Raw genomic sequence first — 72089 nt, forward strand, 5'->3', positions numbered from 1 at the left:
TGCTTCTAGCATTACATTACCACATTTTTTGTCATAAAATTTTCCATCACAACTGTATTTATGGTGGGTTTACTATGGTAATCTATATAAACTGGGTTTTACCTCTCAACTCATTAATTTACGGCAAAGGCTCAAATGGAGCCATTTGACTAATGTATTACATCTTTCGACCTCTATACTTGTCCTAAGTATTTATCTAATCATAAAACTCGTTTCCAAACAACCTTTAAGGGTTGTTTGCTCAGTTTAACTACCGTTATTCATATAACAAGTACCATTTAAATTAAATCAACATCATGATTAGAATTCATATTACCCCATATCATACGGGATAAATCGAGTTTGGCAATCACGCATTTCATTTACAATTTCAGCACTTTAGTTTTCATTTAGGCATTTTAACAAACACCTAGTGTGCATAATTTTACATATTTACTAACTAGTTCATAACTAGTTATTTTTACCAAGGTTAGCATCAATTTGGCAATTTCACATCAATTTTAACATCAACAACCTGAAATTGCTTTATAGAATTCAAATTACACTAGTACAACTATCTTAATCCTAGTGTCTCCATACTTCTACATCACCCACTTAACACCTTCAATGGTGATTATGGAATTCTCAAGTATTGAACATAATTTCAACAATCAAATGGCTAGGGTTTATTCCTAGACACTATTTTATTCTAATTTCATCCAAATAACACTCATGCAAGCCAAATTTTCGATTTCATGTGTGCATCAAAATTTCAAGATGTAACTAGAAGATGAAATTTGACATACCTTGTGATCCCTTCACTGAGGTGATCACTAATCTAAACTTAGATTTCGATCTGGAGTCGATTTGGCTTCTCAATTTGTTGAATTTAGGGTTTGAGCTCCCATGGAGCTTTCTCCTGGTCGAACTCCACGCACGCACACACCTTTCATGTGTGTGTTTTGTGTTAAGTTTTATTTTTATAAAACCATTTTCAAGTTATCCAACTTTGGCCCCTCATGTTAGGTTAGTTATTAAGTAGGCCACAACCTACTTATTTTAAATTCACATTCCCCTTTATTAACTAGGCTAAACATTTCTAGTTAACTTAGCGGGTTCGGGGATATTTACGACTAAGTTTATTTTAGGTCTCGTTAACTCGGGCCTTTTATAAACTTTATTTATCAATAGGCCTTTATTTAGCTTTTTATTAAATATCAGGTTTATTTATTTAAAAATCCTAATTACTCACCGGGTAAATTTTACCACTAACGGTACTTTACCCGTCTTTTAGTATTAACGGGGTTTGATTACCAAACCCGTTTTCGGGGTGTTACAATATTATACTTGATTTAATGAAATTATCTTTAATCTTAATCAAATCTCTCCATTTATTAGTTTCAATTATATACATTTGGAGTATTTGATAGAAAACTTACGAAATAGCAAATGACAAAGTTCAAATATAAAACTACCAAAAAAATATATGTACGAAACTACCAAAGTACCAATCAAAAGTCAAAACTGATAACAAGAACCGTCCAATTAAAGTAAATTTGGCAGATCGAGAAATAAAAATAATTAAGTTCCAATTAAAGAAATTGTGATCACATTTATAATGCCTTGTTGTATTTAATAAACCAAGTATGTCACTTCACTAATAACCCAAGGGCAAGGGCATAGTTTGTTACATATATAATATAAACCACTTGGAAATTGGAATATAACTTAAGAAGCCAACCATTTCAAGACAGCTAACAAAATAATATATTTTTTTAAATAATACAATAAAAAAACTAGACATTGAATTTTAGGCTTGATAGACATTCTAACTAGACATTGAAGTTAAGGGTTGATAAACATTCTAACGGGTTCACGTCTAAATTCCCTTGTCGAGTCGTGGCGTGATCCATGTGAGGCTTGGTAGACTCCTTTATGGTCTGGCTTGGTAGACTCCATGCACCCCTTTACGGTCTGGCTTGGTAGACTCCGAAAGAAGGGGATTCCGATCATAGGCTTTAGGCTTTGCACTTTGGAAGTACGTAATTTATTCATATAACAATGCTAACTGATATATCATATGATAAAATAGATTCTTGCCCAAGTTAGTGTATGTATACGTCGTCTTACCATAGTCGTATGTTCCATCTTCGTAGCGAGGAATGTGTTCATCATGAATGGCTTTCTCTGCATATTATGGACCACATCTGATATTTAATTTATAGTTTCAAGATACGTGGTAAAATCTATTCCTTGACTCATATGGTTTTATTAAAACATAAGTTTTACAAAATTTGAAGATGTTCGTATTTGAATCAAAAGTTCAAATAAAAACGTGAAATAAAAGTTATGGAATTTGGAAACCAACTTTACTTCGAAATTCGAGTACAAATAATTAACTTCTTGTTCCCTAAGGCTATGTGTTATGGTTTTACTAGTTTTTATTATCAAGTCAAAAAAGGACTCTCACATCTCTACCATGTAGTCATGAGCTCTCACTCGCTTATTTAGTTATTTTCACATTCACGTGTGATGGTTTCACTATTTGTCATCCATTAAAATAATATTTATATTAGTTAAAAAGACAAGAAAAATGTGTTTTTTTGTCATTGGATAACACAATTACTTACCACATCATCAGATTTTTCACATTTGGTTTGTAGTGTGAAGGGAATCACGCCTCTTAGAGTTAGGTTGCAACGGTGTTAAAAGAGGGGGGGGGGGGGTGGAGGGTGTTAAAAGTCCTACATGTCCTCGGACGTTTGAAACCATAACACATGGTCTGAAATCTGAATGCAAAGTTGATAATGATAACCGATAAGTGTAATGATACCAAGGTTAGTAACATCTTAATTTTTTGTTACTCCAAAGTCCAAACTGAATGTAGGGATTAAGTGGAAGCCCAATATCTGTTATGGATTCATGGGTCAAAAATATAGCATCTTTCAACACAGCAAACTAAAGAGTAAAGAGGAGTATTGTTAATCCGGGCCTTAAGTAACCCAATATAGTTGTTGTGGACAAAATGACATGCAACAAATTTGTAAATCTTTTAAATATGAAAATCATTATTTTTTTTTATTTTTTTTTTAATTTTTTTTTTTTTTACAAAGCAATGGCAGGTAGTCGGGCAACAAATTGCGCCGCCACCCCCTTTTGAATAGAAAAACCAATTCTACTAAATACAAAGTTTGAAACCTTTAGCGACGAAGAATTACTATTAACGACTTTTTATTTGTGGTTTTCCAATTGATCGACTAGTGTTAGACATGATACTTAGAACTCGCAATCTTAATGAAAGTTGTGAGAAAAAAGTAACCACTATTTTAACCAAACAATGTTAATAAACTTTAGATAGGATTTAGTTTTTATATGAAATCACACAAGTTGTATAGTAAGCACCAGATAGTTTTCAAGATTTGTGTCGTTAAAAGTCAATAATTCAAAAATACAAGCCTCCCATATGTCGTTTTGTATTGATGCAAGAAAAATATATTTATACAATCTATATATCTACCGAGATGACACATGCAAGAGAAAATAACTCTTATCAGATAAAGTTGCCTATATAAAGTATAAATAAAAGAGACTTAGTGATATTTTATATATAAATAGAAGTCATTAAGAAATCTCTAGTGCTCAGTTCCGGAAGCTTATGTCACATCTTCAAACGCCTAGGTGGATGGACGGTTCAGAGCTAGTGGTCTAGAATTCCAAATGCAACCGATGAAATGGTGGTGGTCCCCTCTCACACATTATTATATATAACATTTGAAAGTATGTCTTAGGAATAGTTCCTAAGACACAACCTCTAATTTTTAGTGTCTTTCTTAATTAAATTACAAATGTCATTCAACTTATGTGAATTTTTGTGTATTCAACCCTTCAACTTTTAAGATTGCCACTTACACCATCTAGCTTTATAAAAGTTTTGTAAAATGTCATTCTGTCCTCCTTGAGTTGTTCGTGCTTATTTTTATGTACGCGGGTCGGATATAATACGTTTTCGTGCTTATCTTTATGCACGTGGGTCAAATATAATACGTTTCCATGATTATTTTTATGTACATTTTTTTGTTGTTCTACGTTTTGTTCGGAAACGAGTTGGGTCAAATAAAATATGTTTTCACTAAGCGTAATAAATTCAAGTTACTTTACGTTTCGACTCCGTCGCAACGCATGCTACCATTCTTCAACGTAAAAAACACTATTTCTTACGCAGTGGCGAAGCTTGAGATTTCCGACTGGAGGTGTGTAAGTCACCGGACCTAAAAATTTCTATAAAACTGGGGGATCGAAAACGTATATACCCAAAAAAATTTATACGAAAACTACATACTCTCTACTAGTAAGCGAAAAGTTCGGGGGGTCGGCCGCCCCCTCCCGCCCCTTAAAAGCTTCGCCCATGTTCTTACGTGCGTATTTTTAAGTTTTGTGTTAAAAATCCAAGTTGGTTTACGTTTTGACGTAAATTTTCTCGATTATGAGTCAGGTAAAATATAATACGTTTTCGTGCATATATCCATGTGTGTTTTCAATCGTTCTACGTTTTAATGTAAATTTGTTAGAAAACGAGTAGGGGCAAATATTTGATACTATAAGTTCAACTTACTTTATATTTTGCCGCCATCGCACCGGTGCGACGAGTCAAAATTCTAGTTCAAATTTATATGTGCATCATATTGAACCTTTTTAAAAGAACATATATTTAAATTGTACGTAGCATTTGAGATGTTACAAGAAGATTGATTAAGATATATAAAAAATATTACCACTCAATTTTCGAACGATTTTGTTTCTAAGCGTTTCTAAAAGAAGCTAGTCCGCTTCCGCTCTATTCACTCAATCTCACACTCCACGTGTCATTCCATCCAACGGCTGCACATCCACCGTTGATTTAGTTATATAACATCACCACTTCTCTTCTTCCTTATCACTTATCAGTCAAAACTGTTATCCGTTTCCGTTGTTTCCCCCTTTTCCACTCTCTCTCTCTCTCTCTCTCTTACTTTCTCTCTCTAAAAACCATGCTTCTCAGAGCTCCACCGACTATCTTCTTGCGGACCGGCTCCGGCGAGAACTTCAGTGGAACTCTGATCTCATCGGCTCCCTCGACCATCGTTTGCGCAGCGGCCAAAGGCGGTTCTTCCAACAGTAAGCCGATCACAGGCGTTGTGTTTGAACCGTTTGAAGAAGTCAAAAAGGAGCTCAATCTTGTCCCTACGGTTCCTCAACAGTCTCTTGCTCGTCAAAAGTACGCTGATGAATCCGAAGCCGCCATCAATGAACAGATCAAGTAGTTTTTCTTACTCTCAATTTCTCATTTTTGTTCCTTCTGTTTATTAATTTTGTTATTAGGTTAAGTCATAAGTGACTGTTTATTGACTTTGTGTTTATATGTTATAATTGAAACCTTATTAGTTTGGTATTGGAATTTTAACGTGAGTTTAGAATGCACAGTAGGTGTTTGATGAAATGATTAGGAGAACATAAGGTCTAGTTATATGTGTATATGATTAGGGCTTGCTGTACATGATGTTTGATACATTTTTCTGTATTTAATTGTCTTATGTTTATCAGTTTGATTGGGACTGAACTTTTTTTTAATTCATTTTTAAGTTTTGTATACATTTGTTAAAGGATTGATGGTGACTTTGTTCTTATTTTTATGATATATTTCTGTTTTCTGTTTGTTTTCAGTGTTGAGTACAATGTTTCATACGTGTACCATGCTATGTATGCCTACTTTGATAGGGACAATGTTGCTCTCAAGGGGTTAGCCAAGTAAGTTACTAAAATCGTTGTCATTTTTATAAATAAACTTGTACTAACAATCGGTGGGACGGTGTTTGATCCGGCTATGCTACATGAATACGTGTAGATTCTTTAAGGAGTCCAGTGAAGAAGAAAGGGAACATGCGGAGAAGCTTATGGAATACCAGGTGTTTGATAATTTCCCTATAAATAGCAGTCTTTGTGCTTTGTGTTTCGTTATATGCTTGAGAACTTGATGCGTAGACTATTTGATCGTCACTGATTAAAATCGTCGAAATTTCTGTAAAACTTTCTGTTTTCAGAACAAACGTGGTGGGAAGGTGAAGCTGCAATCTATTTTAATGCCCTTGTCAGAGTTTGATCATGCTGAGAAAGGAGACGCACTATATGGTAAGTTCTTTGTTAATTGCTTGGTTCGGTAAATTTTTTCAACTATTTTGGATTGAATGATTATGGTTTTACTTCTTTGTTCTTGTAGCAATGGAGCTTGCATTGTCATTGGAGAAACTAACAAATGAGAAACTTCTACACTTGCACGCGGTATGACAATACTTTTTTTGCATTTTTTTGTATGCCCGCCAGTAAACCTGTTAATGGCTACTAATTAGGTGAAGATAAGGTTGGATTTGTGTTTCTGAATTGTGACATTTGATGAGAACAGGTGGCCAACAAGAAGAATGATGTGCAATTAGCTGATTTTGTTGAAAGCGAATTCTTGGGTGAACAGGTAGAATTATTGATTTCACTTTATATATTCTGATTCGATAAAGTGGTTATCTTTTCTCCTTTTTAAAAGGGGAGATTGATAGTATTTTCACTTTGTTAAAGGTTGAGGCGATTAAAAAGATATCTGAATATGTTGCTCAACTGAGAAGAGTCGGCAAAGGACATGGTATATTTAGTGCTTAACATTTTTTATTTAAAGTTTGAGGCATCATCGATATACCATATGATCGCTAAAGGTAGTAATTTTCTTGAAATATCAGGAGTTTGGCATTTTGATCAAGCGCTTCTTAACGATGGTGCTGCTGTTTGAACAATTATGAAGGTTTTTTGGGGTTGTTTCGGATGAGGGATTAGTTGCTATTAACATTTTGGTTTGTTCTACACCAGAATTGCAATATGGAGACTGTATAGTTCTTTATTTCCCTAAATGCTTTGATAATCTTGACGCTATTTTGGTTCAATTGTAAGAACGCCAGATTTGGGTTCGTAATCTGTGGTTATATATTGGAATTTGAATAATATGAACCATGAAAATTGAGGCTTATGTATCATGGTCAGGCTTATGTAACATTATTGGTTTGTTCTACACCAGAATTTCAATAAAGAATAGGTATTAAAACAGGTTCACCCGTTATATTCACATTTATTGTGGTAGTGGGATGGATGGCAACAGTGTTGGCGGTGATAGCGACGGTGGTGATGTGACAACGTTTGTAATGGTGGTAACGCCATTGTGATGGCTACACTGGTGGATGAATACCGGCCATTTGTGGTGGTGGTAATGTGGCGATAGTTAGAATTACAAAAAAAATTGTCTTTCAAAAGTTGTTTTTATAATTTTTTTTGAACGGTGAGAATCTTTAATTTGTGAGATATATCTCACACCCTCCTAAACAGAGGGTTCTAACCCCACTCTGGCAAGACTATGTTGTCTTAACTGGGTTCACGCTGACGTCAGAGTTTGGCTAATAGCGTTCCCCGGGAAACCATGGATCATGATTGATGACTAGTAGTATTAATTGGTTTTGAAAGATGAATTAATTAAACTAAAGTAGAGTTGGTTTTATATGCAAGTGGTTTAGTTTTTTTCTTTAATAATCATACAATATTACAAAGTGGTTTAGTTTTTTCTCTAGTAATCATACAATATTATAAAGTGGTTCGATGGGGGATAAAAAGCTGGAAAGCGAATGACAACTAAATTTGATATCACACCGTGTCCTTCCGATAATGATGACACGTGGAGGAAAAATTATTCGATTTAATCACTAGAAAGTCACACCAAATATTCGAACCTACCACATGGCAAGACGAATATGGTTTTATCAAGAGTTACTATCATTGGTTTAATATTTTAAGAAAGGTATATTTGGTATGATAATGGGTACAAACACAAGAAATTAATCGGCCACAACATATGCATGTCCCACTTCTAAATGAATATAATCAAAGGTGCATTAATACATATCATGTCAAAGGCCACTCCATACATGGTTAAGCTATGAATCAAATTCAACCAAAAACAAAAGTATTTTTATGTGATTAACTTTTCTTCACAATCATGCTAAACTTTTTTTTCACAAGAGAAAAATGCCCGGATAGTCCCTGTGGTTTCGCATTTTTTCACCTATAGTCCCCAACTTTCTAAAATTACCTGAATAGTCCCCAACTTTTCATTTTTTGTTCCCGGATAGTCCCTGGGTCTAACTTCAGTTTGTTTTCTCTGTTAAGTGGGTGTGAAATGACCAATTTACCCTTTCCTTTAAAAGGCCAAACCACAGGGACTATCCGGGCATTTTCTTCATTTTTAAAGAAAAACCCCACCACCACACTTCATCTTCAACCGCTCGCCATTCATTGAGAGCATCCACTATAGATACCGGGAATGCGGGGACTCCGTCCACCCACCATCACCCTCCTCCACCCTCCACCATCACCACCACAGTCACCTGAACTGCCAGTGACAGATAATGAGCAAATACACAAATCTTCATATGAAAACTTTTAAAAAATGAAACTTTTGCAATGTCAATAGAACATCTTAAAAAGGAAATTGTTGGAAAATGAGTGCATTTTCTCATAATTGTCTAGAAAATAACGCTTGTGTATTTATGTTAGGTGTAATCATTAGTTTTATAAAAATCTTCCATCTTTCTATCAAACAATTTTTATATGATCTCAATCAACACCCACATTTGGCGAGAAAAGTAATTTCTTTTCAAGTTATTTTAATTTTCATCCTGTTAATGATATTCCATAATTGTGCTGCAGGCTTTTATAATTGCATCAACTGCTGCAACAGAGGAGGAGATGCTAAGCTGGTAAGAATGTTTGTTCTTTTTCATGTATGTGAAAGAGATTTGTTGTTTGTTCACATGTTCTTGACATGATTGCTGATGTGCAGGTATCGTGAACATGTTGTATGGACTGATAAAGCTTTAAACATGAAACTCATGAGGAAGGGAATTTTGACCCGCATTCATGCTCCAATGGTGAGTTCAAGTTCAGGTGAGGATTATGGCAGTTCAGGTGACTGTGAGGGTGATGGTGATGGTGGAGAGTGGAGGAGGGTGATGGTGGGTGGAGGTTGAAGATGAAGTGTGGTGGTGGGGTTTTTCTCTAAAAATGTAGAAGATGCCCGGATAGTCCCTGTGGTTTGGCCTTTTAAAGGAAAGGGTAAATTGGTCATTTCACACCCATTTAACAGAGAAAATAAACTGAAGTTAGACCCAGGGACTATCCGGGAACAAAAAATGAAAAGTTGAGGACTATTCAGGTAATTTTAGAAAGTTGGGGACTATAGGTGAAAAAATGCGAAACCACAGGGACTATCCGGGCATTTTTCTCTTTTCACAATCATGCTCACCTTTTTGTTCCAACCGTAGCATTCTTCTTTTAGTAAAAGAATAAAAAACAAAAGAAACAAAGAAAGCTTTACACTTTGTAATATATGATTTTTAACATCTTGAATAAAACATGCTCATCTTTTCTACCATTTCTAACATTTGACTCTTCATACTAGCCACCGTTGTCATGTATGTCTACAAGAAATTTACTGAATTATTTTTTGTTGTCTTAGTGAAAAATTCGTTGAAGTTCACGATTTTGGTATTGCTCCTACTCAAGAAGACTTACAGTCGAGTTCTTCTCTCATCCACAATCAATACGTCCAAAACATGTGATGATATTAGTGTGAACATTTTTTGTGGGTCCAACATCTCTCCTATCAATAGACAACGTAAAAAATTTCTACGTGTTGCGAAAAAAACTTGCCACGAATTCATAATTATGAGTCTTGTTTGATTAGCTACTTTGAACCAATGAATTGATGTTTGCATGATTGCATCCTTTGAAACATTAACTTATTGACGAGCACACATATCACACCTATAGGACTGCTTTATATATATATATATATATGTCAATGTAGGGCTAGCTCACTTTGTAGAGATTTTTGTCTTTTAATGGAAGGTCTTGGATTCAATACCAAACAAAGAGTAGATTATGATTCATTAAACGTAAATTAGGTTTGAGTAACCTTTGCCATTAAAAAAATCAATCTATCACATTACATCAACATTTGAATAAGATAATTTAACAACAGACAATATTTTTTTGAACAATGAATTCATACTCCTTGTGAGACTTGATTACCATATTAAAACAAAAGTGAGTACATATGTATCATGCCAGTTGTAAACGAAATAAATAGTTAATCTTATCACATTCCTTTAAAAAATTTGCAATCATGTATACAATGGACTAGCTATTAAGATATCATGTAATTTACTCAACAACAGCCCGTCTAGCTCAGTTGGTAGAGCGCAAGGCTCTTAACCTTGTGGTCGTGGGTTCGAGCCCCACGGTGGGCGCATACTTTTTTTGACTTTTTTCTTAAACATTTTTCTTACAATTCAACCCATAATCTAGACCGTTCAAAATTCCAACCCGACAGGTGTCACAATCTGAGACGTGATCCTCACCTCGAGGCCCTAATTTCATCAATCATCCTTCAACAACTGTATTTTAAACCCATCACCACCCTTTACCGCACTCTCACTTTACAAACCCCCAAAATTTCAACTTTCCATCTCTGTCCCTCCGATCACCCTATTCCACCCTCCGTACGATGGCACTTTCCGTTAATAATCTCGTAAAATTACGCAAATACCCTTTCATTGCATTCCTCTTCTTCATAATCCTCTTCGTCACATTCTTCATCTTAACCACCAACACCTCTCAACCACCACTCCGTCAACCTTCCGTCACAAAAACAATCCCTACAACACCATCACCGTTACCATTACCGTTACCGTTGCCGTTACAGGAAACAGTGAGTAATGATAGTACGGAAACTGTGATTAATAGTGAATTGGATGATAGTGATAGTGGTGAGGGTTTAGGGTATGAATGGAAGGTGTGTACAGGTTCTCTGGCTGTGGATTACATACCGTGTTTGGATAACCGGAAGGCGATAAAGGCGCTGCGATCGAGACGGCATATGGAGCATCGAGAGCGGTATTGTCCGAAACCGAATCCGAAATGTTTGGTTCCGTTGCCTGATGGATACAAAGTGCCGGTTCATTGGCCTAAAAGTAGGGATATGGTGAGATTGCTGCTTTGGTAAGGTTTATTTCTATATTATTATTATGCTTAAAAGTTAAAAGGTTATGTCCTGAAACGTTTACTGAACGGTTCGTGAACCGTTTGGCGGGAAGTTCGTTTATCTTCGTTCATTTGTTAAATGAATGGACACTAACAGGAAATTCCGTTCGTTAAGGTTAATGAATGAACATGAACAAAGGATGCGTTCGTTCGTGAACGTTTGGTAATGTGTTCATTTATGTTGGCTTGTTTATGTTCACTTAAAAGTTTTTATTATGTCGTGAAACGTTTAGCGAACAGTTCGTGAACTGTTCGGCGGGAAGTTCATTTAGGTTCGTTCATTTGTTAAATGAATGGACACGAACAAGAAATTCCGTTCGTTAAGGTTAATGAATGAACATGAACAACGGATGCATTCGTTCGTGAACGTTTGGTAATGTGTTCATTTATGTTGGCTTGTTTATGTTCACTTAAAAGTTTTTATATGTTATATTTTTATTTTATTGGTTTTAGTTTTTTTTTTTTAAATTTTGAAACCCTGATTATACTATACGCTCCGCCAACGTCCCTCGTTTGACTATTTCAGTTTCAATTTGTGTTAAAGGTTGAGAAACTTCTTTATTTTTGTATTATTAAAGCTTATGACAGTTGTGTCAACTATGTTCGGATAATTATTTTAAGTACGTAGTTATTTATTTTTGGTGGATTTTTCGTAATCTTTATGAAGAGAAATTCAAATTTTATTCTAAAATGAATATGTGTTTGTATTTGTTTGGGTTCATGTATGTTCATGAACATTTGTTTGTGTTCTTGCGTTCGTAAATGTTCGTGAACAGTTCATGAACACGTTCATTTTCTTAATAAAAAATACGAACAAAAAATCTCGTTCAGTAAGCGTTCGTGAACAGTTCATGAACAAGTTCATTTCTTAACGAACGACCACGAACAATGCCTCTTCCGTGTTCGTTCGGTTCGTTTACAGCCTACCTGAAATAGTGCCTAATGAAGTTAGTTAATAGTTATCCAGTTTGTGTTAATTACTTAGGGTTATTTGTGACTGGAATATGGTGTGACCCTGTGAATTATCTGTTAAGGTTGTTTATGTATTAAATAAATAAATGGACTTGCAGGCACTCAATTTAATGCAGATGTGACTGTGGTTTGTGGGCTTGATTTATTATTTTGTTACAGAAACAAGAATCTTGTGCACCTGTGCATTTGTTGTTTTATTACTACAGAAACAAGAGTCCTGCATGGGCAGATTATAATATTGTAAGCCATGAAAGTTGCTACTGAGGGAGGTAGATTCATGAATTATTAGTTTATATTGGAAGAAGCAATCTAGGATTTTTTAATCATACAATACATTGGAAGACTACTTATATAGTTATATTAACTAGTTAACTAACTTAATTAAGAGTTATGGTCTACTTTTTGTTTGCGTAGAGTAAAATTTGGCCTGCTATTTGCACATTAATCGAAATGAATATGTTAAGCTTGGCAAAACGGGCGGGTAGGGTCAGGACTCAGGTTCAAGTCAAAACGGGTTTTGGGCAAAATGAGTTTGGGTCATGATCATCATCATCATACTCAGTAAATCCCACCAATAGCAAAGCTCAGGTAGGGTCTGAGGAGGGTAAGATGTAGACAGCCTTACCTCTACCCCGTAGGAATAGAGAGGCTGCTTCCAGTGAGACCCCCGGCTCGATTGTAGTTTTGCATCAAGCTTTAGACATAAGGCACATAACACTCAGCAATTGAGACAAATGCCGATTAGTGCATGTACCCCCTTGTCTTTCGGCTATCAACGCCGCCACATGATGCATGATTAACCATCCGCCTCTTTTAACGTTATTTTCACGAAATTAGTAAAATAACGTTAGAATTAGTGCACTTTCACTTTTGCCCCCCGAGCGCCCACACATATATACATTATATGAGCATAACGCAAGCGGGGCCGAGTTTGGGTCATGATGTGTCACTTTAAAAAAAAAGTCGCAGTTTCTAATATGGGTCGGTGGAGGTGGTGGAAACAAACAATGCTCGTGGGCGGTGTGACCCATTTGGACCTGTTTTAAGTTGACAAGTTTTATAAGAGTGACCAGTTTTAACTTGTTCTATAATTTGTGTAATGAAAATGGATCCGTTGGATAGTTTTAGTTGACCCAAATGAACCCATATGCTAATCTTTTCACCTTGATCAACCCATTGTTTGGGTCATGATTGCCACCCCTGTAATTTGCTCATTTTGCACTGACATTCTTAGATTAAAAAAGCGCGCTTTAAGCTCGCTTAAAGCGCTGAAGCGTTTGGCAAAACGCTTTATTTGGTCTGAAGCGTCAAAACACGTGAAGCGTTTTGAGGCGAGCTTTAAGCCCGAATAGGTCATATTGATGTGTATAATATATTTTTTTTTTATTTTGAGCGCTTCGAATACGTGAAGCTCTCGCTTCGCTTAAAGCTTTTGGAACCAAAACGCTTCGGAGCGCCTCGCGCTTTTTTAAACCAAAGTGACATTCAATCTACATGCTCCTTGATTTTTGGGTGCGAGTCATATACAAAATTTTCTTAATTGAATTTTAATTTACAGATATGGTTTGACAACGTCCCACACCTTAAGCTTGTCGAATACAAAAAGGAACAAAACTGGGTTAAAAGATCTGGTAATTATCTTCTTTTTCCTGGAGGAGGTACTCAATTTAAAGAGGGAGTTAATCATTACATCCAATACATTGAAAAGGTAATGTTCTCATCAATGATGTAGTATTGTTACTATCAGTGGCGAAGCTTGAGATTTTCGACCGGGGTGGGGGGGGGGTCGAAAACGTATATACCCAAAAATTTCTATAGAACCAAGGGGTCAAAAACGTATATACCCAAAAAATTCTATACGAAAACTACATACTCTTCACTACTGAGCGAAAAGTTCGGGGGGTCGGCTGCCCCCTCCCGTCCTACTTAACCTGCGCCACTGGTTACTATTTTACCACTCGCTTGTGTTTATATTTCTTGTATGTTTCTAGAATCTACCAAAAATCGGTTGGGGGAAGCGCACAAGGGTGATTCTCGATGTCGGTTGTGGTGTTGCTAGCTTCGGTGGATATTTGCTGGACAAAAATGTTATAACAATGTCATTCGCTCCGAAAGATGAACATGAAGCTCAAATACAGTTTGCTCTAGAAAGAGGAATTCCCGCCACGCTCTCGGTAATTGGAACACAAAGACTGACTTTTCCAGATAACGCATTTGATTTGATTCACTGTGCACGATGCAGGGTGCACTGGGATGGATACGGTACTGGTGTTAATGTTTTGTTATAATTTATACATCTCTATTTATGTTATAAATTCTAGACTGTTGTTGCGTTTACGAATGAATTTTCAGGTGGAAAGCCGTTGTTGGAGTTAAACAGAGTTTTACGGCCCGGGGGCGTTTTTATCTGGTCCGCTACACCCGTTTACCGTGACGACGAAAGAGATAAAAAAGTCTGGAAAGCCATGGTAGCTCTCACAGAATCTATTTGCTGGAAGGTAGTGGCTAAAAGTTTCGATTCATCCGGAATCGGGCTGGTTATATATGAAAAGCCTGTTTCATCTTCCTGTTACAAATCGCGTAAAGAAAACAATCCACCGCTATGCGATGAAAATACCCGGCCCAAAACTTCATGGTAGATGAAAATTTGTTTGTACTATTTTAGTAAAACTATCATAATCATATAACTAATCGTATTCATTTTTGTTTAGGTATACACCTCTTGACGGCTGTATTTCCGCAATTCCAATAACAAATACATGGCCTACACCTTGGCCTCAAAGGCTCAATAGTAAACCGTTAAGTCTTTCAACCGATCCAGAAGCTGAACGGGTCTTTCACGAGGATACCAAACACTGGTCTGAACTTGTAACAAATGTTTACATAGGAAGCCTTGGTGTGAACTGGTCAAATGTGCGGAATGTAATGGATATGAACGTCGGTTATGGCGGGTTAGTTACTTTTAACAAAAAAAAAAAAAAAAAAAAAAAAAATTATTTACTGTGTTCATAGTTAACGGGTTCATGTAAAATGGTTAAATTTCTTATCAGGTTTGCTGCTGCTTTGAGTGATCTACCTCTATGGGTGATGAATATTGTTTCTGTTAACGGGCCCGACACTTTGCCGGTAATATTTGACAGAGGGCTGATTGGTATTTACCATGACTGGTGCGAATCGCTTAATACCTACCCTAGAACTTATGATCTTCTGCATTCCAGCTTCCTTTTCGGCAACGTAACCCACAGGTATAGCATAATCACTACCATTTAAAAACTTTAGATTTCTTTTTCTTTCAACAAAATATATAACTTCTGAACTTGCATTATATGAGTTTTGCAGGTGTGACGTGTTGGACGTTGTAGTTGAAATGGACCGCATATTAAGACCAGGCGGGGTTGTGATAGTGGAAGATAACATACAAATGTTAAACAAGTTGAAACATATTTTTCGGTCACTTCACTGGTCAACTAGCTTACATCAGCAGCGATTCCTAGTTGGTCGGAAAGGTTTTTGGCGTCCGGAAACCAAAAGATAAACAAAAGTTTCTCACTAAGTATTATGTATCATCTACCTTTAAGTTATTAAACCATGATGCTCAAAAAAAAAAAAAAAAAAAAAAAAAAAAAAAAAAAAAAAAAACCAGAAATGGAATAACTTTTTTTTATTTATTTTTATATGAAATGTCAGTCAAATTATATCATCAATAACTAAACATGATATGGGTATCAACTATCAAGTAGATATTGTGTTATACTGTCATACCCCATTTTGTGAGCAACTTGTAAAGGTGTTGCTCCTCTATTACACTTGGCATTCAAATTTGCTCCTCTGTTAATCAGCACTTCCACCGTATCCTTGCAACCGCCAACCACCGCCATATGTAGCGGCGTGCGGCCCTCAGCATCCGTGCATTCCAGATCAGAACCAAACTCAACCAACAACATAACCACATCTTTGTAGCCTTTTATTGCTGCCATATGAATAGCGGTCAAACCATATTGATCTCGAAAATCCACGCTTGCATCTCTCTCTAGCAAAGATTCAAGACGAACGATATCTCCACGTCGTGCAGCATTCAACACATCTTCCCCTCGTTCTAGAGTTTCAACAATTTCGTTCTGCATTGTTACAATAATTTTGTTAAACATCCGTTGTAATTTCGTTAGTTAAAGGATAACGCCTGAAATTTTGTTGAAACCTAAAGGACATAAAATACAATTTAGTATTTACCCTTTATTTTATCTACTTACATATCCTTCATCGCGGGCGACATCTATGGCCGAGCGGTGCCTATCATCGGCTACAATCGAAGGATCCGCTCCCAAGTCAATCAGCACTTTGACCATCCGACGGTTCCCCTTCATGGCCGCCCTATACAAAGCCGTACAACCATCATTACGCCTAGCGTCCACATTAGCACCAGCACCCGCCAACACTTTAACACACCTCTCATACCCTTTACTCGCCGCCAAATACAACGGCGTCCGTCCATCTCGATCTTTACACTCCAACGTCCAATGCTCCCCCATCTTTATCAATCTCGAAACCTCATCCGTCCGATCAAACGCCACTGCCACGTGTAACTCCGACCACCCTTTCTCCGCCCATCTACATTCCTCCACCTCTTCTAAACTAGTTCCCTCCACTTTCAAACCGGCCCCGAGTAGTAAACTCACCATGTCAACCGAGTTATCCAACCTGTTCGCCACTCGGTAGAGCAACTCAGCCTCACGAACCGACAATTCGCTTAACACCGTCCTCTGAAGCTTAACCATACTCCTAACAGCCTCACAGTCGCCGTTACTCACCGCGTGTTTTAGCAAAAACTGGCCAACAAATGCTACTTTCAGCTTAACATCATGTGTCCAGGAAGTGATGGTATCCGGGTTAACCGAGTCAGATGATCCAACCCGAATGGTTCGGATTAAAAAGCGGTCAGTGGCAGAACGCGGGTAAGAAGATGGGATTTGAGGTTGTGGTTTGAGGATGATTTGGAAGGTGGTTTGAGACAAAGGGGGGATGAGTCCACTGGGTGGGTTGACCAGGAAGTTGTGAGGGGATGATGTTTGGACTTTGAAGGCGATTGTGGTGGTGGAGATGAGTGATCTTAATCGGACGGTGGCTCTGCACTTTGTACCGAGAATGAAATCTAGGCGTACTAGGTGATCGGATACTTGTACTAGCTTTTGATCCATTGTTGTGTTGAGAACTAGAAGGAAGGTGTGAAGAAGATAGATAATGTGTGTGGATATAGGAATCTGGATTCATGTAATGTTTGGGACCATTGTTGAATGTTGATCTCTTTACTTGTTTCTGGGCCCATGATAGTAATGAGCACAAGGTTTTTGGATCTTTCGAACAAAGTTGATGCAATAGTATGAATTAATTCAACTGATTTATTGCTAACTTGTTTGTAAGAGATCATAATTCATAGTTTGATACCCTCCTCATATTACATTATGGCCCATCTCATGAAACCCACCAAGCATAAATTACTTTATGGCCCAATATCATTCCAACTTGACCTTTCAAGGCTAGACTCTAATTCTCTATTCCCGAGACTCATTTAACAGGGGGAGATGAGGGAAAAGAGATGAAAATATGAAAAACTATGTTCCTGAGTTTCATTTAACAGGGAGAGAGGAGAGAAATGGAAGAAAATATGATCAAATATGACCATATATTCATCCTCCCAAATTGGAGAGATTAGGAGAGAAAATTTTCCTTCCCCTCCCCTCCCCTCACCTCCCCCCTGTTAATTAAGGTGCACAAAACTGTTTTTTCCTTAAACCGAACCACCCTCTTTTTTTCATTTTTTTCTTTAACCAGATTTTACTTTAACCGTTTTGGTTAATAACCAGGCTTTTTCTGGTTAATTAACCGTTTTTTCTTAGTTTTTCCCCTGTTCTTTTATGTTAACTGATTTTTTTCTAAAAAAAAATTATAACTGGTTACGAACCTATGGGTAAAAAAAGCTACTAATTGGTTACTGTTGGAAATCAGGCCCTTGAATGAATACGTAAAAACACGATTTGAACGAACTGTTACTCTTTTTATTATTTATCAGTGTGAGCATACCAATAAAATAACCCTAACTATCTATTTATACTAAATTGTTCTAGTCCTAACCCGACTACTACTCTATTTAATTAAATAAACTAACCAACTAAATAACCTATCTAATTTAAACTCACAATAATTCACTATCTAATTTAAACTAACAATAATTCACCAAGAATTATCTATAACCCCCTTTTATCTTTATCTTCTAATTCAAAATTAACTATTTCAGTTACGGTTTTGGTTATTTTGTGCACCTCTACTCAGGGTTCAATCCTTTATGTTAAAATAAAAGATTTCATTAAAAAGAAGAAGTACTAAGAAACTAGCAAAGTTAAACTATGATATATAACTTTTTCAATACGCTTGTGAGAATGTACAATTTATATAAAAAAATATCTCATAAAATCTCAAAACAATATACAGGGCAATACATGGAATTTTAAGTAGATTAAACAAAACAAAAACACAAGCAATGGCCTTCACGTAGTCTTGATTCTTATGGAACAACATTATAATATAATTTTTCTAGATTTAGTTCACAATTTAACATAGTTGCCACCACGTTTATATTAAGTTCATATCAAGCTTTTCTTATTATTCCTCTCTTTTCATCATCTTAGGAAACTATATATAATGTAGCATTCCTCAAAACAATTTTCATCTCAAAAAACAGCTTCCCTTTTTATTGCCTTCAAGTTAAAATCACTCCTCAAAAATGGCAAACAAGCAATTCATCCTCATCATCTCCATCCTCCTCCCACTAGCCTTCCTAGCGGCAACCGCCACCGCCCATGAGGCACCCGCCAAACAAGACAAGACCGCCACCGTTGTAGTGGAAGGAAAAGTCTATTGCCAGAGTTGTAAATACTTTGGATCATGGTCTCTCACCGACGCTGAGCCAATCCCGGCTGCCAAAGTTAGTGTTATATGCAAAAACCACAAGAAACGAGTTAGCTATTATAACGCGTTTGAGACCGATAAAAATGGTTACTTTTATGCAGAACTCAAAGATTTCAAGATGACCCATTATTTATTGGACCATCCTCTTCATTCTTGCCATGTGAAACTGGTGTCATCTCCTCTAGAATCATGCAATCTTTTGTCAAATGTCAACAATGGTATCAATGGGTCTCCTTTAAGATTTGAGAACAAGGTGGTGTTTGGAAAGAATTATGAAGCAGTTGTTTATGGATCTGGACCATTGGCTTTTCGTCCTACTAATTGTGATCCAGAAACCACTCACTAAACTTTATATTGTTACCAAGTGTTTAATTTCATGATTATTGTAACTTTTTTCTTATTTGAATGGATCTTGTTAGACTAAAAGTTAATTAATTTTTGCCTCATAGTCATACTATTCTAGTTTTGTTACAAACTAATTATTATTATTCTAGTAAATTATAAAAGTAACCATCTATAGAGAATTTGTTTACAATGAAACTTCTACCGTTAGCATAGTCATTTTTAAGGGTACACATATACATTTTCATCTTCTAGTAGTGGTGTTTAAAAATTATTGAAGACATGAATGAAAATTATTTTAATATTTAGTTTCGGTGTGAGTAAACTTTCAGATAGACACATAAGTAGCATATAATGTCGTTGTCCTATTTGAACTGATCAAGTGTTTTGGGTTTCAATTCCCCCGAACGTTTTATAAATAAGCGGTAACGAAATAGAAAAAACGTCAAATTTTTCCAAAATTTACACTAATTTTACACTACCGCCAGAGCGCCAAGGGGTAGCGGGCATTACCCCTTGTTATACACTAGATCCGCCCCTACCCCTCACGATTAGGTTTCTCTGTCATCCCTATTCACAAAATATCTTTAATAATCAAAACTTGAACTTCAATATTTTTGTTTGGTTTACAAATCAAATAGAGTGAGATTGATTATTGACACACTTATCTAAAATAATTAGAGAGAATGCACGCTATATATGATGGAGTGGTCAATTTCACTACAATAATTAAAATTAAACAAAGTTCAAATAATGAAAAAACATAAGACGAAACTTTCGGTTATTAGGAGGTTAAAAAGCTGCTACATTGAAGGGAATGAGGTAGTCAGTTTAGGTTAGAATGATGGAGGTCTAAATTACAAACTTTCATGTCATAACCAATATATCATATCGTCTTTATATCACGTATTCACGTAATAATATCACGTGGAACTTACTTTTTTAAGAGAATAGATATAGATATATTTAATTAATAGCCCAACTCCATTAAATTTCAATCCATTAAATTGGTAGTTGGGTTAATACCTTGTGTTAAATTTGTCTTAACATATACTATGAATTTACAAATTCGTCTATCTAAAATGCATTATATCGTAGCATAGATGTAGATAAATAAATTATTTTAAGAAAATATAATATTTTTTTGAACGGCTAATGCAGCCGGCTTCAAAGACAACCACTAACTCCCTCAGGGTAAGAACAAGTTCTTAAACCCTGTCCCAAATTCAAATATTTCCTATTAATACTTATTCTCATTATATACATATTACACTTAGTAAGGATCGAACTTTAAATAAATATTTGACTCTCATTTAGATAAGTTACTTTTATTAACAGTTAAATTTACTTGTTGAAACTATTTATTCCAAATAAGAATCGCAATGCGAATCAGAAACCATTTCTGATTGATTTTTTTTTTTTTAACGGTTAATTTGAATCTTTGACTGGCCACTAGAGTATCATTATGCTACCAGCGGAACCACCCGATTATATCCACTTCCACTAGGCCATAATGTCAATACACCAATTCAGAAAATTTATTAGGAAACCCCCTTATGGGAATCTAACCCAAGACTTAATGATCACTGATTCTTATTCTACCTTAAAAATTATAATTACATGGTAACATTTATGATTGATGAACGTGCGCATTATATTGTCTACGTATTTGATTTTAATTTTGGCAAAAAATTGAATTTATATCAATTAAAAATCTGTAAGACATTAAAATGACAATTGAGTGAATTTTTTTTTTTTTTTTTTTAAAGGAAAACTTCATTAAAAAACGACCATCCCGAAAACCCGGGAGGCCAACCCAACCAAACTATACAAATTTACACCACTCCGCCCATGAAAAATCTATACATTTGGATCTATTTTTATACCACATGTACCCTAACGATTTAATCGAACAAAAAACCTCTTCCGGATTGGGCTTTTTATCATTAAACACCATATCGTTCCTCGCTTTCCAAACCAACCAACACGCTATCAAAACAATGCCTTGATACGCCAACTTTTTCTTACCAGTCAACCCACAAAAACGATGAGCATGTAAAACGTCTTTGACCGAGAAAGCCACGAGGGGAGGGACCTTACACCATAAGCTGACCTTTGTCCAAATCACGGACGCAAAGCCACAAGCAGTGAACAGGTGGGATGCCGTCTCGTCCCCAAACTCACATAGCGGACATATAACTTCCCCGACCTGGACGTTTCTTTTTACAAGCTCGACCCTAGTTGGCAATCTCTCCAACACTGCCCTCCATGCAAAAATATTGCATTTGAGAGGAATCCATCGACAATTGAGTGAATGGAATACAATAAATGCTTTTCAGTAATTGAAATGAATATATCTTTAATTGGTGATTAAGCCATTTAGAAGCTTTTTTCCCCATTATTTTTCATATTATTGTCTACATGTTACAACTAATCATACATACTCACCAAACTTTTTTAATAAATAAATATATTACCTTTCCCAGAATAAAATACGAACAATAATGGATGCATGAAGTATTAGATATGATTCTATTTTTTCGTTTCAGATTCGACCTTACAATATATAAATATAAATTAGTGCCACTCACGTCTTCAATAATTTAAACACCTATAGAATAAGTCTTCTTTCATAAATCATGTTATTGTTTGATAAAAAGGAAACGTTACCGTTATCTTAAAACATGGAAATTAGATTTGATTTGATTTTAAATTCAATCCCAAAACTTACATAGTAGCCACCACGTCTCTCAATCCAAAATCCACTTAAAAAAAAAAAAAAAAAAAAAAAAAAAAAAAAAAAAAAAAATCCTTAATCATGTCAACAAACTATATAAACCCCAACATTGTTCATCCCACAAACAACTTTCATTGTCTTCAAGTATCCAAAAACACTAATAACAAAAATGGCAAACAATCAATTCATCACAGTCATCTCCATCCTCCTCCCACTAGTCTTCCTAGCGGCGGCTGCCACCGCCACGGCCCATGAAAGGCCCGCTAAACAAGACAAAACCGCCACCGTTGTGGTGGAAGGAAAAGTTTATTGCCAGAGTTGTAAATACTTCGGATCATGGTCTCTCACCGATGCTGAGCCAATCCCAGCTGCCAAAGTTAGTGTTATCTGCAAAAACCACAAGAAACGAGTTAGCTATTATAACGCATTTGAGACCGATAAAAATGGGTACTTTTATGCCGAACTCAAAGATTTCAAGATGACCCATTATTTATTGGACCATCCTCTTCATTCTTGCCATGTGAAACTGGTGTCGTCTCCTTTACAAACGTGCAATCTTTTGTCGAACGTCAACAATGGTATCAATGGGTCTCCTTTAAGATTTGAGAACAAGGTGGTGTTTGGAAAGAATTACGAAGCAGTCGTTTATGGTTCTGGACCACTGGCTTTCCGTCCTACTAATTGTGATCCAGAAATCACTCACTAAACTTTATATTGTCGTCTTCGAGTTAATTTTCTTATGCTATCCTCGGTGTATTAACGTTTTTTAATGGCGTTTAGTGTTCGACGATTTTCAATATTTAGGGTATTAAGAAATAACAACCATTTTTTACTCGTAAATAGAGTGAATTTCAAAGATTGTCCTTTATCTTTGTACCCATTTTCAAGCGTTGTCCTTTATGTTCAAACTTGACGAGTTTTGTCCTTAATGTTTTCATATCATACACGTTTTGTCCTTTAGGCCTAACACAGTTAGTTTTTTCAGTTAAATTTGGTCATGTGTTTTGCACATGAGGGCATTTTTATCAATTCAAAGGTTGTAGAAGCTTTGAGCTGCAACTCTACCGTTGAACTTACCTTTGAATTGACAAAAATGCCCTCATGTAGTCATGTGCAAAGCATATGACCAAATTTAACTGAAAAAACTAACTGAGTTAGGCCTAAAGGACAAACCGTGTATTATATGAAAACATAAAGGACAAAACTCGTCAATTTTGAACATAAAGGACAACGACTGAAAATGGATATAAAGATAAACGACAATCATTGAAATTCACTCCTCGTAAATAACAAATACTCATAAGCAAAAGCAGATTGACCAAACACTTAAAGTGTAAGGGATTATAGCAGTATAGCACTTACGAAACAGATCTTTAGAAGTCCAATGGCATTGCAAACATCTTATTTATATCATCCATGGCCGCCTTTGTGCAAACGGTTTGCTCAAACAAATCGTTATCGTTTCTCGAAGACGAACTACTCGGTTTGCAAATCTTTTCTTGAACATGATCGCTTTCATCATCCGGAAGTATCAAAAACGAACTGCAGTTTTGTTTCTCCTCAAACGGTTTCTCCTGCTTTCTCGGTCTTCTTTTCCTTACAAACTCTATCGGTTTTCCAAACATGCTGTTAATGTCATCCATAGCCTCCTTTAAGTTTACAGTGGGTTCCACTAAACCATGGTGGCACACGTTTTCCACCTTCGGCTCGTCTGATATGGTGGACCCTACAAACCGATACACAACTGTATCTTCTCTAAATTTCGCCGGTAAGACCCTGCCTGATTCTGAATCTTTCGAACATTCTAGAGAAACATCCTTAGGATGTTGAAAACCAAACGTCCCTTTTGTAATATTCGAACCCGTTTTGTGGTCAAAGTTCTCTTTCTTACGATCCTTATTCTCCTCTTCATCATCATCATCGCCATCACAGTATATCTGAAACGGTTCCTCCACGGGTTGGTTTTTATTTGACGGGTCAACCCTGCCATCCGAGTCATTATCGTTAAACACCACGAAATCATTTGCTTTGCTTTTATTTGAATCGAACTTTCGATTTTCGTTTGATGGGTCAACCCTGCCATCTGAGTCATTATCGTTAAACACCACGAAATCATTTGCTTTGCTTTTATTGGAATCGAACTTTCGATTTTCGTTTGACGGGTCAACCCTGCCATCTGAGTCATTATCGTTAAACACCATGAAGTCATTTGCTTTGGTTTTGTTCGAATTGTGTTTTTGAAACGGTTCTGGGCCTAAAGGAGCCCGAAACATGCTGTTTATCGCATCCATGGCTTCTTTAGTGTTGATAGTGGGCTCCACGAGCCCGTGATGGCGTGCATCTTCAGCTTTGGATTTTCCAACAATGGCAGTCTTTGTAAATCTGACCACAACCGTGTTTTCACCAGCAGGTTCATCTAGTTTACCTCCACTGCTTTGTGAAATTACTTTTTCGTCCTCTACCTTTAGCGGTTTAAGGTACGTTGAAGGTACCTTATCCTTCAGTAAGCTTTTCACTGAAGGATTTCCAGTACTTCGCCCTTCACACCGCTGCATGACATCAGCGTATAGTTAGATAACAAAGGGCATTTTGGACATCGAGTACAAACAAACTGTAAACTTACGAAACTACCTGAGTCCTTTTGTTTTTGTACTTCTCCAATCTAAGAAGAAACTGATCAAATGATTTTTGAAGCTCGTCTGCTGGCTCTGCAAGACTGTCGTTTGGATGTGTGTTATAAAAGCGATTATCATATAATTAGATTTAAATCGTCAACTGTTACAAAGCGCTGGGTTTTAAAAAGCGCGCCTGAGGCGCGAGGCGCACTAAGGCGCAGCCTCTAGGGCTTCTTCGCTCAGCGCCTTGTGTAATTACAAGAAGCGCCCAAAAAGCGCAAATTTTAGGGTTTTTTTGGGGGCTTTTTGGCCTGAGGCGCGCGCCTCATGTATCTGAGGCGTTTTACTGCAGAAAAATGTTGTATCTTGGGTTTTTTTACTTGTACATGTAAGTAAAATGGTATAAAAGCCTTATTTATAGCTATATTTTGGTTAAAGGAAGCTAAAAACCTATGGGATATGTATGGGATATATAAAAAAAATTATATAAACATCTAGCGCCTCGGGTACGAAAAGCCCACCGCTTTTGCGCTTTGCGCCTCAATTTTAGACCTCGTCGCTTTTGTGCGCCTCTCGCTTTTTAAAACCAAGACAAAGCGTGCTGCAAAAGATAGTGTTTAGACATGCCTGAATTGTACTAATTAATTCTGGTTATACAAAAACACATTAGATAAAACAAGGGTATACTATGTAATTTAATATTTTAATCTACCCTTTCGATAATCAGTTACTAGTACCAAAATATAACTCAAAATCAATTACTTGACCACTAAATTACCAGATAATGAAGTTATAAAAACTTACTTTTGGACCCCTAAATGGTACATGTTCTCAGCCTCAGCAAACTTCTTAATCTTCTCATAATAAAGAGCATAAGCCTGGTAAAACAGTGACCGTTTGTTCCCAATATGACTCTCCTTCATATGCTCCAGAACAGCCCCAGGATCATCAACAAAATCCAACTTCATGTACACAACAAAAAACATAAATCACAAACCTTTTAAACCCTAAATAACAATTGATGTTATTCAAGAAACGTAGTTAAGTAGTTAATGCAGTAAAATATCGGATATCGGTCAAGAACTGATATTCGAAATATAGGTTACCGCAGTGGGATATCGGTAATTTTAATATCATGCAGAATTTATATATATATATATAGCAATTTAACACTAACAATTACCATTAACAAATTAACCGTTTGCAACTTGCAAAACACTAACAGTCGTAGCCAGTATTGCAGAAAGCGGCCTAGGCGGCCGATTAATCGGCGCCTAGGCGCTAGGCGGCCACTTACTGCCTAATTTTGAGCTAGTCGGTCAATTAATCGGCCATGGTCAAAGGCGGTACCTAGGCGGTCCTAGGCGGTCCTAGGCGGTCAAAAATCGGATTAATCGGACTATATTAATCAGTCAAAATCGGTCCTAGGCGGTCAAAATTGGTCAAAATCGGTCAAAATCGAACCATACTATCTGAAACTTGAAGTATTTATGTGAATTTTGAAGTATTATTTTTATATTATTGGGTATATATATATAATTTTGAAAAAATACATATAAAAATCCCATTCCGATTAATCCCGATTAATCCCTAGGCGGTACCTCACCGCCCGACTAGCGCCTAGCGCCTTCTACAACATTGGTCGTAGCAAGTAGGAACTGATTAAGACTTAAAACACTAACAATTAACAATTAAGGCTTAAAAGTTAAAACACTAATAGCAGCAATAAGAAGAAAGGCGAATGGTGAAACTAGGAAGAAAGGTACTAATATCGGGGTAATTGGTGATATATCAGTCAATATCGCCGATAATATCGATACCGATATTCTGACGAATGTTTTGCACGATATTTACCAGGGGACCGATAACCGATATATCGCGATATTAACACCATAGAAACATACAATCACAAAAACCCTCAATATAAATAACACAATTAGAATAAACCCTAACTTGCAAACTTCTACATTCACTTAAATCCATTTTCTATACGAATTAAAATCTTAAAAAAATACCAGTTTCATCCAAACGCGAAGGTATCGAATATCATTGCGGTAACGGAGATCTGTTTGGAAAGTTTGGACGCATTTTTGGAGAAAGCGAGGGAGTTTCTGTTTGAGTAGCTGAGGGGGTAATGAAGTTGTCATCTGCTTGATTCCACTGTAAGAAATATATTGGATGAATTAATAGAATCATGTGTTGGTTTAAATTTGAAAAGTGTAGAACGAATAGATTTACCCGAGCCATGGGAGAAGAGGATCTGGGCCAGTGTAGGTTTTGATGTCGGAAATTAATGAGGAGAAGAATTTGTCGCTGGTGGTTGTGGAGTTGTTATTCGCCATTGTTGAGCCCTGAAGCGGTGTGTGTGTGTGTGTGTGTGTGAGGGAAGAAGGAGACCTACAACATTTGAATTTGGGCGATTGATTGTGTTACTGTTATGTTGTGCGTTTCTGCTTTTTGTAAGTTTGGTCCCTGTATTTTAAGAAATTGCAAATTTAGTTTGCAGTTTTTTGATATATTTGTGATGTTTTTGGAAGAGAGTAAACTCGCAAAATGATAACTGAGCTTTGGTCACTTTTGTCAAATTAGTCCAAAACTTAAATATTCTGAATTTGGGTCCCTATGGTATCAATTTTGTTATCATTTTCATCCAAAATCAAAATCTAGTCGGATTTTTCAGTTAACATCCAGCTTTCGGTCTTTTTCTTCCCTTTTAATGAAGAGAAAATGGTCTTTTAACGTTTTATTATAACAAATTAAAAAAAAATCTGACCAATTTTCCCTTCATTAAAAGGAAGGAAAAAACAAAAAAATCTAGATGTTAAATGAAAAATCTAACTAGAATTTGCTTTTGGATGAAAACGGCAACAAAATTGAAATCACATGGATCCAGATTCAAAAGGTTTGAGTTAAGGATTAAAATAACAAAAGTAACTAAACCTCAGGGACCATTTTCACATTTTACTCCTTTGGAAAATAAAGTAGCCAAATTTAGTGAAAAAAATGCATATGATTTTTTTTCACCAATTTGAATACGAATGATAAAATATTAAAAGTTGATTTCTTTATATTCTAATTATCTAAGAGTTCTCGTCTGAACTTTATTCTGTCTTATGTTTATTGGTAGTGGACAAATAGGTAAATTAAATTTCGTTACCTTTCTTTTTTTTTTATAAAAACATGGATTATTAAATACCTCTATGGCTCTATATCTTTTACCTGACTGCTGGTTCTTGAAATCTTGGGTGGTAATTCCTCCAGGCCTAACTTCACTTCACTATTGGGCTTAAAGAGAATGGGAGTGGGCTCAGTGAGTCCAGAAGGGAAGCTGCAGACAGGGCTCAAGATGCAAGAGTTGAAACGGACCTTTGATTGGGCTGGAAGATTTGTCAAATTATCAGAGAAGTACCTACTAAAAGACCAAATTATTTCATGTTATAAAGGATATGTTTTTTTTTTTAACGGCGACTTTCTTGTGTTAGGCCACCGCAATCTTCAAATTGGAGAGTCTCGTTGTCCCACTCTAGCCAGACTATATTGTCTTAATCGGGCTCACGTTGGCTTCAGAGTTTAGCTTAGGCGTTCCCCCGGGAAACAATACCGCTGACTACTACTTGACAGACGATGTGGACAAGAGTTGAACACTCTCTGACGTAACACACGATGGGACGAAAACCCAGATGGGCTCAGGATATAACCTGGCACCTCTGCGACTGCTAGGAGGCTAGACTCTTTATCAATAAAGGCTATGTTTTTAGTTCAGTCTTTTTCTCCACGTTTTCAAATAAGTGGTTTACTGTGCTAACCATGGTTACAAAATTTAATATTATAAATAGTAATCTAATTTTTTTATACTGAAAAACAATTTAGATGCTTTTGAACTCATCTCATTTAACTCGTTTCCTTTCAAACTATTTTTTCTTCGTTTGACAAACGCATCCGATGTCGATGGTAGGGACACGACAACGCACTGTTTACGAGGTGTGGTACTTCTAAATCAGAGCCTAACTTTTGATTGGTACTAGAGAATTTGTGGTTTGCCAACGTTGTGGAATGTGAGCAATGTGCAACAATTTGGGTCAAGAAATATTTGATTACTTGCACCAAGAGTGAGAATAAGATGTTTCTAGAGATAGGGACCCCATGATGCATACAAGAAATTAAAGGGCTTTGTTCACCAAATGTACGAAGTTGGTTAAATTTAACATTACATTCTTTTTGATATGATATTTAAAGAGGTTAATCAACTATTATAAGTCACTCAAATATGTACATCAAATTTACTAAAAAAACATACTTTATAATATTAAAACTTTTGAGAAAACAATACCCTCTATCTATTGCGTTTTCTACCAAGGGGCCTCAACCCAGTGGTACCAAGATTTTAATAAAAAAGTGTCTCTTCCTAATTGGCGGAAAATCATGGCCGGCCCTGAGGGTGGGTGGGGAGGATCACCGACCAGGGACCGATATTTCGAAGGACACATTATTTAAAAAAAATCTGATATTTATATGTAAAAAAAGTAAACTAATAGGGTATACCCATATAAACACCTATATAGACACACTTACAAAACTATTTTTCTGGTTTGCATTAGTTATTAGCCCATCGTCATTAGGTTTAGATCGCCTAATACCTATTGCGTTAAGGTCTAAGGGCACGTTTTTTTGAGTTCGAACAAGGTACACAAATTCTCGAGGCCGGCCCCGCGGAAAACAATATGTAGATTTAAAGGTAGGATTATAGTGTGAGTGAGTGAATTAGTCGTTCTAAAAAATCTATTATGTTTAATGTTTATGAAGTAAAATAAAATTAAATTAAATGAGTAAAAAAATTGAAGAAAACTATTTCGTATGTTTTTTTTTTTTTTTTTTTTTTTTTTTTGTAAATTAATGGTTGTGATACTTGGATGGTTATGAAAAAAAGAAGAAAATGTCATGAGAAAAAGAAGAAAATGTCTATTCGGAATTGACTGAAATTCTTATAATGTTACGCTTCCTATTTTAATACTAGTGATTGGATTTTTTAACGATAAAATATTTGTTGTCCTATGATTCGTGGATCAATTAGTGGACCCACATTTTAATATAGTATTATGACAAAAATCAAAGTAATCTCTTTTTTAATTGGAGGCATCAAAATTTCTTGTTTACAATGAGAAGACATACCTAACATGGAAGGAGTAGGACCTTAATGAATATCAAATATTTATTCTAAAATCATTGTCCTTTCTACATTAATATCAATATCAAATATTTATTCCTAAGTGACGACGCTTGGGACCCTAATCGCTTACCAACTCTTTGGTGATTAAGATATAAAACTAAACGAGAAAATTGAAAATTCTATACGGACAAGCTTTTATTTGTAACCAAACACGAATAATTTAAAAAAAAAAAAACTTATGACTGCTTTCTATTGGACCATGCGAGTTTCATGGATGTGGAAAAGGGCTTGATCTAAATGTACCTAGTAGTGTTAAACGGGTCGTGTTTGTGAGTTGACGGGTTTAACCTAACCCGAACCTGAAAATTTTAGAGAAACCCATTAGCTTCAAGCCCTAAGCCCATTAGCCTGCTCCAGTCCAAGCCAAGTTCACTTGCTACAAGCCCATGACTCCAGCCCGATGGCAACACAATCTAATTATCCCATCAATATGTGTTACCTCAAAACTAAAATAAAACAAGGATATAAAACATATTAAACTATATAAAACATATAAAACTGAACTACACATTATTATTTTTATTTTTAATGAACACAAAAGTATGGGGACTATCGAAGTCTAGCTCCCCTACAACACTCAAAAATTGTAATGCCTTTCTTGACATTTTTGGTTTTGAAACTTTTAAAGAAAATGAATATGTGTATTCAAACATCACAATTTAATAAAGAAAATCTTAATAAAAATAAAATTAAAATTAAAAAATTACATTAGTTGGCTGGTGAGATTTAAGACTGTAAGAGGCATGTGTCATGTGAGGCATATATAAGAATGAGATAAACAATAGCTTTTGGGAAGTAAATAAATTATTGGGGCATTATTACATATAGCATAGCATAATTAATTTTTTTAAGGGCAAATTTGGATCACTAACTGACCACTCCATCTCCACTAGACATAATGTTTATACAACAATTCAGGAGAAAACCCAATAAATATGGAAAAACCCCTCTTGTGGGAATCATGCCCAGGATTAATTGGTCATAAAGACTTATCCCACATCAAGATGCCACTAGGATATAAAGCCATGAACATTACATATAGCATAATATATTCTTTTCTACGTACGTCCTTAGATTAAATAATTAATTAAACTATAAAATAATACAGTGTATCTGGTTGGACTACATGTTGACTTTTTAAGGGTCTATTTCTTAAATTGCTATCCCCTTAATTAATTTATACCATATTCAAATCGGATATTATTAGATCTTAAGCTGTTGGCCTCATCCGAATGTATTTTTCATCCTAGCTAAATCATTTTTTAAGTAATTTTTGTTGGATATATTAAACATGTTATATCCACAATTGATTCGTAATTAACTTCTAACTATTATAAATTTTTTAACCATTTAAAGATGTTTACAAAAAAATATGATAACTTCCTAAACCTATGTACTAACGGCCAAAAACTCTTATTCGTATTTTTTTAACAGCTTAAATTATATCAAATTTGTCTTTTACAAGGCTCGAAACCTTGATCTCAAGGAAAGCACACCACGTTAACACCTAACTCCAATAACTTTGTCAATTAAACGCAACCCCCACCCAAAACCCTGATTGAAATGGTTAATAACCGGCTAAAAACCATAAATAACTTGCAGGAAAAATGATTCTTTGACATTGACCAGGCAGCAACCAGTTTGGCTAGACACATTTAAAATATTTTAATTAATAAACTATATATAAATATTAGTGACACATGTTTAAAGTTTTTAAAAGGGAGCAGTTGTGAGTAAATTAATATTCTAGGAGTGAAGAATATTTGTAGAAATTCGAATTTTAATTATACTTAATATTTCATAATTGATAGTTGATTCCAAGCCATGCAAGATGCACATGACATGTATTATATTATATCAAGAAAATCGGTGAATAAAACAAACACATTGACAGGCATCCTTCCTTTGATCCATCCAAATATAAAGCTTTGTTACTCGGTTTATGGTATGTTCTTAAAGAAATACACATTATTTTTTATTAAAGAAATCTTAAAAGTTAATAATATAACATCTTGCGTTTGATTGATAGAGTGAAAGCTTCCTAAAATGTAACTCATCCTTAGATCACCTCATCCAAACACATTTAACACTAAGGTAGTGTTTGATATGCAGAAATAAGAGACGGAATGTAATGGTCTATTACGAGAGGATAAAAAAATATGTCTGGTTGATAAGATAATAGAATTAGAGTTCTTGTAACATCTAACCAATGAATTGCAATATGTTCTTGAAGAAGAAAAAAAAACATTATTTTTATGAAAGAACTGTTAAAAAAGTCAAAAATTACAATTTAGTGAAAAGAGATTCTTGATTGAGGACAGATAAAGTTAATTAAGTGGTGATCCTACAGATTTAAATGTTTAATATAATTTAAATCTATATTTTATTTTATACATGCATTTAAAACGTTTTATAATTAACAAATGCAACTTTTGTGGGCCGCTAACTTATGACCAAGTATCTTAGACATCTTTTGATATAAAAAAACGCTAGGACAAAAATTGTAAATTCAATTAATCTATTTAATGTCCAGTATAGTGTGTGTATGTATATATGTTTCACGTAAGTACTAATTATACAACTGAAAATGACATTAATATCATTAAAAGGGAAAAAAATGTTACTAACCTTAAAGCTTTTAAAGGTTATCAATGGTGGGTGAATCAAATGAAGAACTTGATGGAGATAGTGTGAGTTCGTGTGGATCGGTTAGGGTTTGGAAAGTAAGTTATGTTGTTTGGACTAATTGGGCACGGTTTTATATTAAGTGAGTCTAAAAATATGAAAAAGAAACTACAAAAGTCGTAGTTTTAAGCTTAAAACGCGCTTAGGTGTGTATTTTTGTTTATTTTTTGTTAGCTTTGTTGGATGCTTGATAGTATGGGGGTGTTAGGGTTAGCTTATTTGAGTGAAAAAGGACTTTTCGTGAAAAAAAAACTTATTAATTTATGACTTTTTGAAAAAGACTTTTTAAAAAAGTGTTTGGGTTAGCTTATGAGCCAATAAGTAGTTTTAAAAGGTGTTTGGTTTAACTTATTCATGTAAAATGACCAAAAAGGACATCCTTTAAAAAGTGTTTGATTTAGCTTATTTAATTTTTTTTCTCTCTTGCATATTAAAAAAACAACTTCATGAAACATATAACATAAAATTTGTTTACATATTTTATAATTTCCTAATTAGAACATAATAATATTACATTCAGATTGCTAAAAAACACAAAAAATGCACAAGAATAACAAACTAATGTCATACTATGTCCTTCTTCGTGATTCCATTATATCTTGCGCAATCATATCTCTTATCGCTGCCATATACATACAATCATTCTTCCAATAACACATAATATTAAGGTTAGAAATAGCACATAATGTCAAACGATAGCAAATAGTGTCAAACAATAACACATAATGTAAAACGACTAATCATTCTTCCATGAGAGACTTAAGGAGGCTCCTCTTTGCTTGATGAGTTGTTGGATACATAAACGCTTCACGATTTGGATTTTTGATTAAAACACGCAAAGCACGTGTATAGTCTTGAGAATCTTCTTCGAATCCGGGAAAAGTGATGACAATGTTCATGCAATCGGCAATTGTTGGGGAGGCATTATTTGGTGGAAAAGTTTGGGTGCTTTTTGTTGATAAGGCATCTAATACAACATCTAGCTTTTCTTCGAAAGATGAAGTTTTGCTCTTGGTTGACCGTTTGTGAGAAACATCCTTAGATTTCTTCCTTTTATTCGAACTACTTTCGACGAAAGGAGGAAACAAAGGCTCGTCATCACCTAAACTTTTTTCATCACTATCTCCTTTGCCCTCTATGTTTTCAGTTTGAACATCATTTTGAAATTGTATCGGAGTCATAGCATTGTCTCCTACAGCAACCGAATCCCGAAACAAAGTAGCATAATCTTTCTCGAAGATCTCCAAATTTGCACCCCTAAATTTGGCATAGTTAGGATCTACCTACAACAAAACACAAATACGTCTAACATTATGTCTTTGATTATAAGTTTATTAGATGGTAAAAGTAGAGCATACCTTTAATTTCTCATCCCACCACTCGGGCGATGCATCGATGAAGCTTCTCGTCCCACCAATCCCAGTTTCAAGCCTCATCAACCGGTCATAAAGCTTCCATTCTTTTTTCATGCTGTCCCATTTGTTTGTTACTTGCTTTTTTTTCAAAGGTTTTGCCTGTTTTCTCGTACATAGTGTTTATTATATTCGCCCACCCAACCTTACTAAAGCTTGTACCAGGTCTGTTCCCTCTTCTATATTCAAGCATGCATGCATCGACAAACTGCTTGAACGTAAAATCATCCCACAATACTCTCGATTTATTCTTGTTAGATGATGTTTCACAGCCAACGACTTTTTGGCGGTTGTCATCCATTTACACTAACTAACTGCTGGATATTCTTACTCTGCTGGTAACAAGAACAAGGCAGTTATCTGGGAGGAAAACACTTTGTACGACTACTTGCTGGTAACAAGAACAAGGCAGTAATCTATTTATTTTTATATTTTTACATTAAATCATGTTTTACTCATATGGTTAAATACATAGTTAATTGTACTCTTTTTAAGCAAGTTGAGAATAAGAGACTAATTAATGAGACAGACAGACAGACCTCAACTTGCACGGCTGTACTTATAAATTACTCGATTTGGGTATGATTTTATATCTCTAAGCGACCAAACAGATCAGAAATATCGCATAAAAAGAAACGGGACAAACTCCGCCTAATGTAGTAGTGTTCGTCTTTAATATTTTTTTGTTTAATGCTTTGCTAAGTTGGTATAATGTTACGCCCTAATTCGTATTTGTCAAAAGTCGCAGCGGAAACACGTACCATAAAATTTCTTTCACTATAAATACCTCAACTTATTTAAGATTTAACTTTAACACAGTTCTTTCTCATAAATCCGTCATCCTCTTATTTACTAGTTAAAAACATAGCTTATGTTTACTACATTATGTACATCAACGTTTCCGTACAATCTCTCTAGTGACTCGATCTTCGATCTCCAATCCTTGGATATCCTCATGACTGGTACTACCTGCGCTCACCACATAAAATTTCACATCATTAGTACGCGTTATAAACATACAAGGTTTGTTCACGTTTACTTCTCGTTTCGTTAACTCTTTACATCCCAGCTTTCCCGTCCTGATCATATGATCCGTAGTGAGACTTCTTTGGTATTCCTGCGTTACACTTCATTCACCAAGCACGCAACTATTACCGTTAGTACTCAATTTCATTAGATGCATGCGTACATACCTTTCATACAAACTGATACATACCTTTACGGTCACAAATAGCAACTGTCCTACATACGAACCTGCATACATATGTACGTACCTACGTACGTGCATACCTAATTACATCCATTCCTACCTACCTACATACATACCTACATTCATACATACATACATACATACATACATACATACATGCATACATATATACATACATACATACATACTTATTACATGCCTTCACACAAACCTACATACGTGCATACCTTCGTGTATGGATCCCCTCGTGAGCCCATATTCATCTAAACGCATACATACGTTCTACCTACCTACACACCAACATACATACATTTAAACGCAAAAGACATTCATACGTATATACCTTTCTTACATCTTTACATCCACGCATATGCTTATGCCTATCTTTATGCATACGTACATGCACCTCTACATACATACATACCCTTCCTACATCGTTACGTACATGCATACACTCGTACATATCTTTATACATGCATACACTCGTACATATCTTTATACATGCATACATACACATCTACATACGTACATACTTTAACAAACACGTACTAGATCACGCGTACCTCTTACATAATCATACATCACTAACATGGGTCTTAGACTTAGCTTTATAGCCCATAAACATCTAAGGAACCATCAAAATCATGTTTGGAAAGTCCACCGTAGTCCACGGATATCAAACCGAAGCCCACGGTACATAAATTAACTTAAATAACAAGATTTCAGCTTTTGGGACTTGGGAAGGCCGTCGCCGACGCCCCTAGGGCCGTCGGCGACGGGCCTTGCATTTACCCGTAGCCCAAAAACCCGTAGACAGGTAATTAACCCGTCAGCACAAAAACTGGTTTTCTAGAGCCCGTCGGCGACACCCCCATGCCCGTCGGCGACGCCCTCTAGATTTTGCATTTTTCTGCAGCTCCGTTTCGTCGTCCGTACGCACTAAAACGCGCATAACTTTTGAACCGTTTACCCGTTTAACCTCCCGTTTCTTCCTACATGCTTGTAAATTCATATTCTATCATATGAACTTAAAATCCCACATCCGGATTAAGGAAATTCTTATCTTACGATCTATTGACTTATTGTCATTTCCTAATTATTTGACCCGTTATGGGTATTTGCGCATTAATTGATCTAAGACTAGCAAAACCATACTTTCCACTTCCATACTTGTCCAAAACATTACACTAATCGTATAACTTGTTTCTAAACCACTTATTAAAATCGTTTACCCAAAATACCCATCAAGGGCATTTTGGTCAACTTAATCCCATCCTTTACGACATAAGACTACGACACATATTTGACCTCAACCATCATGTTTAATTAATCAAAACGCCATATCACCTAACCGAACATAAGAAGTGATTACAGAATCACTTACCTTATACGTCCGTGCTCGTATCCGATTCCTCGCCTTTTCTTGACCCGTTATCCTTTCATGCTTGAGTCCGTCACGACGTGATTCCTATACTTTCATTTCATCGAAACCACGCTCATATTAGCATACTCATTTGTACATGTAACAATCATATCATTCGCATAATTCATACTTAACTTTCCATAGTCATTACTATCAAACATTAAAACATCTAATCAACTTCATATCCTTTCCAACACACATAATTCATCGGGTAATCCAAATTAACACATATTTACCTATTCTTACCAACAACGATTTTCGCTAACATGCATACGACATAATTTGTCAACCACGATATTTAATATCTTCGAAATCCAAATTCATTATCACACATAACACATAATTAATGCCCACATACTCATATCTTCATAACGCTACATTTGACAACCATGTCTTATAAAAATCAAATTAGCATAATCCTAGCATCATCCTTGGTTAGTGAGGTTATATGCTATGTATATTTAGTACATGTTCACTTTTAACCGTAATTAAGGGACTAGTAGACCACATAGCAACCTCACCCGTTCAAACACAATGTACAAGCTCCTAATGCATAAATTTGACCAACATATACCTTCAACCCGAATTCATGTACGAATTCCATCTAAGGCACATTTTTCAAGTTAGTAAACTACTACTTTCATCACAATCGCTTTTTATACATATAAACTTACAACTTGCATACAATTTCACTTTCTAACTTCATCTAGCAATTTCATCGAACACTTGGCGTGCGCACTAACATTTAAGCACATTGTACAAGCAATTTAAGCATATTCTCCCCACATTCACCTCATGAATCCTTTTATTCAAACAAGATCACATTTTCAACTTCATCATATTACTATCAAAACCTAATACGTAACACATGCATCAACATAATCAAAATAATCCATATACACATGCTCATCATAATCATTATCATACTCATAAACATGGGTTTCATTCTAAATCACTAGATAACTAAAATTTAACCAAGATTCAGCTTAAACATGATAACATAGCAAGATTTCATCCTGATTTAGATCAAACCCACGAATTTAACAAAACCCACTCCTTGGTTGTTCATCAAAACTGAAAATTAAGACTTACCTTGGCTAGAACTTGCTTAGATAATCACTATTTCGACTCATGCAAGTTCGAATTCAGCCCAATTCGCATCCAATTTCGTTGATTAGGGTTCATGAGGGGTTTCCCCCTTTCTTTCTCTTCTCTGATCGAACACACACACGCCCAGGTGTGTGTGTTTGGGGGTTTTTATTTTTGTTTTATATTTAGACTTTCCCTTTATTCAAAAACCACCCCTCATGTTTGTTACTTGCTCATTATTTAACTCAATTTCATAACCTATTTGTTTTAACCAAGTTTTTAACTAGGTTTAATAACCTAGTTATTCCATTCCTTTCTTTTAAACGTGATAACATACTAATAGCTAACGAACTCGAGTTTTTGGGGTGTTACAAGTCTATCCCCCTTAAATGAGGTTTCGTCCCCGAAACCTTTCTCATTCAAACTAGACCAATTATACTCTTACCCCTTTCAGGTTGTTCATTCACTATACTTACTACAACCTAAGCGCATTCGGGACCTTGGCAAAGGTTTTATTCATGCATGAACGTAATTGTACACATCGTTCATATGCCCTCATATTAAGTAAGTTACTTTCATAATTATACTTATGTCCGACTCTTCTCCAGAGCTCTTATTAGTGTCTTTTACTTTATAATACTAGCCCTTAACACATAGCATTACTACGTTTCTTTCATCGAATTTATTCCAATTGTTTATAATTATAAATTGTACAAATCTAAGTACGCGGCTTGTTTCTAACTCCCTATTTAAGCATATCACATTCATATATTTGCTAATCAAAATAAATCGATTTACTTTATACTACTCATTCATCATGTGCCATCTTTCATTTTGTTCAAATGAACATGGCCAACAAGCCGAGCATCAGGGTTAGCATTTCTTAACGATACTTCCTTTCTCACTTCCATTTATACATACACCTATCATGTTTGACTTCTTCTTAACAAATCTATACTTCCCATGCCATACTTCCACGTAACCTTCTCATTTCCTTGACCGACTAGTAATAGTTCATCGTCCCTATATATTCAAACCTATATTAATGCTTACTTATAAAGGCATTCATTACATCCTTTTATGTTTTAAATCCGTCCCACGGATTTAAACGTAACATTCATACCCTTCATTCCTTCTATGTTTGAATCCATCTAGCGGTTTCAAACATGTCATTCTTACCTTTTCTTTCTTACATGTGTTTAACAAAAACTTAAAGTTTTACCTACCTTCAGCAACAAGGTTTTAAGGTTAGTCATCTTAGTTGTCGAATCATAATTACTTCATTTTAGTTCTATTCATATAGGAGCTTTCTTCTTTCTTACACATTCAACTACCCAAGTAAATGGGGTTCGGCATAAACGCTCTCAATGAGAGTTAAGCATACACATTCGACTACCCAAATAATTGGGTTTCGGCATAAACACTCTCAACGAGTGTTAAGCATAGATATTCCACTACCCAAATAACTGGGTTTGGCATAAGCACTCTCAACGAGAGTTAAGCATACACATTCCACTACCCAAATAACTGGGTTTGGCATAAACACTCTCAACGAGAGTTAAGCATACACATTCGACTACCCAAATAATTGGGTTTCGGCATAAACACTCTCAACGAGAGTTAAGCATAGATATTCCACTACCCAAATAACTGGGTCTTTCGCTTTTAATCATAACTTCTTCTTTCAATCCGTATAACGGATTAAGCTTCTAGCATTCATTAGAGCATTCAAAATCACCCGTTTAAAAACGGATGGTAGCTTATTCTTATTCGACTTGTTCGCTAGAACCGGTCGACTCGCATAACTTTTCATAACCTTCGTTAGCATAACCAAATCCGCAATGGATTTGCTTTTTCGCATTCGCTACAACATAGCGCCCACCTGCTACCCAGTTCTACCGGACATACCTGCAATAATTGCCACGGTCTCACGAACGTCATATGCTTCTTGCGTACTGGCCAGGTGCGCAATTCACACACTAATTTCGTGCCTTCGTGTAATCATCGCCTTATGCCCGAGAAATGGGTTTCAGTTTCGTGCATATTTCTAAAACTTCCCCAAGACCACATCATTGTCTTTCGTTTAATAATTACCCTCCCAAGGAGACCCCTTCCTTTTTCTTTTGACATCGGTACTCATACATGTTAGTAGTGTGTACCTGGGGTTAATTTGCCTATTTGCACCTTTGCCCGCCTTAGCGTTCATCCTATTCTGCATTCACGGATCATCCTCTTCAAACTCTTAAGCTTACCTTGCACATAACATACTATTAGTTTCCTTCTACATACTTACATTTGCTTTTGCATTTAGGCCTCGATCGAGTCTTGGATTGTACGGGTTCTTGATTACGAGAGCACACCGGTTTGAGTTCAAGCATTTACTTTCTATTACTTGATTCTCTCAAACCAGGGCTCTGATACCAACTTGTTACGCCCTAATTCGTATTTGTCAAAAGTCGCAGCGGAAACACGTACCATAAAATTTCTTTCACTATAAATACCTCAACTTATTTAAGATTTAACTTTAACACAGTTCTTTCTCATAAATCCGTCATCCTCTTATTTACTAGTTAAAAACATAGCTTATGTTTACTACATTATGTACATCAACGTTTCCGTACAATCTCTCTAGTGACTCGATCTTCGATCTCCAATCCTTGGATATCCTCATGACTGGTACTACCTGCGCTCACCACATAAAATTTCACATCATTAGTACGCGTTATAAACATACAAGGTTTGTTCACGTTTACTTCTCGTTTCGTTAACTCTTTACATCCCAGCTTTCCCGTCCTGATCATATGATCCGTAGTGAGACTTCTTTGGTATTCCTGCGTTACACTTCATTCACCAAGCACGCAACTATTACCGTTAGTACTCAATTTCATTAGATGCATGCGTACATACCTTTCATACAAACTGATACATACCTTTACGGTCACAAATAGCAACTGTCCTACATACGAACCTGCATACATACGTACGTACCTACGTACGTGCATACCTAATTACATCCATTCCTACCTACATACATACATACCTACATTCATACATACATACATACATACATGCATACATATATACATACATACATACATACATACTTATTACATGCCTTCACACAAACCTACATACGTGCATACCTTCGTGTATGGATCCCCTCGTGAGCCCATATTCATCTAAACGCATACATACGTTCTACCTACCTACACACCAACATACATACATTTAAACGCAAAAGACATTCATACGTATATACCTTTCTTACATCTTTACATCCACGCATATGCTTATGCCTATCTTTATGCATACGTACATGCACCTCTACATACATACATACCCTTCCTACATCGTTACGTACATGCATACACTCGTACATATCTTTATACATGCATACATACACATCTACATACGTACATACTTTAACAAACACGTACTAGATCACGCGTACCTCTTACATAATCATACATCACTAACATGGGTCTTAGACTTAGCTTTATAGCCCATAAACATCTAAGGAACCATCAAAATCATGTTTGGAAAGTCCACCGTAGTCCACGGATATCAAACCGAAGCCCACGGTACATAAATTAACTTAAATAACAAGATTTCAGCTTTTGGGACTTGGGAAGGCCGTCGCCGACGCCCCTAGGGCCGTCGGCGACGGGCCTTGCATTTACCCGTAGCCCAAAAACCCGTAGACAGGTAATTAACCCGTCAGCACAAAAACTGGTTTTCTAGAGCCCGTCGGCGACACCCCCATGCCCGTCGGCGACGCCCTCTAGATTTTGCATTTTTCTGCAGCTCCGTTTCGTCGTCCGTACGCACTAAAACGCGCATAACTTTTGAACCGTTTACCCGTTTAACCTCCCGTTTCTTCCTACATGCTTGTAAATTCATATTCTATCATATGAACTTAAAATCCCACATCCGGATTAAGGAAATTCTTATCTTACGCTCTATTGACTTATTGTCATTTCCTAATTATTTGACCCGTTATGGGTATTTGCGCATTAATTGATCTAAGACTAGCAAAACCATACTTTCCACTTCCATACTTGTCCAAAACATTACACTAATCGTATAACTTGTTTCTAAACCACTTATTAAAATCGTTTACCCAAAATACCCATCAAGGGCATTTTGGTCAACTTAATCCCATCCTTTACGACATAAGACTACGACACATATTTGACCTCAACCATCATGTTTAATTAATCAAAACGCCATATCACCTAACCGAACATAAGAAGTGATTACAGAATCACTTACCTTATACGTCCGTGCTCGTATCCGATTCCTCGCCTTTTCTTGACCCGTTATCCTTTCATGCTTGAGTCCGTCACGACGTGATTCCTATACTTTCATTTCATCGAAACCACGCTCATATTAGCATACTCATTTGTACATGTAACAATCATATCATTCGCATAATTCATACTTAACTTTCCATAGTCATTACTATCAAACATTAAAACATCTAATCAACTTCATATCCTTTCCAACACACATAATTCATCGGGTAATCCAAATTAACACATATTTACCTATTCTTACCAACAACGATTTTCGCTAACATGCATACGACATAATTTGTCAACCACGATATTTAATATCTTCGAAATCCAAATTCATTATCACACATAACACATAATTAATGCCCACATACTCATATCTTCATAACGCTACATTTGACAACCATGTCTTATAAAAATCAAATTAGCATAATCCTAGCATCATCCTTGGTTAGTGAGGTTATATGCTATGTATATTTAGTACATGTTCACTTTTAACCGTAATTAAGGGACTAGTAGACCACATAGCAACCTCACCCGTTCAAACACAATGTACAAGCTCCTAATGCATAAATTTGACCAACATATACCTTCAACCCGAATTCATGTACGAATTCCATCTAAGGCACATTTTCAAGTTAGTAAACTACTACTTTCATCACAATCGCTTTTTATACATATAAACTTACAACTTGCATACAATTTCACTTTCTAACTTCATCTAGCAATTTCATCGAACACTTGGCGTGCGCACTAACATTTAAGCACATTGTACAAGCAATTTAAGCATATTCTCCCCATATTCACCTCATGAATCCTTTTATTCAAACAAGATCACATTTTCAACTTCATCATATTACTATCAAAACCTAATACGTAACACATGCATCAACATAATCAAAATAATCCATATACACATGCTCATCATAATCATTATCATACTCATAAACATGGGTTTCATTCTAAATCACTAGATAACTAAAATTTAACCAAGATTCAGCTTAAACATGATAACATAGCAAGATTTCATCCTGATTTAGATCAAACCCACGAATTTAACAAAACCCACTCCTTGGTTGTTCATCAAAACTGAAAATTAAGACTTACCTTGGCTAGAACTTGCTTAGATAATCACTATTTCGACTCATGCAAGTTCGAATTCAGCCCAATTCGCATCCAATTTCGTTGATTAGGGTTCATGAGGGGTTTCCCCCTTTCTTTCTCTTCTCTGATCGAACACACACACGCCCAGGTGTGTGTGTTTGGGGGTTTTTATTTTTGTTTTATATTTAGACTTTCCCTTTATTCAAAAACCACCCCTCATGTTTGTTACTTGCTCATTATTTAACTCAATTTCATAACCTATTTGTTTTAACCAAGTTTTTAACTAGGTTTAATAACCTAGTTATTCCATTCCTTTCTTTTAAACATGATAACATACTAATAGCTAACGAACTCGAGTTTTTGGGGTGTTACATATAAATTGTTCACAACTGTTAATTCTATGCTAACTAGTGTTTTGACTCAAAGGAAATTCTATACTAACTTGTTTTTTGAAAACATCACCTGGCTTAAAAAACCAACAGATAGACACAACAGTTAATCCAAAAATTATATACTTAAGCATAAGAAACAACAATAGCAGCATAAAGATTGTGAAGACCAACCTGAAGAGAAGTCATAACGGTTGGATATATCTGGTAGGGCTCCGACAGCAACGACCAACAGCAGCAACAATTTTAACCTACCAAAACAAAATGTACATAACAAGGTTTCAATCTCATAACTATTTCCCAAAATATAAGCTACCAAAGCAGCATCATAATTAAAGAATAAACATAGATTCGGATATTGAGCGTTTTACGCAAGCATTAACAAACCTTGAGAGGAGGTGGTGGACTGGTATGGTAGATGGGGGGCAGATGTAACGGTTGTATATAAACAAAGCTGGCATGGTAGATGGGGGTAATTGAAGTCGGTAGTTGGAGGATTAACGGTGCTAAATGAAGGCGGTACTTGAAGATGTGCATCAGGTTATTGAAGGCGGCAGATGAAGGTGTATTCACTGCAAACCTTAATTAATGAACAGAGATTGTACAGGGTGTCGCTGGTAACCTTAATTGATGAACAGAAGGAGCGAAAGTTGGAAACATATGTACAGAGATTGTACAGGGTGTCGCTGATAACCTTAATTGTTACGAGATATGTACAGGAGAGAAAGGAGGAGAGAAAGCTGGTAACCTTAATTGTTGGGTAGTTGGAGGATGAATGAAGATGTTGGCGGCAGATAAGGGTTGTTGTGGAGGGGTTAATGGAGAATTTTGTCCCTAAAAGGACTTTTGGGTTTTGAGAAGTAAGAATTTGTGACTTCTCAAAAACCCATTTTTCAAGTGAAAAGGAGAAGTCATTTTAAAAGTCCTTCTCCATTTTCCAAACACTTTTTTTCAACTTATTCTATTTTGAGAAGTCAATAAGATAAAAGTCAGTGGAAAATAAGGAATCCCAAACACCACCTATAAGTGTTATCAGACACGCTTATATCCCTAAACTAGCGCCTAATAACTTTTTGGAACTGCATCTTTTACTTCAGATCGTAGTAGTAGGGTTACAAAGTAAACAACACTTTAAATGATTAATGACGTCACTAATTAACATAAAATAACATTTAATGGTGAAACAAAATTTCAGATAATACAGTTTAAAAAGTGATGTAAATATTGAATTTCTTTTCATTAGGTGAATGGATCATATCTTTATAGTAAAATGAGTATAACTAAGTGACACAATTCTGTAACTAGGTTTAAGCCCCGTCGTGTTGCAGTTGGGTGAGTTAGCAGACATGATAATTTGTCGACACATTAGGTAAACTATATTCGTATACAGTACATATGAAATCATTGACTGATAAAAAAAATATTACAAAACTTGCAATAAATGCTTAAAACTACTAAAATATATAACCCAATTAATTTTTATTAACATTGTTAGGTTGAACGTGACGCGCATAAAGCGCGTCTATGGCAACTTGGAGCTCAGCTTGTTTTTCACGTATCTTCCTAACTTGTTTGGCCAACTCGCTTAGTTTCTGGTTAATCCGATGCTCAGACTCAACGACATCCTCAAGAAGACGCGTAAGTCATTTGAAAACGTTTATCACTTCGTTGGAATTTGACATTGTAAATCTATAAATTTACGAATAAACTAGCATCCATTTTTTTTTATTAAAAACAACTTAAAAAGGTTAATCTAATTATCTATTTGTAAGTTAAAGGTTCGTGTACATCATTATAGCCTTACGCTTTTTTGACGTAATTCGATAATAGAAATCATAATAACTGATTCATCATCGCCAACAATTTTGTGAACTTGATTATACACAAAAAAAAAAAAAAAAAAACAAAAGCGAAAAAACATATATAAAAGGGGTTAAACTACTTGACGATACCACCAATGCGTATAACGTGTTTTTAATTTTTTTTTGGCAGGCTCAAAAATTTGATCTTAACAAGTTGCTTTTATCAAGCCGTGTCACACCCCAACCGATGGCGGAAACATCGGAGTGAGACGAAGATAGATTGCTCATTTCATCATAACAGTAAAGTGACAATAGAGTTAAAGATAACTGATTTCATTTCATTCAAAAGTGTTACAATACATGGAACTTGAAATACAACATGTTAAATAGAAGAAAAATGATATAACAAACAAGTACAAAACTGATACAACATATCAAAACCTAAGACGTTTCTATGTGTATATAAGCATCATCACTACTTCAGTTTCAAGCATCGTCATCCTCAACCTGTAACATGTTTAAAATAAAGTTCAACACAAATATGCATTGGCGAGTATACAGGTTTTCATACATAGCGTAAAAGATAAGTTCTAAACAATTGCACATGGCAAGCTACTGAAACAAGATAAACAATAAAATCGGCATGCGTTTAACTAATCAAACCAATGATGAAACGCAATAAGCTCTTAACATAACCCAAAGTTTACAGGCGATGCGTTAATCCTATAGCGCTATATATGTCAAGGATATGCTCGTACGAAGTTAATGATATATCTAACACAAAACGTATAACCTCAAGTTTAAAGTATCAAGTAATCAAGTATGCATGCATGTATAAGGAATGTTTGTGCATTTAGGAATAAAGTTTAAGTGTAAGTTTATAGTTTAACATGTTACACCCCAAAAGGTGGTAAATGAAAAGGGGGTTCAAGTATACTCACAAAATTGCTAAGTCTTCCGATTAAAATGTATTGACAAGTTAATGAGAATAGGAGAATGAACGTGTTCGGTGTTGGAGTTTATGGGGGTGTTTAGAATCGGGATTAGGAATTTAAAATAGTAAAGGTATGTATACATTAAAGTAATATCTAAGTTCTATGAGTTTGTTTATGACACCATATCAAGTGGTTTCATGGGTCCCAAATTGTCCATTGGCATCATAACAAGAACTCTAGAATCTTTGATATGATAGCTTAGGTTTATGATGGGTAATCATGGTTTGATTAACACCACAAACTCAGCCATGTTTTTATATAATTATACATAGTTAATATAGTAATAATACCTCCTAAAAACTAAGTTCAATCAAGTATTGTCATATAGCGTCATGTATGTCAAGCATGGAGGTTAGAAAACCTCATTATAAGATTCACCACTACACACACCATCTTGAAGCTGATGGGAGGGTCATGAATAACAATAAAGTAAATCTAATCTAATCAAGTCATAAAAGTGTTCAAATGAAGAAGTGGAACTTAATTTGGAGGGCCAAAGCCTCCATTTGTTCACACTTCACAAGTCACAAGTTCGTCATATAGAAGATGATGACTTGTGCTTGTTTTTATCATTTGTTTACCAAGTTTAAACAGAAAATAAGTGAGTGTTTGAACTCATAACTTTGATGGTAATCACCCTAATACAAACCCACAATCATAGACTTGAAGTGGGTTGGCTTTGAATGTGATTAGTGGGTAGTAAACTAACAAACAAAGGACTTAATGCAGCCCATATGTCATCTCAAATTCTGGCAGCCTTTATTCTTTTTTTTTTTTATCATTTAAATGTTGTATATTAGCTGAATATGTTATGTATTAATGATGTGACAAGGTTTATTTAACATACACAAGGCCTAAAATGCAAAGGAATATATTTTAATTAAACCAAAAGTGTGATGAAATAAGTGTGTCACAAATCAATGTAATAAGTATGTATGATTTGTATTTTGGTATTAATCAAGTGAAAATCATATAACTATCGAATAACCAAGTGTTTGAAGGTATGGAAGGTTTAAGAATTATGAATACACGATCATTGTCTACGAGTTAAACTTACGTTTATGCGAATTACAAATCATGTATCAAACGAATGCACTTATCGATGTATAAACATGTATAAACAATGAGTATTTAACACAAAGGATCAATTTCATTACGATCGAAGTCTCGGATTTACAATGGTTTAAAACGAAATACGATTATAGTGGAAACGAGTTTTCGAAAATAGAAGTACAATACAATCTTTCTAAAAACGGAAAGCTGCGAAAAGACCGTCTGCAACAAACAATGTCATGCCAAATGTCGACCACCATCATAGCTATTATAAATATAAATTATAGTCAATCTCAGATGTCGATAAAGTCATCTTCATCGATTATCAATTTCACAACAACTTGACTTCAAAAAGAAGCCAACATCCAAAGATCACCCATTTAAATTCCTAAACCCAAAACAACCTACAAAGCACAATCTACAAGCCAACTATGCATAAAACACCACTTAAACATGTGGTACATGGCAGCATAGCACATTTATGTTGCTAATTGATAATTTATAAATATACAAATGTTTCCAATATCTTAATTGTTCATAATTGATTTGGCTAACAAACACACACAACACCTGAAGGCAACCAAATTTTGCCAAGTGATAATACACAAATCACACTGCATGCCCAAACAACTATAACCAACAATATCATAGCGAGAAAACGAAGCTCAAAAGCTAAGGACGGCTGCAATACACACTGCCAAGCCAAATCTTAAGCATCATCACAACTATTGATCTCGGATGACCAATAAGCCATATTCCTCGAGACAAACACTAACCATTTAGCAAATGTTCCTAACACCTCAACTATTCAGAATTGGATTGACTAACCAACGTGCACTACAATAAACACAACAAAATGCTGCTAAGTTATAATATATAAATGATCGTGCATGCCTTAACATCCATAACCAACAACAAAACAGTGAAAGAACCAAGCTCAGAAGCGACAAAAGGCTGCAATACACAATGTCAAGCCAAGTTACAAGCACTGTCACGATTATCGCTCTCAGATGAGTAATAAGCCATCTTCAACAAGACAAACACCAGCCATTAAAACAGCGACACAACAATAACAAAGAAAACAAATATGCGTAAGCATAAAGATCTCAGATGAACAATACAATTTCATCTTCATCAACCCGAACAACCAAAATTTAAACCATTTAAAAATTTGGCACAAAAGACACTCGTGAACCAAGTATTAACAACAATCTCATCAAAGAATTGTAAAACCTAAACAAAAACAACAACCGAAATAAACGACATGGCTTAATCATAGCCCATTTAACATACAAAATACGACATGCAAGAAGGTATCCTCCAAAGTACAAAAAACACCATATCAAACCACCAAACAGAACCACCGTCCTGAAACCCGTATATAAAAACCACCTGAACCATAGAAATTTCAGGATAAATGGAGCAGAAGGTAAACATATACCTAAACGGAACACAGATTGAAACAATCTAACAACAGTGAGCCGTCGTAGATAGGGCTGTTCATATTGCTCGACGCTCGAGACTCGTTCGATGCTAGTTCGAAAAATGCTCAGAATTTGCTCATTCGATTTAGCTCGACTGAAAAGGCGCTCTGTTTAGATCGGTTCGGTTTGTAAACAAACCGAGCACGAGCAAAGGTCTGCTCAGTTCGATTCAGATCGGTTGGCTCGATTTATTTTTTTAATATACATACATACATACATGCATGCGTGCATGCATACATACATACATACATACATACATACATACATACATACATACATACATACATACATACATACATACATACATACATACATACATACATACATACATACATACATACATACATACATACATACATACATACATACATACATACATACATACATACATACATACATACATACATACATACATACATACATACATACATACATACATACATACATACATACATACATACATACATACATACATACATACATACATACATACATACATACATACATACATACATACATACATACATACATACATACATACATACATACATACATCCATCCATCCATCCATCCATCCATCCATCCATCCATCCATCCATACATACATACATACATACATACATACATACATACATACATACATACATACATACATACATACATACATACATACATACATACATACATACATACATACATACATACATACATACATACATACATACATACATACATACATACATACATACATACATACATACATACATACATACATACATACATACATACATACATACATACATACATACATACATACATACATACATACATACATACATACATACATAGAAAATCTTTATTAGAATAAGTAGAGGCCCACATTAATAATGTTTGGTCCAAGATCCAAATAGACCTCAATTAAGTAATTAGAATTGAAGTATAGTACCAATAGTCAATTTTCCGAAACTCCAATGTCCATTTGAGTAATGGAGTCGAAATGTCTTACCGAAATGTGAAGCGTCAATCGATACTCAAGTCTTAACCCACCATTCTGTTCAGAAGTACAGAATCCTAATCTATTATTCGATTTCTCCATCGTCTTTCGTCAAGACGCCAACTCACTAGGTTTGTTTTATTCAGTCGACGATTCATCTTCCCATTCAGTTAATCTCGATAGAACTAGATTATTTTTATTTATTCCTTGTTATTTGTTAAATATTTATACTTGTGTTCTAGTTGGGCAAAACCTCATGGACGAAAACTTCACCTTACTCTAAAAAGTAACACCCCTATTTTCGTTTTCCTATTTTGTTATGTGACGCTCGATACTCACTCGATGCTCACTCGGAAGATGTTCGGATCGAAAGACGCTCGTTCGACTTTGGATCAGTTGAAAAAACGCTCGGTTCGGATAGGTTTGTAAACGAACCAAGCAAGAACAAAGGTCTGATTGGTTCGGTTCGGCTCGTGAACTGTCACAACCCCCGATCCCTAATTCCTGGGAACAGGCGGCCGTGAGCCAGTTTCGGTGGTATCACATTTATTTATCCAATTTGGCAGCGGAAATTTTCATCAGGACCGTAGTTAGGAAATATGTTATCAGAGTAAACCACCACGTTTTACAATATTAAACACATGGGTAAAACCCAAGTTTTCAGTACACACATTTCATAGGAATAAATCCTATTTTATTTAACAAAATCATCTATTTTATTCTTAGGTAACTTTATTGCCACTTTTTCAAGCCTTCAGTGCTGTCCAGCTGGCTTCTATTTGGCTTTCACATATTGTTACCTGAAACGCGTTTTAAAACATTTTGTCAGTGGAAAATACTGGTGAGTGAATCCCAGTTTAATCAAGTTTAAATAAAAAGTCACAGTGAACAGTATTGAGGGCGCATCCGCAATTACATTTGTTTCCAAGTTATATCAATTACCACCACTCGGTACTGTCGTTCCGACTTATGGTCATGTTACTCCTTTACCAGGTGGTAACAAATTTTGTATACAAAACCCCAAATTTACCGACTGTAATTGTATTCTTACAAATACTCAATAACTATTATTCGCATGGAAAGATATTTAAGGTTTTGTAAAGACAGTTAATAAAAAGATTTACAAAAAGTGGATCAACTCACAAAAAGATTTACACAAAAAGAAGGATCACTCACATTGCTGTCTTAGATTACTCTTTAGGGTTTCCTGGTGAAAATCTATAAATTACACAAATGCACGTGTGTTAGTATAATAACCCATTTTAACATTAGTAATACCCTCCCCGAGACGGCATTCCAACGACTACGTCGGGCAGAACCACGACAGCCGTTACGGAACCCTAGATCAATCGGGCAGAGTATCTAATATGTATCCAGGGGTTATAATACTTACAACTGAGCAGAACCTCGCTATTTAGGGGGTATAATACCCGAGTATAATAACTTCCTACAGAAATTGTGATTTGAGATTGAAATTGTGAACGACGGAAATCGAAAGCTGATGCGTTCTATTTATAGTTGTGAAATCTGACATCCAGGCGGCCCGCGTAAGACACAGGCCAGGTTTACGCGGCCCGCGTCAACCTTGGTCAACACAATAGCTTGGCCCGGTCATCTACTAGGTTCGACACGATATCGACACGTGTCAGCTCAGGGCTGCGCCACAACTTAGGTCACTCGCGGCCCGCGTTAACTATCGAGAACTATTACGCGGCCCACTTCAACTTAAAGAAATCAAAGGAATCCGGTTTACACCTTCATACGGCCCACGTGAGATGTTGGGGTGGGTCTACGCAGCCCGCCTCAACTCCACTTTTCTTGTTTTTAATTTATTTTATATGTTATGATCTATTTTGGGCTCGGTTTTCACATACGGGCTATAATACAATACATATTGGGACATTTTATAATAGGGTGTCGGAACCTATTTATGAGGGTGTTGGTTTTACCGAGAGTTGTTACATGAACAGCCCTAGTCGTAGACGATGGGCCAAAGCTAAGGCATTGGTGTTTGAGAGGGAATAGGGTTGTGACAGAGATAGAATGTGGTGGTAGACAGAGAAACAAATGACTTCAAAATGAAGCTAACTACCAAAGGCCACACTTAAATACCAAAACCAAAACAACCTACAAAGCACAATGTACAAGCCAACTATGCATAAAACACCACTTAAACATGTGGTACAAGTCAACATAGCACAACTATATTTCTAATTCATAATATAAACTTTTATCATACTTAGTTTTTATATATGTAGAAAAGGAAAGAGATAATCAATAGTTTCAGTGGTAAGACACCGCTTATAATAAGGCTAAAACTATCCACACACCCTATCTGTCTATTTAGACACCCTTTGCCTCGTATAGGCCTATACGAGGCGTATAGGGTTACATCAAATTCAGTGTCTGACTCATGTCAGTTCTGGTTTGACTGCTCCTATATGCCTCGTATAGGCCTATACGGGGCGTATAGGACCCCTCGTATAGGTCTTATATATGACCCATGCCCCATATATGCCACGTATAGGCCTATATGGGGCGTATATAAGGTGTTTTTTTCACAAACATTTTATACAATATTAATCGTTTTAGCAAACTTTTATACAAAAACAAGTTTTCTATTTTAAATAAATAAAAATAATAAGTACATGATATGATACAACACCTGTATAGGCCTATACGAGACCTAAAACACACCTATAGTCCTATGCGAGACCTGTACTACATCTACAGGCCTATACGAGTTATTATAGTTAATAGGAGTTTTTATGATTAATATTAGAGTTATTATAATTAATATGAGTTTTTTTATAATTAATATTAGAGTTATTATAATTAATATGAGTTTTTTATAATTTATATTAGTGTTATTGATATTAATATGAGTTTTTTATAATTAATATTAGTGTTATTATAATTAACTAGTTTTATACCCGTCCGGTGGATGGGAATATTAATGGTATAATGATGATATATAATTTTATATATATAATTTATTTTTTCACACCAAAATGGCTTAAAATAGCTAAATAAGAGTATGATACGATTTCCAAAGAACTAAAAATTAATCTTTTCAAGATGGATAGCTTCTTGAATTCGGAGATCTTAATGAAGATGAAAAAACCTTCAGTTTAGACTGAAAAACAGGTTGCTCAATATAGAACATGATATGTTGAATGATCCTAGTCAATGTGTAGTGGTAGGTTGTATGGCGCCAAAGCAGAACATAGCGCCGTATGGCGTTGCGAAACACCACCCTGAGGGGCGCCATAAGGCGGATTCTAGTCATCCTCGTGAAAATTTTAACAGCACTACACTAAAGTTTCTCACACACTCATATATACATAGATATATACATATATAATTGAAGGGGTTAACCACTACACACTCAAGTTATATAACCCCTCTTTGTTACGCATTTATCACGTGTCGTATAACCCCACATCACAAGGGGTCATGGGAGGTTACCACTACACATGGCCTTAAACAAAAATCACGAATCAGGCATTAGAGGGGGACAAAGATTCCAACTTTTTCCATGGTATTTTTTAAAATAACACTGCCATGAACTGTCTCAATGGGCATGAATTGTCTTAAAGGGCTTTAGTTAATGGGGCATGGTGCTCGAAATCGATATTGATTAAGCAAGAAGTCTTTCGTTTCCTAAAATTAAGATTCAAAGAACTATCTCCTGGGACTCCTCTTTAGCTACTACGACCCCTTACATTTACTAATGTAGATATGGAAAACTATTGATCGACTACATGTTATGTCATCAAAAGGGAGAACACTGAAGAGGATAACGGTGATTGAACACAAACTAAAAGCAAACTAACTGAACTCAAAATCTTGATCTAGTGCTTCTTATACGATGCGGTCTCTAAGTCCATCAAGTAAAAGTGCACCAACATCAATTAATAAAACATCCATGTTGGTAGATAAAACAACTTTAAATTGACAAACAATTATAAAAAGTTAGAAAAAAGTATATTATTCTATATTACCTGAGAATTCTTTTTGGGAACATTATGTGGCGAAGAAAATTATACGAATTTTTATCGTTATTCAAATAACTTGTCAACATGAACACATCAAAATTACATATATGCAACACAAAAAATGTGATTGTTACTAATTATTGAAAGCTAATACCATATAGCAGGTTGTACTCTGCCAATTTTTTCATCTGAATACGACAGGTCATGAAGAAACATTGTAGCATCAATGATTTTTAGAACTTCTAATACCTCGTAGGACCTATCACCTTACACAAACACCACCAACCGTATGCCTGAATAGAAAATTATTTAATAAGTCATAAGAAAACCAAAATTGGTTCATGAAAATTGATTGGAAAAAACTAAAAAATTTACCTTCTATAGTAAAAGCTTATGAGATCTATTTATTAGCTAATTCATATTTGCCATGGCCATGGCATTTGGAAACGGCTTTGTTAGTTGTTCAAACAAAGGAGTTATGACCCTCATATATACGTACATCAATCAACCTTTTAGGAGCTAGCCGCTAATCATGAATAATAAATAAATTAATATTGATAAAGATATAATATTTCAAGTGTTCTATTTTTAGATTTTTTGTGTGCAAAATTCCGATTCTATCTCGTTCATAAAGTACCATATAGTTTATCTTTGGTCAAAGTTAAACGGTAAGAAATTTGTTTCGAAGGTGTATAATTGTAACTTCTAGAAAAATACTGACCCGCTACATTTGTTGTATTTGAACACCATTCTGTTTGTCCGTTGTCATATCCAGTTCTTTCACTCAATCTAATGAGGAAAGAAACAACTTCAGCTCAAAAGTGGGCCATGACATGCTTTAGACGACTACACGAGGCTTTCCATATCATCAATCTGAAATTATTAAACAAAAAAAGGGGATTACTAAATTTATTTATTCTGGAAACTTTTTTATTTATAAAGTATAGATAATTTTTCACGCATCAAATAAATTGTAACTACGATTTATGATTTATCTAACTAACCGGAACAGGGAACTGGTCACTGGCAAGAGACACAAGGTTGCTGGTGATTGAAAAACTGCTACAGTTCATTGAAACCCTAAACAAAAACATTGAAACACAAATTAAACCTTCAAATTTAACATTATAAGGCAATGTAAGAAAAAAAGAAACAGATACCACCATTTCCACCTTTCTTAAAGCTACAAAAATGCTATCTTCATTTCTTTTTCTGCAGAGTAAAAGTAGCTCAATGAAGCTGAAATACTGATCAAGTAATCTCAATATTCCTATTCTCTTAAATTTTGTTACTAAATTAAGTTGAAGTCTTGGTTTCCAAAATGTACAAAACCTCTTTCGTGTAATTTGTGCTTTAAATAACTTTATTAATGACCAATCTTAATCTAATAGCATTTCAATTAGGTACATTACTTGGAAGTTACAAACCGAAGATCATCTTAACAAAGATAAAAAAAGATATCCAACTGATAACCTCATCAAGGCTGAAGCTGGAATGAAGGTTTATACATACCACTAGCAAGTTTAGCTACTTCTTCCAGAAACTATAAGAAAAGACATTAAAACCATGGTAGGCGACGTCGGTGAACAAAACACTTTCTTGATTAAAAGGAGATCAAATTCAAACTCGTTTATACAGAATGGAGCAGACTCTAATCATATCTTATGAATGCTCCAATCTGTTAAAACATGCTCCAAAACAATGCCTAACACAATTAATTGGTTGGGAGAAGTGATATAACTACGGTAGAAAATGATAATTTTTCAATAAAGTAATCCCGAAACTAATATAGTTACAATAACAATTGCTTAATATATTCGAAGGTCATGAGATGAACAAAACAACGTAATTTGCTCACTGAAACTTTGATCCTTCCGCCTCAAATCCCTCCTCACGTAACCCTTGGCTACTTCATGACTATACGACCCAAACCCTTCCTGATTAATGGTTTTGCATTTTTTTTACTTGAAATCAATTGTTGCTGAAGAAGAGATAACGTAGGCGAAAACAATAGGCATACAAGGACAAAAGCAAGATTTATGCGCTAATTGACTGTATTTTCAATTAAATCATACCTTATTGTCGATAATTTCATGCCTCTCGATCTTGCTCTTCCTCTTCAGTGTCTGGAGAATGCGGTCGTTTGATGTACAGTTTCTCAGGGCTAAAAAACCGCGTACTTAAATTTTGGATAGTGGGGCTTATAATACAATTGTACCTGAACTGCCTTTTAACCTCCGCTTCTAGAAGAAAAACCGAGGTCCAAACTTTGATGCTTGAATTCCCAACACAATTCAAATATGTAGTTCATAAATTGATCTTTTCATTGTTGATATTAATACTTTGTAATCCACTATTGTAGGTTCAGGAGAGAGTTCATTGGCGGCCATTGTACTTGTTCCTGTAGGAATGAGGTAATGGTGGAGGAGAGTCTCTTGACCTCGCATAATCTACAAATTTAATCCAACCATCCAAAAACTGCAATATACAAAACAAAACAAAACAAAACAAAACAAAACAAAAACATAAAGATGACCATCCTGACCTTACCATCCCTCTGTGCCGGCATTAACTTTTTCAAAAGCAGAATATCGTACAAAATCGAACCCTTTTGACCAACTTGATGCACAATCTTTTACTACTCCAGCTGCAGGCAGTAACAGGGAAATTGCAATCAATATTCAAATAAGAGCATCAGCATATGCTTAACAATCATAAATTATGGTGAAGAATCAAACCATGAACCACTTCACTAAACTTTGCAATTCTCAAAGTCCTTCATCAGTTTTGCGTTTGCTAAGACCTGCATTTAGGAGCAACAAAACCTCACTATAGCAGCACCGAATGACAACTGACTGATTGAAACAAAATATAACCATCTAACAACCGAAAAACATGCAATCAAACAACAGAATATTGATTCAGTCACAATTTAATTTCATGCAAAGCTATATATAAGGTGTAAACATATTGAGTAGAGTTACCAGCAAGTTCGATATACATAGACTCTAGATGCTTATATCTTTATGTAAAAAAAACAATATCTACAACATAGGATAAAAAGGTAATAGGCAAAAATCCCAATGAAATTATGATGCTAATTACCAACATATGACCAATACGAATTTGACATCATGATCTTGATGCTAATTATAAAGAACCACCATCAACAGGAACCTTCAAATTCATTTCCCAAAACACCATTACAACAGACATGCAAATCAATTTGTTAACCCATATGGTATTTTATATTATACTTCTAGAGATTTAATAACGATGATAACCATCTATTTACGAGTTGGGGTTGTTACCTTGATTCTCAATTAACTTACAATCGATCGGTACTGGTTGATGCGATTGAAATCGTGGCCTTCTTTTAGGTTAACTGCATCAAAATCACACAAACAAACCTTTTGAATTTGACCAGTTTAGCTTTGAGTCCAAAAAAAAAAGAAAAAAAAGGTTAAAAGAACGGTTAGGGCTTCGTAATCTTCGTTATCTATGATGATGGTTAAAAGAAGAACTGAGGAGGAAGATGATCGGAGTGTGAAAAAAGAGCGCGGTGGAGAAAAAATTTTGAAGGGGTTGAGTGTGGAAACGTGGGAGAGAGGATGTACTAAAATTCTGGCTTTGACCTAACCACCAATTAACCTCTCCATCTTTTTCTGAATTATAATGGTCAGGATTTAATCTTAATTTGATCCAACGGCTTATATCGCATATTGTTCCCATTGACTTTAATGGGAACATAAGAATATATAATTTGGTGCAGGTACCCTAGGTATCTCCTCCGGGTTGTAATCAGGCATTTCCACTTGGTTTTCAGGGTTTTCTACTTCCATGGGTTGGTCAGGATTTGGTAGTTGTGGTTGGGGTGCTAGCATTTGTTCCAGGTTTGGGTCAGCTGCAGTGGTTGCTAAAATGTGAATATTGGCTATACCCCTATTGAGCATATCCTGGGCATAGGCATCGGTTTCTCTTTTAGCTGCGGCTAACACTCGCTGTTCCTGCAACTTTTTCATACGTTTCCTACGCTCGTGTGCTCCCCTACTGAACCATCCCCTCTTTTTCTGAGGAAATGGCTCTTCAGATTGAGCCTTAAACACAAAGAATTCCTTCTTCCGTATCAGCAGAGTACCCTGAGAGGGCAGGCTGAGAAGAGGAGGTGCCTTCGCTTCTAGGCGAACCAGACAATTGACTATACGCGTCAGATGGTCCTTGGTCGCTCATACTGTAAACTAACAAATAGTCAGATAACACATAACAAGAAAATACAATTATGTACGTATTTCCGTAATTTATTTCCTAACATTTTGAATTTTGATGTCAGCAGAACACTTCTGTGGCTGAATCAGTGGCATAGCTCTGATACCACCTTCTGTCACAACCCCCGATCCCTAATTCCCGGGAACGGGTGGCCGTGAGCCAGTTTCGGTGGTATCACATTTATTTATCCAATTTGGCAGCGGAAATTTTCATCAGGACCGTAGTTAGGAAATATGTTATCAGAGTAAACCACCACGTTTTACAATATTAAACACATGGGTAAAACCCAAGTTTTCAGTACACACATTTCATAGGAATAAATCCTATTTTATTTAATAAAATCATCTATTTTATTCTTAGGTAACTTTATTGCCACTTTTCCAAGCCTTCAGTGTTGTCCAGCTGGCTTCTATTTGGCTTTCACATATTGTTACCTGAAACGCGTTTTAAAACATTTTGTCAGTGGGAAATACTGGTGAGTGAATCCCAATTTAATCAAGTTTAAATAAAAAGTCACAGTGAACAGTATTGAGGGCGCATCCGCAATTACATTTGTTTCCAAGTTATATCAATTACCACCACTCGGTACTGTCGTTCCGACTTATGGTCATGTTACTCCTTTACCAGGTGGTAACAAATTTTGTATACAAAACCCCAAATTTACCGACTGTAATTGTATTCTTACAAATACTCAATAACTGTTATTCACATGGAAAGATATTTAAGGTTTTGTAAAGACAGTTAATAAAAAGATTTACAAAAAGTGGATCAACTCACAAAAAGATTTACACAAAAAGAAGGATCACTCACATTGCTGTCTTAGATTACTCTTTAGGGTTTCCTGGTGAAAATCTATAAATTACACAAATGCATGTGTGTTAGTATAATAACCCATTTTAACATTAGTAATACCCTCCCCGAGACGGCATTCCAACGACTACGTCGGGCAGAACCACGACAGCCGTTACGGAACCCTAGATCAATCGGGCAGAGTATCTAATACGTATCCAGGGGTTATAATACATACAACTGAGCAGAACCTCGCTATTTAGAGGGTATAATACCCGAGTATAATAACTTCCTACAGAAATTGTGATTTGAGATTGAAATTGTGAACGACGGAAATCGAAAGCTGATGCGTTCTATTTATAGTTGTGAAATCTGACATCCAGGCGGCCCGCGTAAGACACAGGCCAGGTTTATGTCATACCCCGGCCGCGTATAACATGCAACCGCGGCGGAAACGTCGGGGAGTGTTGTGGACAGAATTAATTGTTTCATAACCATGGAAACCAAAGTTACATTTTTTTTATTTAACAAGCGTAATACATTGTCTTAAACAGGAAAACAAAGAGTTCGCGACAAAATTTAACTAGTCTATCTTCATTTTTAGTCTCTAAGGCACAGGTCCGCCCTAGTGTCATGATCATCATCCTATGGAACAGCTCCTGAAAACACATGTGAAAGTAGGTACGTCAGCATAAAAATGCCTGTGAGATACATAGGTTTTGTGAAAATGGGATTCATGACTTGAGTTTAAAGAAATGTTTAATAACAGTCAGTCATGAACCTTGTGATTTGTCTTGCTTTGTAAACCTTTTGAAAAACTATAATATCAGATGATATGTATAGATAAGTGTAAGGTTAAACGAGTAACCAAGTAAAATGAGTTGAATAAGATAAGTTGTTTGTAAAGCAATGTCTTGTAAAAAGTATGTTATTTGTATAAAACGTAGTATGTCTAAACTGAAATGATTTAGATAACGCTCCGATATGTAATATTATACAAGCATTTATATATAGGAAGTACCAGCAGCGTATCCACCATGTTGTATCATATTACATACGCCACGTTACTCAAACCATTTACCCAAACCAACCACCATGTAATTTGTTCATGTATAAATCAATTGTCAAGTGTCATTGTGTAAACCACATCGAAATGTCTATGTTCAATGTAAACCACCAAATGTGTATAACAATGTCAAAATGTTTATGTTTAATGTAGATCATGTAATGTGTACCCAAAATATATCATGTATGGTAAGTGAAATGTATCAACTAAACCATATGTAAAATGCACAAAACAAGGTGTTGAAGTAAAACATGGTTTAAATCAACGTTATGTTTTGTGGAACAATGCATGCTCTACTGATATAAACATTTATGCGGTATTGTGAAATATGCATACATCCAAGCCTTGAGACTGTGGCGATAAACCCTTAAACAAATTAAAGGTTTATCTAAGTTATGTATATCGAATTCGGTCATTCCTTCCAATCCAAACAAACCCAGGATTTCAGGAACGGGAGTTGTCAATTCCTATGGTACCACTACCTACTAACGAATGGCGTGATCAATGTTAATGAATGTATTGTTCCATGTTAAACAAACCAAATGTTATACCAAAATGAAGGCATGTGATGTAAACAATTGTACTAGGTATGCACACAATGGGCATAAATAGCATGAAATGCAATGTGAAACAATGTACTAAGTACGCACACAATGGGCATACATAGCATGAAATGCAATGTGAAACAATGTACTAAGTACGCACACAATGGGCATACATAGCATGAAATGTAATGTAAAGCAATGTACTAAGTACGCACACAATGGGCATACATAGCATGAAATGTAATGTAAAGCAATGTACTAAGTACGCACACAATGGGCATACATAGCATGAATTGTAATGTAAAGCAATGTACTAAGTACGCACACAATGGGCATACATAGCATGAAATGTAATGAAATCATGTACTATAATGTACTAATGAACATAGCAGGTATATGATGTGAAAGCATGAAAAGCATGAAAGTAACAAGTAGGCACATGTGTTTCACCCCAAAACAGTTTGGAAAACAGTAAACGTGGGGTTCAATGTACTCACCTGAGATTGCTTTGAATTCCTTGTGTAATAATCACACAATGCTAGAGATCACAGGATATCAAACGGCACCTAATAGGTAGCTATATTAATATACCGGACCAAAATCGGAAGGATCTGATAGTATGCGGGTTCGTAAACCAAACGAGTATGGAGACTCGTGTAATATGGTTTAACAAAGCCTACATACTAAAATGAAACCTAACCTAAGTGCTTGCGACCCATTACGACCCGTTTAGGTAGCTTATGCTACCTTAACGCGTCGTTCGCGTAGAACGCGTTTGGAATGCCTAATATCGTGGCCATAAGGTATAACCTCGGAAGGTTATAGCTATGGTAATCTAATGTGTTTGGTCGAATCCTAATGATCGACCAAATGGGTCGGGTTCGAAAGTATAAGCGATTGTTTAGATCGCTTACCTTACGACCCTATATAAGCACTATACTAAAAGTGACGAGCTAAGCATGTTAGGACATGCTTAACTAAGTTTAGAAAACAGGTTTGGCATAAAAACAAACGACTTTGATGCTCACGAGTAGTTTGGTTACAAAATACGCAAGAATGCGAATTTTGGCCGAAACTACGACTCGTCACTGAGCCTAGATAACGTGGTAATCAGTAGGTATAGTCACTACGGACTATAACCATCGTGATCACGCTCACGTTATGAAGTTCCATGAACTTCGTGTTGACCATAGGCTGGTCACACAGAAAGTCAAACAAAACTTTGACTTTCGGACTCGAAAAGCGAATAAAAGAACGAAAGAACACTTACGAAGGGTCCCCGAATGCTAATCTAGATCAAAATGGCTCAGGTATGAAACAAAGGTTCCAACTTAGAGCTTTAGATCATATTTTTGTGGGTTTTAACCAAAAGGGGGGGTATTTATAGGAAAAGTAAAGCCGTTAGGATCGTTTTTTGAATATCGTGCCACGATCCAAGCCGTACACTTGTCAAGATGTTGTGGTGGCTTAATGTGACCTTATCTCTACAGATTGTGAAAGGGCATTACCCTTTGGAGTGTTTGAAAGGCCAATTTTAGCAAGAAAACAAAGTTTCTGCAACTGAGGGGCCATGCGGCCCGCATCAGGATCAGACAAAACTCAGGCGGGCCGCCTGGGCATGTCTGATCTGCACATACTTTCAGAAATGGCAGTTTTGGTCCCTGTTGCATGTTTAAGCCATTTCAGACACTTCTAAGGCCCATAAAGCCAACTTTAAGGCCCTAAAATGATGCCTAAACATTGTGGATATGAAACATGCTCAAAAATATGACGGATGTTGGTTCATTTGGCCGTACGATCGCGATGTTTGGTTAATTACGACGGAATGCGCATAAGCGCGAAAAACGATCCAAATGACGCGACGAATGGATTTTTCTCATGCCAAACACTAAGGCATAATATAAGGATGCTTACATAAATTTTTGGATGTCCGGATGTATTCAGAACGTAAGTTATGCGCGAAAGTGCAAACTTGTGCACTTTTTGACACTTTTAGCCCCTGAATGATCCAAAAGTTTGTTTTAGCATACCAAACCCCTCAAAGCCTATTTCTGAGCTGTGTAAAGGATATTTATGGTATGTTTAACTTATGGACATGTTCCGGAATAAATTTTTGGATGTCCGGATGTATTCAGAACGTAAGTTATGCGCGAAAGTGCAAACTTGTGCACTTTTTGACACTTTTAGCCCCTGAATGATCCAAAAGTTTGTTTTAGCATACCAAACCCCTCAAAGCCTATTTCTAAGCTATGTAAAGGATATTTATGGTATGTTTAACTTATGGACATGTTCTGGAATGTTCGTTACAGTTCAAATTGGCATACTTTCACAGTTTGTCAAGTTTAGTCCCTGTAAGCGAATTAACTTGTTTTTGCCATACCAAGGCCTTCAAAACTTATTTCTAAGTTATATAAAGGTTATTTAAGGTATGTTGAGTATATGTTGATGTTCCGGAGTATTTGTCGCATTAAACTGAGTACGTTTACGCACCAGTTTGCGTATAATTCTTCAGAAAGTGATGTAGAGTTTGAAATTGAACAAAAGTCAAAACATGAAAAATGTAAAACACAACCAAACAAACATTGGGATAAAATAACATTGTTTTATTGATAACTGAACTGTTCACAATGATTACAAGCACAAATGTTACAGTCTCCCCTACTTATGGAAATTTCGTCCCGAAATTTATTTAGAGGAAACTCGTGGAAAAAGATGCGGATATTTTGCCTTCATTTGATCTTCACGTTCCCAAGTAAACTCGGGTCCACGTTTAGATTCCCAGCGAACCTTGACCAAAGGAATGCGCTTGCGTTTAAGCCACTTGACTTCACGTTCATGATTTCTACCGGTTTCTCAACAAATTTCAGTGTTTTATCAACACGAATTTCGTCAAGCGGTATGTGGAGGTTCTCATCAGCTAAACAGCTCTTGAGATTGGACACGTGAAAGGTTGGATGAACATTTCCAAGTTCAGGAGGTAACTCAAGTCTGTAGGCTACCTTACCGATTCTTTCGACGATCTTGAATGGTCCAACGTATCTAGGTGCAAGTTTTCCTTTCTTTCCGAATCTGATCACACCTTTCCAAGGTGAGACCTTAAGTAATACACGATCACCGACTTGAAAATCCAAGGGCTTGCGCTTTAGGTCCGCGTAACTCTTTTGACGACTTCTAGCTGTCTGAAGGTTATCACGAACTTTCTTAACCTTATCTGTTATCTCTAAAATGAGGGCAGGTCCAGTAAGTTGGGCCTCGCCGATCTCATTCCAGCAGACTGGTGAATGACATTTTCGACCATAGAGAGCCTCGAAAGGAGCCATGTTGATGCTGGAGTGATAACTGTTGTTGTATGAGAATTCAATCAACGGAAGATGTGAATCCCAACTACCACCAAAATCGATCACACAAGCTCTAAGCATATCCTCCAGTGTCTGGATTGTTCTTTCAGATTAACCATCCGTTTGCGGATGATAAGCTGTGCTCAGATTAAGTTGGGACCCCATAGCAGATTGCATGGTTCTCCAAAAATGAGAAATGAAACGAGCATCTCTGTCAGAAATGATGTTCAAAGGAACACCATGTCGAGCTACAATTTCATCCACGTAAATTTGAGCAAGTTTGTCAGCCGAAAAATCCTCACGGATTGGCAAGAAATGCACTGATTTAGTAAGACGATCAACAACTACCCAGATGGCATCGTGACCTTTCTTTGTGCGCGGGAGTTTAGTAATGAGATCCATAGTAATGTTTTCCCATTTCCAAACTGGGATCTCCGGTTGCTCCAATAATCCGGAAGGACGCTGATGTTCAGCCTTAACCTTAAGACAAGTAAGGCATTTGGATACGTATAAGGCAATGTCTTTCTTCATACCAGGCCACCAATACTGAATACGAAGATCCTTATACATCTTATCTGAGCCAGGATGAATAGAATAACGAGACTTATGGGCTTCATCCATAAGCAAGGTACGAAGATTATCTTGGCTTGGGACCCACAAGCGGTTCATGAAATAGTATGATCCATTGTCCTTCTGTTCTAGAGCAGGAGTTATGTGATAAGGAAATTCCTTATCCATCAAACCTTGCGAAACACAAGATTGTTGAGCCTGAGAAATACGTGCTTGGATATCGGTTTGAATAACAGATTGGACACGAACACAATGAAGCTTAGTACGTTCCTTGCGACTCAAAGCATCGGCTACGACATTCGCCTTACCAGGATGGTAGCGAATCTCGCAGTCGTAGTCGTTTAGAAGTTCAACCCAACGTCGCTGTCTCATGTTGAGTTCTTTCTGATTGAAGATATGCTGGAGACTTTTATGGTATGTGAAAACCACACATTTTGTACCGTACAAATAGTGTCTCCAGATTTTGAGAGCGAAGACAACTGCACCCAACTCCAGATCGTGAGTGGTGTAGTTCTTCTCATGTATCTTCAACTGCCTTGATGCATATGCTATGACTTTGTTTCTTTGCATCAGGACGCAGCCAAGACCTAATTTAGACGCATCGCAATAAACGACGAAATCATCATTGCCCTCGGGCAAAGTTAGGACAGGCGCGTCACAAAGTTTCTGCTTCAAGTGTTGAAAAGCTTCCTCTTGCTTGAATCCCCAATCAAAGGGTTTGTTCTTCTGAGTTAGAGCAGTTAGCGGAACTGCAATCTTTGAGAAGTTCTCAATGAAGCGGCGGTAATAACCCCCTAGACCAAGAAAAGAACGAACTTCAGTAGGAGTAGTAGGTGTATCCCAATCCTTAATCGCGCTGATCTTGGAGGGATCTACATGAATACCTTGTTCGTTGACAATGTGTCCTAAGAATTGAACTTCTTTAAGCCAGAATTCACACTTGGAGAATTTGGCGAAAAGTTGCTCTTTCTTTAGGAGTTCCAAAGTAAGATGAAGATGTTGCTCATGATCAGCTCGCGTCTTAGAATATATTAAAATGTCATCAATGAAAACGATGATGAACTTATCCAAATAAGGCTTGCAGACCCTATTCATCAAGTCCATGAAAACAGCAGGAGCATTAGTCAAACCGAAGGGCATGACTGTGAACTCATAATGCCCATAGCGAGTACGGAACGCTGTCTTGGGAATATCTTCTTCATGCACACGGAGTTGATGATATCCAGATCGCAGATCAATCTTTGAAAAATATGAAGCGCCTTGCAATTGATCAAAGAGATCATCAATGCGAGGTAGGGGATATCGATTCTTGATGGTAAGCTTGTTAAGCTCACGATAATCGATACACATCCTAAAAGATCCATCCTTCTTCTTTACAAAGAGAACGGGAGCACCCCAAGGTGAAAAGCTAGGACGGATAAAACCTTTGTCGGAGAGCTCCTGAAGCTACTTAGATAACTCTTGCATCTCAGACGGTGCAAGACGGTATGGAGCTCTGGCAATGGGATTTGCACCAGGTATGAGATCAATACGGAACTCGACTTGGCGTGCTGGAGGTAGACCAGGTAACTCTTCAGGGAAAACTTCAGAATAATCCCGAACGACAGGAATATCTGAAATAGTCTTACCCTTGCCTTTATCTGCTGTAACATGTGCTAAGAAAGCCACATAGTTCTTCTGTAGATACTTCCGTGCTTTAAAACAAGACATGAGTTTGAGACCACCGGCAGGCTTCTCACCACGAACCTGTAGGATCTCGCCTGTCGACAGCGGCACACGAACAATCTTCTCAGAACAAACTATCTCTGCGCGATGCTTAGATAACCAATCCATACCCACAATAACGTCGAAGCTTCCAAGTTGCATTGGCGTGAGGTCAATAGGAAAAATATGGTCGTTAAGGTTCAACTGGCAGTTGCGGAGAACAGAATCAAGAACAATGGGTTCACCATTAGCAACCTCTACTGTCAAAGGTTTACCTAGTTTCGTTCTAGACACGCGAAGCATTGGCTCAAAAGACAATGACACAAAACTCTTGTCGGCACCCGAATCAAAAAGAACAGATGCAGGCTGATTATTAATAAAGAACATACCGTTCACCATTCATTGTCTGCTTGTGCCTCTTGAGCATTCATGTTGAAGACTCGCCCTCGAGCCTGAGCTGAATTCTGGTTTGCATTCTGGTTTGCTAGCCTTGGGCACCGGTTTCTGTAGTGGGTCAGATCCCCACAGTTATAACAAGCACCTGGTAGGTAGTTTGGTCGTGCAGCCTGACCCTGTTGTTGAGCAGGAGGCTGAGCAACTTGTTGAGCCGGGTTCTGAACTGCGCGATTTTGAGCAAACCGACAAACATCGGCAAGATGACCTGACTTCCCACAGTTAGTACAGAAACGGTACTGATGTTGCGGCTGATGGTGACTGTTGCATCGATTGCACAAAGGTGCACTTCCTGAATAGGGCTTCTTTGCTGGAGGCTGTGCGGCTTGGTTGGGAGCTGCCTGGTTAGCTTGGACAGTGACAGCATAGTTTTGGGAAGCCTTACGCTTCTTTCCCCTTTTCGATGAACCAGAATCCCTTTCATTCTTGTTTTGACCTTTCTTGCTATCTTCCTTGTCAGACGACTGTTTCTTGCCCTTGTCACCCTTCCTGTGTAATTTATTCTCCCGAATCTGCGACTCAGTCAATGTCGCTGATAACTCGATTGCCTGACGGAGTGTGGTAGGGTTGCTACCAGTGATAATGTCTTGTACCGAGTCAGGCAGGCCGTCGATGTACCTTTCGATAGCCTTGTCGAGTGGGGCGACCATAGTCGGGCAAAGTAGACTCAACTCCTCAAACCTATCAGTATATGCCTTGTGCTTGCCACTATCTTGCTTCAAATCATCAAACTCTTTCTCCAACGCTCGTTGCTCATGACGAGGACAAAACTCCCTCATCATAAGAGCTCTTAGTTCAGCCCATGTCTGTGCTAGAGCAACTTCCGCACCGCGATCCCTCATAACCCCGTTCCACCATGTAAGAGCCCTCTTCTGAAACACGCTCGAAGAAAACTCGACCTTGCGATTATCCGGACACTGCACGTGGCGAAAAGTATTCTCGATGCTCTCGAACCATTGAAGAAGCCCAGTTGCTCCCTCAGAACCACTAAACTTGAGTGGTTTAGCCGAGTTAAAATTCTTGAAATTGCATGTACCATTGTTGTTGTTGTTGGCTTGGTTCCATTGAGCAAAGAGATTTGGGAATTGAGCAGCCATCTGCTGCGCAATAATTTCTGCCAGCTCGGCAGTTGCTATCTGGTGTTCGCGTCGAGGAGGCATTCTAAAAGAGGAAAACATGAAAGGAAACGAGTGAGATGATTGGATGAAGAGAATGAGATGAAACAGAATCAACAAAAGCAAAGATGGTGGTTACGCATCGCAAAGCAAACAAGCGACACGAAATGTCTAGTCAAAGTAAGCGGGTCAAAAATAATGTATCGCGAAGACATGTTCGCCTATAAGTGAACACTCACCCCAAGAGTTCCCAGGTAAGAGTGACTGGTCCGATTATGTGGATTTGTACGAACACTCTAGCCTTAGACAGAAAACTCAGGGTACAGGCATTCACTCTTCCAGTTCGCACGTGTTCACACTATTAAAACCCGAAAACCTTGACGAGATTTTTGAAAATCCAAAGGGGTTCAAAACCTTATAACAGAGGGTTCAAAACCTAGTAATCAATCATCCTAGAACAGATGATAAACTTTCAAAGCGGATTCGGAATCGAAGTTTCCGTTGTGGTTATTACATAAGGATAGGTGAAGTGCATGTTTTAAAATCTAAACACAAGATAACTTGTGTTAGGGTCCTAGAAAGTAATAGTCTAGGTCAAAGCATTACTAATAACCTAATTCCCTATAACCATTGGCTCTGATACCAACTCTACTATCACACCACGGCCGCGTATAACATGCAACCGCGGCGGAAACGCCGGGGAGTGTTGTGGACAGAATTAATTGTTTCATAACCTTGGAAACCAAAGTTACATTTTATTTATTTAACAAGCGTAATACATTGTCTTAAACAGGAAAACAAAGAGTTCGCGACAAAATTTAACTAGTCTATCTTCATTTTTAGTCTCTAAGGCACAGGTCCGCCCTAGTGTCATGATCATCATCCTATGGAACACCTCCTGAAAACACATGTGAAAGTAGGTACGCCAGCATAAAAATGCCTGTGAGATACATAGGTTTTGTGTAATTGGGATTCATGACTTGAGTTTAAAGAAATGTTTAATAACAGTCAGTCATGAACTTTGTGATTTGTCTTGCTTTGTAAACCTTTTGAAAAACGATAATATCAGATGATATGTATAGATAAGTGTAAGGTTAAACGAGTAACCAAGTAAAATGAGTTGAATAAGATAAGTTGTTTGTAAAGCAATGTCTTGTAAAAAGTATGTTATTTGTATAAAACGTAGTATGTCTAAACTGAAATGATTTAGATAACGCTACGATATGTAATATTATACAAGCATTTATATATAGGAAGTACCAGCGGCGTATCCACCATTTTTGTATCATATTACATACGCCACGTTACTCAAACCATTTACCCAAACCAACCACCATGTAATTTGTTCATGTATAAATCAATTGTCAAGTGTCATTGTGTAAACCACATCGAAATGTCTATGTTCAATGTAAACCACCAAATGTGTATAACAATGTCAAAATGTTTATGTTTAATGTAGATCATGTAATGTGTACCCAAAATATATCATGTATGGTAAGTGAAATGTATCAACTAAACCATATGCAAAATGCACAAAACAAGGTGTTGAAGTAAAATATGGTTTAAATCAACGTTATGTTTTGTGGAACAATGCATGCTCTACTGATATAAACATTTATGCGGTATTGTGAAATATGCATACATCCAAGCCTTGAGACTGTGGCGATAAACCCTTAAACAAATTAAAGGTTTATCTAAGTTATGTATATCGAATTCGGTCATTCCTTCCAATCCAAACAAACCCAGGATTTCAGTAACGGGAGTTGTCAATTCCTATGGTACCACTACCTACTAACGAATGGCGTGATCAATGTTAATGAATGTATTGTTCCATGTTAAACAAACCAAATGTTATACCAAAATGAAGGCATGTGATGTAAACAATTGTACTAGGTATGCACACAATGGGCATAAATAGCATGAAATGCAATGTGAAACAATGTACTAAGTACGCACACAATGGTCATACATAGCATGAAATGCAATGTGAAACAATGTACTAAGTACGCACACAATGGGCATACATAGCATGAAATGTAATGTAAAGCAATGTACTAAGTACGCACACAATGGGCATACATAGCATGAAATGTAATGTAAAGCAACGTACTAAGTACGCACACAATGGGCATACATAGCATGAAATGTAATGAAATCATGTACTATAATGTACTAATGAACATAGCAGGTATATGATGTGAAAGCATGAAAAGCATGAAAGTAACAAGTAGGCACATGTGTTTCACCCCAAAACAGTTTGGAAAACAGTAAACGTGGGGTTCAATGTACTCACCTGAGATTGCTTTGAATTCCTTGTGTAATAATCACACAATGCTAGAGATCACGGGATATCAAACGGCACCTAATAGGTAGCTATATTAATATACCGGACCAAAATCAGAAGGATCGGATAGTATGCGGGTTCGTAAACCAAACGAGTATGGAGACTCGTGTAATATGGTTTAACAAAGCCTACATACTAAAATGAAACCTAACCTAAGTGCTTGCGACCCATTACGACCCGTTTAGGTAGCTTATGCTACCTTAACGCGTCGTTCGCGTAGAACGCGTTTGGAACGCCTAATATCGTGGCCATAAGGTATAACCTCGGAAGGTTATAGCTATGGTCACCTAATGTGTTTGGTCGGATCCTAATGATCGACCAATTGGGTCGGGTTCGAAAGTATAAGCGATTGTTTAGATCGCTTACCTTACGACCCTATATAAGCAATATACTAAAAGTGACGAGCTAAGCATGTTAGGACATGCTTAACTAAGTTTAGAAAACAGGTTTGGCATAAAAACAAACGGCTTTGATGCTCACGAGTAGTTTGGTTTCAAAATACGCAAGAATGCGCATTTTGGCCGAAACTACGACTCGTCACTGAGCCTAGATAACGTGGTAATCAGTAGGTATAGTCACTACGGACTATAACATCGTGATCACGCTCACGTTATGAAGTTCCATGAACTTCGTGTTGACCATTGGCTGGTCACACAGAAAGTCAAACAAAACTTTGACTTTCGGACTCGAAAAGCGAATAAAAGAACGAAAGAACACTTACGAAGGGTCCCCGAATGCTAATCTAGATCAAAATGGCTCAGGTATGAAACAAAGATTCCAACTTAGAGCTTTAGATCAGATTTTTGTGGGTTTTAACCAAAAGGGGGGGGGGGGGTATTTATAGGAAAAGTAAAGTCGTTAGGATCGTTTCTTGAATATCGTGCCACGATCCAAGCCGTACACTTGTCAAGATGTTGTGGTGGCTTAATGTGACCTTATCTCTACAGATTGTGAAAGGGCATTGCCCTTTGGAGTGTTTGAAAGGCCAATTTTAGCAAGAAAAAAAAGTTTCTGCAACTGAAGGGGCCATGCGGCCCGCATCAGGATCAGACAAAACTCAGGCGGGCCGCCTGGGCATGTCTGATCTGCACATACTTTCAGAAATGGCAGTTTTGGTCCCTGTTGCATGTTTAAGCCATTTCCGACACTTCTAAGGCCCATAAAGCCAACTTTAAGGCCCTAAAATGATGCCTAAACATTGTGGATATGAAACATGCTCAAAAATATGACGGATGTTGGTTCGTTTGGCCGTACGATCGCGATGTTTGGTTAATTACGACGGAATGCGCATAAGCGCGAAAAACGATCCAAATGACGCGACGAATGGATTTTTCTCATGCCAAACACTAAGGCATAATATAAGGATGCTTACATAAATTTTTGGATGTCCGGATGTATTCAGAACGTAAGTTATGCGCGAAAGTGCAAACTTGTGCACTTTTTGACACTTTTAGCCCCTGAATGATCCAAAAGTTTGTTTTAGCATACCAAACCCCTCAAAGCCTATTTCTAAGCTATGTAAAGGATATTTATGGTATGTTTAACTTATGGACATGTTCCGGAATGTTCGTTACAGTTCAAATTGGCATACTTTCACAGTTTGTCAAGTTTAGTCCCTGTAAGCGAATTAACTTGTTTTTGCCATACCAAGGCCTTCAAAACTTATTTCTAAGTTATGTAAAGGTTATTTAAGGTATGTTGAGTATATGTTGATGTTCCGGAGTATTTGTCGCATTAAACTGAGTACGTTTACACACCAGTTTGCGTATAATTCTTCAGAAAGTGATGTAGAGTTTGAAATTGAACAAAAGTCAAAACATGAAAAATGTAAAACACAACCAAACAAACATTGGGATAAAATAACATTGTTTTATTGATAACTGAACTGTTCACAATGATTACAAGCACAAATGTTACAGTTTATGCGGCCCGCGTCAACCTTGGTCAACACAATAGCTTGGCCCG

General features: G+C 36.4%; 8 protein-coding genes, 2 long non-coding RNA genes and 1 other non-coding gene across 11 annotated transcripts; 6 read left to right on the plus strand and 5 right to left on the minus strand.

The window, feature by feature from the left end:
• The first annotated feature begins 3995 nt into the window (after nucleotides 1–3995).
• Nucleotides 3996–7101, plus strand: LOC110904870 (ferritin-2, chloroplastic). The gene is made up of 8 exons (XM_022150747.2): nucleotides 3996–5275; nucleotides 5680–5763; nucleotides 5861–5921; nucleotides 6057–6144; nucleotides 6233–6294; nucleotides 6416–6481; nucleotides 6583–6646; nucleotides 6741–7101. Exons 1-8 carry the CDS (start codon nucleotides 5007–5009, stop codon nucleotides 6788–6790), a joined length of 744 nt encoding a protein of 247 aa, XP_022006439.1. The 5' UTR covers nucleotides 3996–5006; the 3' UTR covers nucleotides 6791–7101.
• A 1244-nt stretch (nucleotides 7102–8345) lies between these two features.
• LOC110906254 (glycosyltransferase-like KOBITO 1) lies at nucleotides 8346–9855 on the plus strand. Its single transcript, XM_035983516.1, has 3 exons — nucleotides 8346–8801; nucleotides 8885–8988; nucleotides 9560–9855. Exons 1-3 carry the CDS (start codon nucleotides 8791–8793, stop codon nucleotides 9781–9783), a joined length of 339 nt encoding a protein of 112 aa, XP_035839409.1. The 5' UTR covers nucleotides 8346–8790; the 3' UTR covers nucleotides 9784–9855.
• A 424-nt stretch (nucleotides 9856–10279) lies between these two features.
• Nucleotides 10280–10352, plus strand: TRNAK-CUU. The gene has a single exon. It is a non-coding gene; the product is annotated as a tRNA-Lys (tRNA).
• Nucleotides 10353–10515: 163 nt separating this feature from the next.
• Nucleotides 10516–15821, plus strand: LOC110904871 (probable methyltransferase PMT23). Its single transcript, XM_022150748.2, has 7 exons — nucleotides 10516–11086; nucleotides 13676–13825; nucleotides 14109–14379; nucleotides 14470–14752; nucleotides 14829–15068; nucleotides 15168–15362; nucleotides 15457–15821. The coding sequence occupies exons 1-7, from the start codon at nucleotides 10610–10612 to the stop codon at nucleotides 15650–15652; spliced, it is 1812 nt and encodes a 603-aa protein (XP_022006440.1). The 5' UTR covers nucleotides 10516–10609; the 3' UTR covers nucleotides 15653–15821.
• On the minus strand, nucleotides 15576–17484 carry LOC110904872 (protein VAPYRIN). Its single transcript, XM_022150749.2, has 2 exons — nucleotides 16368–17484; nucleotides 15576–16235 (listed from the first exon to the last, which is right to left on the minus strand). The coding sequence occupies exons 1-2, from the start codon at nucleotides 17310–17312 to the stop codon at nucleotides 15843–15845; spliced, it is 1338 nt and encodes a 445-aa protein (XP_022006441.1). The 5' UTR covers nucleotides 17313–17484; the 3' UTR covers nucleotides 15576–15842.
• A 1371-nt stretch (nucleotides 17485–18855) lies between these two features.
• Nucleotides 18856–19526, plus strand: LOC110906255 (non-classical arabinogalactan protein 30). Its single transcript, XM_022151450.2, has one exon. The coding sequence runs from the start codon at nucleotides 18896–18898 to the stop codon at nucleotides 19424–19426; it is 531 nt and encodes a 176-aa protein (XP_022007142.1). The 5' UTR covers nucleotides 18856–18895; the 3' UTR covers nucleotides 19427–19526.
• Nucleotides 19527–22238: 2712 nt separating this feature from the next.
• LOC110904873 (probable inactive serine/threonine-protein kinase bub1) lies at nucleotides 22239–27189 on the minus strand. The gene is made up of 6 exons (XM_022150750.2): nucleotides 27013–27189; nucleotides 26790–26934; nucleotides 25579–25736; nucleotides 24791–24875; nucleotides 23522–24708; nucleotides 22239–22546 (listed from the first exon to the last, which is right to left on the minus strand). The coding sequence occupies exons 1-5, from the start codon at nucleotides 27114–27116 to the stop codon at nucleotides 23533–23535; spliced, it is 1668 nt and encodes a 555-aa protein (XP_022006442.1). The 5' UTR covers nucleotides 27117–27189; the 3' UTR covers nucleotides 22239–22546; nucleotides 23522–23532.
• Nucleotides 22303–22991, plus strand: LOC110904874 (non-classical arabinogalactan protein 30-like). Its single transcript, XM_022150751.2, has one exon. The coding sequence runs from the start codon at nucleotides 22329–22331 to the stop codon at nucleotides 22863–22865; it is 537 nt and encodes a 178-aa protein (XP_022006443.1). The 5' UTR covers nucleotides 22303–22328; the 3' UTR covers nucleotides 22866–22991.
• Nucleotides 27190–33386: 6197 nt separating the features above from the next.
• On the minus strand, nucleotides 33387–34180 carry LOC110907814. The gene is made up of 2 exons (XM_022152739.2): nucleotides 34045–34180; nucleotides 33387–33969 (listed from the first exon to the last, which is right to left on the minus strand). Exons 1-2 carry the CDS (start codon nucleotides 34153–34155, stop codon nucleotides 33427–33429), a joined length of 654 nt encoding a protein of 217 aa, XP_022008431.1. The 5' UTR covers nucleotides 34156–34180; the 3' UTR covers nucleotides 33387–33426.
• Nucleotides 34181–34856: 676 nt separating this feature from the next.
• On the minus strand, nucleotides 34857–36959 carry LOC118486770. The gene is made up of 2 exons (XR_004879832.1): nucleotides 36693–36959; nucleotides 34857–35067 (listed from the first exon to the last, which is right to left on the minus strand). It is a non-coding gene; the product is annotated as an uncharacterized LOC118486770 (long non-coding RNA).
• A 3333-nt stretch (nucleotides 36960–40292) lies between these two features.
• On the minus strand, nucleotides 40293–42359 carry LOC118486771. Its single transcript, XR_004879833.1, has 2 exons — nucleotides 42093–42359; nucleotides 40293–40503 (listed from the first exon to the last, which is right to left on the minus strand). It is a non-coding gene; the product is annotated as an uncharacterized LOC118486771 (long non-coding RNA).
• Between the last annotated feature and the right edge of the window lie 29730 nt (nucleotides 42360–72089).

The sequence above is a fragment of the Helianthus annuus genome, chromosome 14 (genome assembly GCF_002127325.2).
Source record: "Helianthus annuus cultivar XRQ/B chromosome 14, HanXRQr2.0-SUNRISE, whole genome shotgun sequence".
Classification (NCBI taxonomy): Eukaryota; Viridiplantae; Streptophyta; class Magnoliopsida; order Asterales; family Asteraceae; genus Helianthus; species Helianthus annuus.

Excerpts from the sequence above, each read along its gene's own strand:
- LOC110904870 (XM_022150747.2), top strand. The coding sequence starts at position 5,007 with ATGCTTCTCAGAGCTCCACCGACTATCTTCTTGCGGACCGGCTCCGGC. Across the intron at positions 5,922-6,056 it reads AGAAGCTTATGGAATACCAG|AACAAACGTGGTGGGAAGGT; the intron begins GTGTTTGATAAT and ends TTCTGTTTTCAG. Across the intron at positions 6,145-6,232 it reads GAAAGGAGACGCACTATATG|CAATGGAGCTTGCATTGTCA; the intron begins GTAAGTTCTTTG and ends TTGTTCTTGTAG.
- LOC110906254 (XM_035983516.1), top strand. Across the intron at positions 8,989-9,559 it reads AATGGTGAGTTCAAGTTCAG|TGAAAAATTCGTTGAAGTTC; the intron begins GTGAGGATTATG and ends TTGTTGTCTTAG.
- LOC110904871 (XM_022150748.2), top strand. The coding sequence starts at position 10,610 with ATGGCACTTTCCGTTAATAATCTCGTAAAATTACGCAAATACCCTTTC. Across the intron at positions 14,380-14,469 it reads GGTGCACTGGGATGGATACG|GTGGAAAGCCGTTGTTGGAG; the intron begins GTACTGGTGTTA and ends ATGAATTTTCAG. Across the intron at positions 14,753-14,828 it reads ACCCGGCCCAAAACTTCATG|GTATACACCTCTTGACGGCT; the intron begins GTAGATGAAAAT and ends ATTTTTGTTTAG.
- LOC110904872 (XM_022150749.2), bottom strand. The coding sequence starts at position 17,312 with ATGGATCAAAAGCTAGTACAAGTATCCGATCACCTAGTACGCCTAGAT. Across the intron at positions 16,236-16,367 it reads TCGCCCGCGATGAAGGATAT|AACGAAATTGTTGAAACTCT; the intron begins GTAAGTAGATAA and ends GTAACAATGCAG.
- LOC110906255 (XM_022151450.2), top strand. The coding sequence starts at position 18,896 with ATGGCAAACAAGCAATTCATCCTCATCATCTCCATCCTCCTCCCACTA.
- LOC110904874 (XM_022150751.2), top strand. The coding sequence starts at position 22,329 with ATGGCAAACAATCAATTCATCACAGTCATCTCCATCCTCCTCCCACTA.
- LOC110904873 (XM_022150750.2), bottom strand. The coding sequence starts at position 27,116 with ATGGCGAATAACAACTCCACAACCACCAGCGACAAATTCTTCTCCTCA. Across the intron at positions 25,737-26,789 it reads TTCGCGTTTGGATGAAACTG|TTGGATTTTGTTGATGATCC; the intron begins GTATTTTTTTAA and ends GTGTACATGAAG. Across the intron at positions 24,876-25,578 it reads TACCATTTAGGGGTCCAAAA|TCTTGCAGAGCCAGCAGACG; the intron begins GTAAGTTTTTAT and ends TCCAAACGACAG.
- LOC110907814 (XM_022152739.2), bottom strand. The coding sequence starts at position 34,155 with ATGAAAAAAGAATGGAAGCTTTATGACCGGTTGATGAGGCTTGAAACT. Across the intron at positions 33,970-34,044 it reads GGTGGGATGAGAAATTAAAG|GTAGATCCTAACTATGCCAA; the intron begins GTATGCTCTACT and ends GTTTTGTTGTAG.